Raw genomic sequence first — 72,089 nt, forward strand, 5'->3', positions numbered from 1 at the left:
ATTAAAATGAACTGTGAGTTTGAGGGTAAATTTAAAAATTATGAACATCAACTCCGCCTCTATTTAACCTTAAAATTCATGCCTAATCAAATCAATTTACATAAAATAAAACTGAAAGAGATAACTAACCACCAAAGGATGTGGTGCAGTGAATGTGATTGCTCTTCCCTTAATCAGAGGTTGCGGTTCAGGTCTTGAGTATAAAAAAATTCTTGATACGGAACGCTTTTCCCTGAATAGGGTCTTATACAGCACAAATCCGAATATAAGGGATGCTTCACTGTGGGTAAAAAAATAAAATAAAATAAAAATAAGTAGACCTCACAAATCCGGGTCCAAAAGTGATAGGTACCAAACAGCGTTCGAGAAAAGAAAAAGAAAAAAGATTAATTACAAAGCAGTAAATAATTAAAGTACCTGAGTTGTCAGCAAACTTAGGTAAATATATTGTTGTTATTTTTATTATGCATTTTTATGGTATTAATATATCTTCTTCTAGCTTTTTTGAGCCGAAGGTCTCCTAGAAACAGCCTAAGATGTGCGTACATATTACCCTCCCCAGACCCCACTAGCGGAATTATACTGGGTCGTTGTTGTTGTTGCAGTTGTCAGCAAACACCGATGAGCCCGCTTCTACAGAGAAGATTCCCCATTCCCTGCTGCATTTTGAGTATCTTTTTGTTTTCTTTTACATTTTTTTACCTGAAGACAAAAGAAACGGGAATTGTTCATTGGAATTAACCCTTTGTATTTGGTGCAACTACTCTATCCTCCTCTTTGTCCTTTTGTTCCATTTCTTCAATATATTTGAATCAAATTCACGTGGTTTCTGATCTGGGTTTCAAAAATCTTGCTTTTTTGTTCATTTCTCATCCCCACATTCAGCTCTATTGACAAATTTCTCTTACTGGTATTCAAGAACCCATTTTTCTTCGTCTTTCTCGTGTTTTTCCCCTACCCTTTTCGTTTTTCAATAAAAGGGTCTAACATTTTATTCATACATTGGTTAATAGAAGGCGTCTCCATTTATTTCAAATTATTCCTTTTTTTCTTGTATTGATGGTGTGAAAAATGCCTAGGAAAAGGACAAAGACATAATTTTGGTGTGAGCTGAATGAGGAATTTCATTTAGTTTTGTGTAGAATGAATGATTATATTGTTCTTGGCTGTATCATATGCTGTAATTTTTGATAACATCTATATGAGTTTTGACTCACTGAAATAGAATTACAATGGCAGAGAGAAATGTACATTCTATGGGATTTTTCGGTCGAAAATCCTTATTTACTATGTTTTCAGTTACTTCTGTTATGTTCATGCTATCTTTGTTATTTGTGCTGCGTTCAACTTCCCGGAGACACTTATTTTACCTTAATATATTACCAAAGTCCAAGATTCTTGCTTTATCCGATGAAGGTTATACACAATCCAGTGCTCAAATTGATTATTCTAACAAAGGAACATTGAGAAAGTATAATTTGTTTAAGTGCAATCCTAGTAAACAAGTGCTCAAAGTTTTTATGTATAACCTGCCCCCACAATTTCATTTTGAATTATTGGGATGGAAATCTGAGGGGAAGAGTGTTTGGCCTGATATCAGGAATTCGGTTCCTGAATATCCCGGTGGACTAAACTTGCAGCACAGTATCGAATATTGGTTGACTTTGGATCTTTTGTCTTCTGAGTTTGATGATAATTTGAATGGTCGAAGTGCTATAAGAGTGCATAATTCAAGAGAAGCTGATGTGATATTTGTTCCTTTCTTTTCGTCGATTAGTTATAATCGGTTTTCAAAGCTTAAGCCAGGGCAGAAAACTAGCACGAACGCGTTGTTACAGGAAAAGTTGGTTTCCTTTGTGACAGCTCAAGAGGAATGGAAAAGATCGGGAGGAAAAGATCATATCATTGTGGCACACCATCCGAATAGTCTTTTGGATGCAAGAATGAAGCTTTGGCCTGCAATTTTTGTACTTTCAGACTTTGGAAGGTATCCTCCCACAATAGCTAATGTTGAGAAGGACGTGATTGCACCTTACAAGCATGTAATCAGGAACTATGACAACGACACTTCTGGTTTTGATAGTCGACCAACTTTGCTCTACTTCCAGGGAGCTATCTACAGAAAAGATGTAAGTCGTTGTTTTTGCATTTACTCTTCTGTTATCTATTGCTCTCTGATTTAACTGGTAATGATAATAGTTAAGTAATTACATCTATTATATGTTGTGCATTTATTTCGACGGGGAGGGAGGAGTTGGATCAATATAGGGTTGGAGTTGGATGCTAAATTGGATAATGTGAAGCAAGATGATTTGTGATAGATTGGGTTAAAGGTAGAGATGTACTTTAGGAATAGAACTTGATGATATGTGATATAATGAGCAGTATAGCCTTTTCTGGTTAGAATTTGAAGAATCATAATGAGATTCAGCATCTCGGACCTGCAAAAGCTTTATAGGAGGTACATTAATTAATATGGTTAGTACAAATGTACAAGAATTACTTATCTTTTTGTTTCGTAAATGTACCTCGCTGGATAAATGCTCTTTAGTTTATGCATTCTAAAAGTCAGGCACTTCATTTGATGGACTCGTTGTGTTGTGCTTATAAAAAGAGTTCTTCCACGCCATGTCCATATTAGTGACTTATGAAATAGCATACTGTGGCATTATAGCAATCAGCAAACAAATTTAGGGGAATGATTTGGCAGATAGTAATTTAGTGGCAACTGTCTGATAGCTTGGGTTTTTGAATATCTATCCAGAAGATCGAGGCATGATCACTTAAGAGACAGCCTCAATTGTTTATTTAGTTCTTATAACTTGAAAAAAAAAGTTAATGGAATTACAACTCCAAGTTCCCAAAAATAAAATATCACATGGAAGGCTCAGGTGTTGTTACATGGGGAGGACATAAGCAACACGATACATAGCGGGCCAACTGAAACCGATCGCTTGTCATCAGGATCAACTCTTCTGTTTTGATTTCACTATTCCTTTTCTTTCCCTGTGGTTGTTGGCTGCAGTCCAAAACACTGTTTATCGAAATAAAGCAAAACAGCAAAGTTAGAACTTTTTGCTAGCATATATTCTTCCAAGTGGAATGTTTCTGTATCCGTTATATTCGTCAGTCATTTGGATTCATTTTAACAAAGCTACATTGTATCTTTTGGCATGTATTCTACACTAAGTGTCCATCCGCACTCATGGATTGAGCACTGAATCTAGTTAATTTGATATCATCATGTTGCAAGTTCTAGATTTAGATTCAAAGAAGGTTACCCTGATTTCTCTTCTACTACTTACACGAAGATATACCAGACTATCTATGCAATTGTGGATGCCCGAGCCATAGTTTTGGTTCATTTAATTGCCAAGATAGGTTATCGTTGTGATACATAGAGTATGAGATCCTCAAGACTTTGCTCTCTATTTGTATCTTGAACTTGAGCAAGATTATCAAGACTATACCCTGGCTATTTGGTTACTCTTTTTTCCTCTTTCTAATTCCTTTCTTTCATTGTGCTCTAGTTCCTAAGTCTTATTTTTCATCCTCAGGGTGGAACTATTCGACAAGAGTTATTCTATATGCTGAAAGATGAGAAAGATGTTCACTTCTCCTTTGGTAGTATTCTGAAAAATGGAGTAAAACAAGCAACTCAAGGCATGCACTCTTCCAAATTCTGTCTTAACATCGCAGGTGACACTCCGTCATCAAACCGTCTCTTTGATGCTATCGCGAGTCACTGTGTACCAGTCATCATTAGTGATGAAATCGAGCTTCCCTATGAAGATGTTCTTGACTATTCAGAGTTCTGCATATTCATCCGCACATCAGATGCTCTCAAAGAAAATTACCTCATAAACTTCATAAGGAGCATCACAAAAAAAGAGTGGACTAGAATGTGGGCGAGGTTAAAAGAGATCGAAAATCTGTTTGAGTATCGATATCCTTCCAAGGACAATGATGCAGTTCAGATGATCTGGCAAGCTATCGCCCGTAAGGTTCCTGCTATCAATTTCAAGTTGCATAAATCGTCGAGGTATTCTCCGACCCCTGTATCGAAAGAAATAGGGCTGAAGTCATTTCCCTTGCCAAAAAATATTTTGTAAGAACTGAACATTCAGTAGGATTTTGAGAGTTCTGAAATGACATCTGATATGTTCCTGGGAAATGCTGTCTGCAGCAAATTTTTGTAACTTAACCAATTGTTGCAAACAATAGATTTATAGAAACATAGAAAAAGAAAGTTGTAATGTTTAGGTCTCTGCTTGCTGAATAGCTAAGAGATTTTTGGTCAATTTGTTCATTCATTTATTTTTTATATATTTAACTACATCTATGTGAGCTTTGCATAGCCAGTTTTAAATTTGGATAAAGGAGGAGAGTTGCAGTGAATTAAAGATTATCGAAAGGTAGTCTAATACCATTAATCTTTTAAACATCAAACAAAATATTTCCTACTATTAACGATGTTGGGGGATTTTTTTCCCTGAAGTGTGGCCTTATTAAAGCAAAACTTCAAAATATTTTCACCTGAAGGTTAGCCTAACTTGTAAAGGTAATCAGGAAAACTTCACTTCATAGTGCAAACTTCAGACAATTAGTCTGATTTAACCTGGTAATGTTTTTTAGTTTGGCCCTGCAGTCCCAGGCTCAGACTCGTATCTTTGAACATGTTCAATAATTGAGCTCCGGATGATTCTTCGAATTTTACGCTCCCGAACAATGCTCAATCATGTTTCCACCAAGGAATGCAGGTCCAAGGATTTCAGTCAAATAATTTTGAATTAATAAACCTGAAATTTCATATTTAAATACTCAGATGATTTCAAGATTAGATCTTCAACATCTCAATTATTGATTTGAGTTTCAAGTTCCTTTAAGGGTGACTTTAATGCAACTCATACCCTACTGCTAGATCACTGTCTACTTCATATCCAATCAATAATACTTATACAAAGTCTCATGTGTTTGAGAGAGAAAAGAAGAAGAGGAAAAGAAGAGGAGGAAGAAAGGAGCGCATAGGTCAGGAGGAAGAAGCCGGTCGTCGCAGTTGTCAAAATTAGGGTATAGGTTAAATAATTTTAAAAATATAGGTATAGATTAAATGGAGGCGTCCAAATAGGGCGCCCATGCAATAGGGCGCCCATGCAATTTTTAAATATGCAGGTTGCCAAATGATTAGGCGGGCCCAAGTTGATCCAATTGACTACTTAAAATTTGTTTATCAAATACTTCCTTATTTTAGCTATATACAAAATCCTAAATATGAGGACTCTTCTTAAATCCTTCTAGGTTTCCAAGTTTATTTTTTAACCATGCTAGGAACCGTAGGCAATTTTTTCCCCAAGGTTTTGCCCTTTTTATTTTGATAGAAATAATTTAATTATTCTTGGTCTCAAACTTAGATAGTTAATTATAATAAACTTCTATATTTTTCCAAATCCCCATCACGCATATTTATTTTTCAAGTCTTTAACCTTTTTGTTTTGTTATAAATAATTTAAATTATGCTTGAACTTAAATAGATAAATATAATAAAATTAAATCTTTGGTCAAATCCAAATTTTACTTAATTTTTACATCTTTTTAATCTATTTCCGTTAGAGTTATCGGCTAATTTGGTAACTAAAAGCGAAAAACAAGCAAAATAAATTTTTTAACAAATGTTAACATTTTGATAGATTTAACTAGAACCGTCCCAAAATATTGGGGCAACTGTACATCTCATCATTAGAGCAATAAAATAAAAGCATAAAGGCACTTAGCGAAATGTTATTCCCTTATTTTACCCTTCAAATTTTTTTTATATTAGACGAAATAGTTATTTAATTATTTCCTAATTTAAGAATTTTAAGATCATCTAAAATTTTATTATTATATTTTTCGTACTTAAACTAGGTAGGAAGAGACTTTAAAATCGAACAACACTTTTACCTTATATAGATTTCCTTATTTAAGGACTATTAATATTAGAGTTGTATTGAACTATTCCTATGAGATTCTTTACTATGCAAAACGTGAGTTAGCAATTACGAATTCTCAAATAAATATTCAAAACATATGATTTTTCTTACTATTTAAAAATCGAATTCTTATTGGAAAAAATATAATTATTGTCAAATATTTAAAAATTAGAATAAGCTATTTAGAATTTAAATTAATAAAAACTAAGTTATTTCTTTTAATGTTTAGAACAAATAATTAATTATTGAATTAACTAATTAGCAAATCCAAATCAATTATTTTACAAATTTATTTGTTAAATTGACAAAACACTTAATTTATTTTTATAAAAAGAGTATCGATGGTGAAAGAAATCATAAATATAGCAAAATCAATTATAGTATAAAATTAAGATTCAAATCGGTAAAAGTACAAATTAGCAATAAGATAAAATTGTAGAAGACAACCAGTTATAAATGAGTTGTTATTTGTTTCTTTCTTGCATTCAGTCCAACAAATGAATACGTCTCGCTAAATATTTATTCTAAGTTTTTTCTTGTAAAATATTAGTTCAATATTAGTCATTCTTTAAACGTTAAAATTATCGCTATCAAATTTTTAGAAGTAATGACGCCAACTTTTTTTAATTTATTTTAAATTTATATTATTTGTCAAATCTTTAAAGAATTGTGATAAAAAAATATTTTTATATTTTATTTTCAATATTAAATCACATAAAAACAACAATTTATATTTCGTCATAAATCCGGATAAATCACAATAAGGCTCTAAATAAAATTCCTTCATTTGTTAAGCTAACTAATGGGAATAATATTTATTATTTAAGAAAAATTCTTAAATTTTATTTTATAAAATAAATTATCTAATAATATGTATGTAATTTTTAAAATTTGCATATTCATTGATATAGGTACACGCGCAAAGCGCGTACCCTAATACTAATTTTTAAAAGAAATGAGTATAGATTAAATGGGGCAACCAAATAGGATGCCCGTGTAACTTTTACGTTGAATGGTGAGTTGGAGCCCAACCAAAAGTTAGCTTTTCAACTCACGGTGAGCAAAAGGAAATGGAAAATTTTTCTACTATTCACGAGCTCACTTCATATTTAGGTTATTTACTCCCTCCGGTTTCATATATTAGTCGTTCTAATAAACTGAATTTGTTTCAAAATATATGACGTCTACTATTAATTTAAGTGGGATGCATAAGTAAGGAGACCTAAGAGTGATTAGACAAATATTTTTGTGATTAAGTTATTAAATATTTTTTTAAAGAGGAATTCAAAAAATTTAACAGACGGATAATATAAATTGTATGTTCTTTTTGTTAAAAATAAGGTCGACATAAGTAAAGAAGAATATGAAAACATATGTCAGAGAACTACGCTTGCCATGATTAATCGGCCGATCCGATGCAAAACTCTTTCCAAGAACATTGAGAATTGAGTCGCATTAATTGAATTTCGCCTTCGATTTGTCGATTTTGCAATCTAAGTATTTATTTTCCATGAATCTATAAATTAATGACTACATGAACAATATAAAATAATTGTTCAATTTATTCTTGAATATTTACAATTGTTAAGTATCATAATTCATAAAAATCGTTACATAATACTTTTAACTTTGCCATCTAATTTAGTTCACTTGGTATTCATTTTGTAATTCTTTCCTAGTTTTGAGAAAGTTTTAAAAAGTAAATCTGGAATATGAAAAATAGAAGTAGATTAAGTGACTTAAAATTTTCAACGAGGAATCTGAATTTCCAACTAACCTTTGGAGAGTGTGTAACTGTGTATGGTAAATATTTGTCCGCATTCAACCTTTATATCATTTCAAATATTTTAATTTTAGCAATTTTAAAATAAAATAAAATAAGTACATAGTTTAATTAATTATGATTAAATGGTACAAGTTGTGGTTGAAAGATACATGTTCTGCTTCATTGATTAAACGGAAAAGGGGCAAATATGTCTCCATACTGTCAGAAAATGTTTAAATATATCATTCGTTATATTTTGAGTTCAAATATACTCTTACCGTTATACTATTGGTTCAAATATACTCATCTTCCGTTAAGTTTGTCCAAGGTGGACATCCAATCCTAAGTGGCGTTGACATTTGATGAGGTGGACGCAATATTGCTTGCAACTTCAGTGCCCCTAACCCATTTTACCCCTCCCTTCTATTTATTTTCCTCCACTAAAATTTTCTTCCCCTCCACCACTGTTGCCACCAATACCATTACCATAAAAAATATTGTATTTCAAGTTTTAGTCTTTTATATATGGATTAGGGGCGTTGATATGGCATGCCATGTGATATTCACTTCATCAAATATCAGTACCACCACTTAAAATAAACTTAACAGATGAGAGGTATATTTGAACCAATAGTATTACGACAACGATATATATGAATTCAAAGTATAACGAATGATATATTTTAACATTTTGTCATAGTATATGAGTATATTTAGCCCTTTGCAGTTGATTAGATCTCGGGGGTCTGCAGAGTTGGATAGTCCCCACTAACTTTTTCTTTTGTTGGTATTTGATTCAATTTAAAGTTAAAGCTGAAAAGAAAAAGGAATGAAAGATGTATATGGACTACCGACTAATGAGTAACGACCATTCAATTTTGTTGGATAAAAGTGTGTCAAGAATATGCATGTGTGTTTTATGGAGTACATGATAATTCAATTTATCTTACCTTAATAATAATTGGTTGTTGTGGAAACTTATTCGTATTTAGTTTACATCAAATTAAATTACTGCAAGATATGTATTTTTTATATATAAAAATTAGATGCGACTAAATATTTTTCTCGCACAAAATTCACCTCCTTTGTCTGCTCACCTCTACTGAGATGTTTTTTTTTTCTCATTCGGTGTCCGGTATCCGCATTGAAGTCCGACTATATTCGAATTCGCGCCGCGTAGGGCCCCATTCAGGGGGAAGCGTTCCCTACCAAGGATTTTTTCATACTCAGGGCTCGAACTCAGGCCTCTAATTAAGGGAAGAGTAGTCACATCCACGACACCACATGTTTTGATGGTCCCTACGGAGATGTTACTTGTTTCCCAACCGCACCAACAATGAAATACTAGACCATTTTTGTTGCTAACGTGACAATGGATAAATATTCTTACATTTCAACCTAACATTGCAACTTTAATTAATATCAATTTGTCTAGCTATTGGTATTCTAATAATAGCACCAACAATGAAATAGTATATGATTTATTTATTATGGTCCATCAAGCCTCCCTTCTTAACAAACTTTCACAAGTCCATTTTAATAGCGGTAACAGCCTATCTTATTAGTGATATTGTTCATTTTCGACGCAAAATTAATGATATTGTTCATTTTGGACTTAAATTTGTGCGACTTTAATATGTGTCACTAAGTCTAAAGCTTATTTATTTATATACTAAACATCTCCTCCGTATTTTGTCCATATAAATTCGCATTTGGTATCATAATAGCGTGGTTACCTTAATGACTTACACGGAGAAAGTCATTAGTTAGAAGGACAAAGTGAGATATTTAGGTGTTCTCTCTTAGAAGTGGATGGATTCCATCCACTATTAACAGGGGCGGCTCAAGTATATGCGGGGCCTAAAGCCAAAATTTAACATGAAGCCTAAAATTTTAAAAGAAAGTTATACGATATATTTTTATTTAAAATCTATTTCTCTAGCTTTTTGAGATACAAAGTGTTAATAATCCTTTTTATCGTCGATTTTTCCTAATTATTTTATTTTTAATTGATAATATAGCCAACTCATTTGATTTTTCTTGAAATGTTGTTAATTTTAAATAAGATTTTATAGATCAATAGAAGTAAAGAACTATTGAAAGCTTAATATTTTGGAGAAATAAGGTGAATAATAATATTAAAGAGAAAGACAGAAAATATGCAGAGGTTTCTGAAATATGAAGAGATCGGGAAAAAGAAAGCTTGACTTGGACAAATTAAGAAAGGGAGAGTAAAATTTTTACATGTTATCGAATGAAGGAGTAAGAAGTAAAAAATTAAAACGTTGGGAAAACTATTCATCTACCCATGTTTAAGTAAGTCGAATTATCACTTTATTTATGTACCTAAAGAGCTTTCTTTCCTTTTATATTGAAAACGGAAAAGGGCTAAAAATACCCCTGTAGTATCACAAATGGTTTAGTATCGAGCTTTGTCCACCTATTTGTCCGAAAATACATTCAACGTTATCTTTCGGCCTGATATTACCCCCGCGACTAACGGAGCCATCTGTGGTCCCCCCATTTAATGCATTGTCAAGATTTCATTGCGCCACGTGGCTATATGGCCCCAGGTCACTTACAACCCGCCCCAAATATCCACCCACCCTATTTTTTGGTACAACCCATGGTAAAATAAATATATTTCACCTACCCTTTTCATTTTAACCCACTGTCTTCATCAAACCCCATCTTCTTCACCTACTCAGTAACGATGTGTTAGGGTTTAATTACGATTGCTATCTGCTTTGATTTGATGGACTAAAACTGAAGAATCTTTCATTTCTAGCCTTATCCAACTGACTAGTCATTGATAAAAGTAAGTATTTACTAACTTGGGTTATCTTTTAAGGTTTAGAAATATTTGGGGTTCGGTAAATGTTGTCTCTTTCTTTTTGTTTAATAAGTCATATGCTATTATTATAGTATCCTTTATGCATTTGTTTTTCAATTTTGTTTGAGGTGGTCCCAATCGTCTTTGTCCGACATGAAAAAGTTAGGATTTTTTTGCTTTTTGTATATGTTGTTGGGTGGGTGTTAGTCGACATAACTCTGGTCCTTTTCTATTTTCTTTATTGCTTGATATCGTTTTGATTTTATTCATAATTGATGTGGGCCTCTTTTTTTTGTTGCATGTGGATATGTCAGAAGAATGGTCGACAAAGTATATTTGTATTTTAATCATGGTGGTGATTGGGAACTGGAACCACCTTATCTTATTGTAAATAAGATGTGCACCTACCAAGAGATTATGAAGTAGACCATTTGTCCTACATTGATTTGTGTAATAAATACACTGATGTACTAGGATATGTTGAAGTACAGCAGCTGATATTTACTGCTCCATGTGGTAGATATTATTTGTTGGATGGAGATGAAGGAACTAGAAAGCTTCAGTCACTCATTAACGAAACTTTTAGGGTTATTAATTTATTTGCTATTGACCTTCTTGATGATACTGTTGTTGTTCCTAATATAACTCAACATACAGATACCAATTGTGAAAATATAACTACTGGGACTGATTGTGACAGTGAGGAAGAGGGTACAGATAATGAACCTGGACAAAGTGATTATGATAGTGATATTGTGTTGGGGTATTTAAGAAGTAAAAAAAACTTAAGGTAACCGACCAACTTGATAGGTACAAAATCTTGGTGAATGGTATGACATTTAAGAATCTTGCTGAAGCAAAAGAAGTTATTGGTTTTTATTCTTTTACAAATAAGAAGACTTTAGAGGTAGTTAAGAGTGACAAGAAGAGACTTAAATATAAGTGTGTTGTTGGTTGTCCCTTTATGTGTCTTATATCTAAGTATGGAGATAACCAAGGGTGCAAGATAAAGACTTTACATGCTAAACATGAATGTGGGGAAGCATTTGAGAACAAAGAGCTACTCCTACTACTTTAGCTCATTATTTTAAGAGAAAGGTTCAAAATAATCTCAAGTACAAAGTGAAGGAAATGTAGAGTGACCTGGAGGAGAGATTTAAGCTAAATGTGAGTCAGTCAAAGTTAAAAAGAGTGAAAAGAATAGTGTTAGAGAAACTAGAAGGTAGCTACTTAGATGAGTACGTTAAGTTGGAGGCATATGTTCAAGAATTGAGGGAGAGCAATCCTGGTTCTGATGTGGTTATCCAGATATCCAAGGATGCTATGGAAGAAGGTAAAAGGAGATTCTTGAGAATGTATGTGTGCTTTCAGGCCCTCAAGAATAGCTTCAAAGCAGGTTTGAGGCCTTTTATAGGACTTGATGGTACCTTTTTAAAAGGAAAATGCCAAGGTAGCTGGTGGCCATGGGTCAAGATTCTGCTAAACATTTTTATCCATTAGCTTAGGATGTGGTAGACAAGAAAAATAGTAGAACTTGGCACTGGTTTATAGAGAACTTGAAGAGTTCTTTAGATTTGAAAGAAGGTGAAGGAGTAAGCTCATGTCAGATATGCAAAATGTACTTTAACTTTTTTTTTAAAATTAGTTTTTTCCTTATAGTGACAATTACACTTATCTAGATTTGTGTGACATACAGGGACTCTTGAATGCTGTTAGGAAAGTATATCCAGAAGCTCATCATAGATTTTGTGTGAGGTACTTTGAAGCAAATTGGTGTAAAATATGGCATAGTGATAAGATGAAAAAGCTACTTTGGTAGTCTGTCTGGTGTCACACCTCCTTTTTACTACTCCGGGAAGGGTATAAGGGAGTTTTTTCCAATTTAAGTGACAATCTAAATGGAATTATTTTGCTTATTCAGAGTCACCACTTGGGATAATTTATGGTATCCCAAGTCACCGATTTAAATCCCGAATCGAGGAAATATTGACTGTGTTTTACTGTCCACGAACACAGAAATCCGGGTAAGAAATTCTGTTAATCCGGGAGAAGGTGTTAGGCATTCCCGGGATCCGTGGTTCTAGCACGATCGCTCAATTGTTATTATTGGCCTAATTAGCTGATTTTAAAACACTTTTAAACCTATGTGCATTTTTAACTTTAAAACCGCTTTTATTTATTTAAGGAATTATTTCAAGGTTATTTAAAACACGTCGCGAGCCACGCTACATGAAATGCACCCGTGAGTCATGACACGTTCTATTCAACCTCCATGGAAATTAGGATCGGGTCACATGAAATGTACGCCCGCATTTTAGCAATTACAAATCACAACTACATCACAGGAACCGTACCCGTAGCTATGATAATTTATTTAATTATACGCCTAAATCAAACTACGATATTCCAAGGCATTTTCTACACTAGTTAAGATATCGATAAGAGGGCCATAGACTAGGTGATTGGATGACACACCTCAATTTTCTTAAAGGAAAAGCATTTAACTACGGACATCCTTATTTAAAAACTAATTTGAAATTAAGTGTCACAACCATGCCATGGGAACCATACCCGTTGTGATGATTTAATTATGTGCCTAAAGCAAACTACGAGCGTTCATGAATAGTTGTTTTGGTAGTTGTTGCGTACCTATGCTTATCAATATCAACTTATTTACATGAAATTAAAGACATTAAAACATAGAAATATAGGAGGAATTCTCCCACACATATTGATGCAGATTCCTGAATGGAGATGCATTTACCATTATGCATATACACAATCAATCCAACATTTGACCTAGCTAATACTGCCAAAAAACCTCAGAAACGGAAATAGTTAGAATATCTATATTGTTCTTCTCTAAATTTTCCAAAATTCGGCAATTAACTTCGCCTCCCATAACCCATACAAGATCAGCTGTAATAGCTCAAACACCAACATCCATGTTAAGGCAGCGAAAACGTTCAAACAAAGTATTCACCACAAATGACTAAGCACGTATGGATTCACCAAAATTATGTCATGAGCATACCAAATATGAGCTTAAGAACTAAAAGTTCTTAGACGTGATTATTAGTCAACAGAGAGGAAAACAGAAGACGCTAGACAAATTCATATCAAATTGCAGAACGGAAGATTTCAGGACTCAATTCACATGTAGAAACCGAAAACAAACAGAGGTGAGTGAATCTCAATATTGACAAACCAAATTCAGTCCGCCATCATACTTCAATTAACATAAAGAGAAAGAGAGGGACCTGGAGCTTCGATTGACCGTGGAAGTAAATACAAACAGAATCAACAATGGAAAACTCTAAACGAACGGCAACAACAGGAAACCAAAGCCTTGAATAGACCTCGATCGGCAAACCTCGGGCAGCGACGGCTTCAAACCTCAGCTTGACCCCGTTTACGAACCAAAATTGGAAAATGACACTGAAACTCAATTCTTCACTCACATACTTTTCCTCTCCAATTTTCTGAAACTTTGAAGCCGAAGGAGCAGTGATGGATCTGATTGGTGAAGGAAGGTGAGCGGTTGTTTGGTCGTTTTTATGGGAGGAGTGAGGTTGCTGATGGTTATTAAGAAGAAGGGGTAGATTTGCTCATTTTCCGGCGAGCTGGGTAGCGGCTAGGGATTGTCGTTCACCCCATCGCAGTAGTAACAACAGCCATCGCCGGTGGTCAATTCCGATGATTATGGTGGTGAGACAGGATCGCAGCAGTAACAGTAAATGGTTGGTTTGGTGATTTTAAGCTGGGGTCATTCGTGTGAGTTGTTGCCGTTGGGTTTTTAGGGGTGTCAATGAGATGGAGATCCGATGGGGTTTTTTTATTGGTTTTTGCCGTTATAGCCTCTTCAGATTTTTCTCTTTTTTGTATCCCTTAGTCCTTAGGAAAATGAGAGATTCTGTACAGGGGGTCTAGGTGTATCAACGGCGGATCCCCTTTCCTTAAGTCTTAGAGTCCAATTGTTTTATAGGGTTTTTTAGGTTAGGGGGTATGAGCCTAGGAATTATGGACTTGAGAATTATGGGCTAGGTCCAAAATTAGACCTAAAATGGGTTGCTTGAGCCCAAGTTTTATTCTTTCTCCGCGAACGGGACTAAAATACGATCTAATTTATTAATTAGTCATACTTAAGTAAAATAACTGTTAAAATAAGACTGACCGCCAAAACAAAGCTATTTTTGGTATTTTCAAGATTAAAAATGACCACAAAACATTAATGAAACCATTTTTTGTAATAAAATAAAGTAAAAGAGTCAAAATTAGTTAAAATAGCAATATTAGGCCTAAATTAAATATTTACGTGCTAAAATATAAAAAATCTTTGGGAGGGTCAAAAATCACATGTCTGCAGCTGCCCCTCTTTGATTGGAAACACGAAGAGTTTTTAGACAAAGAATGACTAGACAGATTTTTTGACCCGATCCTTATTTAAGGAGACCAAAAGCTAAAAAAAGGAGAATGTGACCGAGCCCTGGTATCTGAGCTGCCTACATATCCTTGGCTATAAAGGAATCAGGTCACGTATAGTTCAGAAGTGAGTGAGATGATGGAGTATGCCAAGGTGGAGAGTCGGTCGAGGTGCCATTCTGTCGAGGTTCCGGTCCGCGGTCCTCTTATTACATCAAAAATCAAAAAAAAATGAAAAAGACTAACTAAGCCTGTCAACTACGAGTTATAAAATTCCTATTTATAAGTCTTCTGAAGCTTGATCTTGAGTCTTGAATGGTTCTTCATGCAGACTTTGGATTTGAACCTTGACGCTTGCTAGTTGCAGGTGCTAGTTCATTGTTTTTCAGCTTTCGGATCAAAACCGGACATACCATGCTTGTGACTTCAACCATGTCTTGAGCAGCTCACATCTTTCATCAACTTCTGCATTTGGATTCACTTCTTGTTTTTCTTTCTTTTTTTATATTCTGGATTGTGACTACCTTCTGTTGATCATCTCGGACTGTTGACTCGCATTCTTATCGCGAGCTTCTTTTGTTGTTGACTTGAATTGCATTCTGAAGTGAATTCCCTTATTCTCCAGGTGGCGCCTGATTGCCAACATTTGAACTGTCCTTCTTCGAAACTTGGACTGCATTCTCCTTGTTCTCCAGGTGAGTGTCTGATTGCCAATACTCACATTGTTTTCCTCGAAACTTGAACTATTTAACCTTTTTCTCCAAGTGGGCGCCTGATTGCTGAACTTGAACCGTCTTCCTTTGAACATTGTTGCTTTCCCTTTGTTCTCTAGGTGGGCGCCTGATTTCCAACACTTAAATTGCTTTCGCTTTGTTCTTCAGGTGGGCTCCTGATTTCCAACACTTGAACTGCTTTCCTTTTGTTCTCCGGGTGGGCTCCTGATTTCCAACACTTGAATTGTTTTCCCTTTGTTCTCCAGGTAGGCTCCTGATTACCAACACTTGAATTGCTTTCCCTTTGTTCTCCAGGTGGGCTCCTGATTTCTAACACTTGAACTTCTTTCCCTTTGTTCTTCAGGTGGGCTCCTGATTTCCAACACTTGAACTGCTTTCTATTGAAACTTAAACTGCTTCCCCTTGTTCTCCAGGTGGGCACCTAATTACCAACATTTGAATTGTCTTCCTTTCCTCTGAAACTTGAATTGTTTTTCCTTTGTTCTCCAGGTGGGCACCTGATTTCCAACACTTGAACTGTTTTTCCTCGAAACTTGAACTGATTCCCTTTGTTATCCAGGTGGGCGCCTGATTACCAACATTTGAATTGTCTTCCTTTCCTCTGAAACGTGAATTGTTTTCCCTTTGTTCTCCAGGTGGGCTCCTGATTACCAACATTTGCATTGTTTTTCCTCGAAACTTGAACTGCTTCTCTTTGTTCTCTAGGTGGGCTCCTGATTACCAACACTTGAATTGCTTTCCCTTTGTTCTCCAGGCGGGCTCCTAATTACCAACACTTGAATTGCTTTCCCTTTGTTCTCCAGGCGGGCTCCTGATTACCTACACTTGAATTGTTTTTCCCTTTGTTCTCCAGATGGGCTCCTGATTACCAGCACTTGAATTGCTTTCCCCTTTATTCTCTAGGTGGGCTCCTGATTACCAACACTTGAATTGTTTTTCCTTTTGTTCTCCAGTCGGGCTCCTGATTACCAACGCATGAATTGTTTTTCCCTTTGTTCTCCAGGTGGGCTCCTGATTACCAACACTTGAATTTCTTTTCCTTTTATTCTCCAGGTGGGCTCCTGATTACCAACGCTTGAATTGCTTTCCCTTTTGTTCTCCAGGTGGGCTCATGATTTCCAATGCTTGAATTGCTTTCCCTTTTGTTCTCCATGTGGGCTCATGATTTCCAACACTTGAACTACTTTCCCTTTGTCTCCAGGTGGGCTCCTGATTTCCAACACTTGAATTGTTTTCCCTTTGTTCTCCAGGTGGGCTCCTGATTTTTAACACTTGAACTGCTTTCCCTTTGTTCTCCAGGTGGGCTCCTGATTACCAAAACTTTAACTGTTTTCCCTTTGTTCTGTCTACCCTTGTTTTCCAAGTGGGTGCCTGATTGCTTAAACCCGAATTGCTTTCTATTCTTGAAGCTCGTGTTGTCTTTCCTTATTCTCCGAGTGGGCGCTTGATTGCTGAACTTGAACTACTTCCTCTTGGGACTGATTTTCCTTTGAACTGTCTTCCCTTGTCTCTCCAGGTAGGTGCCTGATTGCTGAACCTGAATTGTCCTCTTTTTGAAACTGCTTTCCTTTTGAACTGTCTTCCCTTGTTTCTCCAGGTGGGTGCCTGATTGCTTGAGCTTTAACTGTCTTCTATTCTTGAAACTCGTGTTGTCTTCCCTGGTTCTTCAGATGGGCGCCTGATTACAACAAAATAGACAAAACAAAAGAAATTTTTCTGCCCCATTTTGATATTAGAAACATCTGTGAGTGTTAACCGATTCTTGTTATCAAAATAAATCTTAAGTTAAATTCCTTTGTCCTGAAAATTTCAAACCAAGTCTCATCTCAAAAATGAAAAACTTTAAATGCTAGATTGTACTTTCCCAAAGTAGAACTTACGCTAAATCTTGTTATCTATGAAGGTCTTGAAATTTAACTAGGTCCCATTATCCAGGAGGGTCCTGAGAACTTTAAATTAAATCCCATTATCCAGGAGGGTCCTAAAAATTTTAAATTAAATCTCATCTTAAGAGTGAAAACTTTAACGCTAAACTATGTTTCCTAAAGGTAGAACTTACACTAAATCTTGTTAACTATGAAGGTCTTAAAATTTAACTAAAGCCTATTATCCAAAAGGGTCCTGAGAGCTTTAAATTGAATCCTACCCTAAGAATGAAAACTTCGAAGCCAACTTATATTTCCTCAAGGTAAAGCTTATGCTAGATCTTGTTACTCGTGAATGTTTTGAATTTTAACTAAGTCCCATTGTCCAGGAGGGTCCTGAGAACTTCAAATTAAATCCCATTATCTAGGAGGGTCCTGAAATTTTAAAATTAAATCTCATTATCCAGGAGGATCCTGAAAACTTTAAATTAAATCTCATTATCCAGGAGGGTCCTGAAAATTTTAAATTAAATCCCATTATCCAGGAAGGGCCTGAAAATTTTAAATTAAATCTCATTATCCAGGAGGGTCCTGAAAAGCCGAGAATGAACTTACCTGAGTCATGCTTTCTTCCTGGAGGATCTCTGCAGAACGAACAAAATTCCTTGGCCCTAAACCATGCTTGTCCTCATGGAGGGTTCCTGTAGATCGAACAAATTTTCCTTTCCCCTTCTCAAACTGCCTTTGTGCTGACAAAATTTTGGCACGACACTTGGAAAAAATTCAAACTTCCAAGCTTTGATTTGGAGACAATTTTCGTCCCTGTTTCAAACAAAGAAAACTTGTGAGTTTATAAATATGGTGGTTGGTTTGTGGCCTTGACTTTGAGGGCGATTGCTCCTTCACTTCCCATGATAACTTTGATTTCAAATCGAAAGACCTTGCTTGTTTATTGACTGACCACTTTCTCTGTCACCTTTATCACAGAAGATACCCCTGATTCGTTCAAAACCAAACCCTCTATCTGTAGCATTGTGCTCATGAATTGACATTTAATGACCTTTGTACTTCACGTGAATCCCAAAAGCATTTCAATTGCCAACCACTCAGTGCGCATGCTATTCTTTCTTGACTTAAATCACTGGCCTTGGCCTTGAGGTCTATTGCTCCCTCACTTTCCATGATAACGTTGATTTTCAATTGGAAGACCTTGCTTGTTATTGGTTAACCACTTTCTCTGTCAACCTTATCACAGAAAATGCCCTTGATCCGTTCAAACCCAATACCCTATATCTGTTGCATTGTTCGTGAATTGACATATACCAAACCTTTGTATTTCACATGAATCCCAAAGCACGTTGATTGTTACCAACTCAATGCGCATGCTGTTCTTTCCTGACTTATGCCACTTTGATGTACTAGCCAGACCCCGTTTTGTGCAATTGGAAAGTTGGTGGCAAATTTTGAAGTCATTTCTCACTTGTTTTGCCCAAACAAACTTAGGAAGAGGGAGTAAACAGGACAAAAGGAACAGAGTAAAGGACAATAGAAAGAGATGATTCCTAACAAGAAAACTACAAAGAAGAAACTTATCAGATGTGGATACCAACTCTAATGACCATGACATGCATCTTTGGATTAAGTGGCCTATTTTGTCAAGCGAGTCTAATGTTCAACTCTTATTATACCCCCTAAACCGTGAAACTGGGCTTCAATGCTCCGATTATCCAATCTGGTTCACGATCCTTATTCGATTTTATAGTGCCCGAAGGGTTTTCACCATCAAGCCTCTCTCATTTCGTTCTTTCTCTCAACTTACCGTCGCCTTATGGTGCCTGTGAAGGTTTTCACCGATAAGACTCTCTCATTCTGTTCTTTTCCTTTTTATTTCCTCTGATTCTGTAGCTGACAAGGCATTGACCATAGTAAAAACATCATATGCTCCTGGCATGGCTAACTCAGCACTTTCAAAGATTATATGGGAGGTCTTTTTGGACTGCAATGTGGCTTTTGGACATGGTCAGAAAGAAAGAATATCACAAAGGCTCAAAACATCTAAGATAATCGGGTTAATTTATTTACAACTTTTGGAATCCATTTTTAAAACTTTGCTCCAATTCTGAAACAAGGGAATTTTGTTTTTTTTTCTTTTTCTTTTTGAGATGGAATTTCTAAGGAAGACTGCCCCACTCTCGACTTCGTGGGATTATGAAATATTATATTTGGTATGACCAAACCGTAAGGCTGCCTACGTATCTTGTGGTGACAATAATCAGGTCAAACGTAGTTCACAAGACTACTTTTTGTTACTATTTTCCTTTTCTCTTTTTTTTTTCTTTTTCTCTTTTCTTTTTCATTTTTCTTTCCTTTTTTTCTCTTTTTTTTCTTTATCTCTATTTTTCTCTTCTTCTTTTTTTTTTGAATTTTCTTTTCGGAATGAACTTTCTAAAATAAACCTATGGGGACATGAATTTTTTTCCCTTTTCCTTTTTTTTCGTATGACTCTAACTTGATTCCAAAAGAGGGAGGTCAAAGAAATCAGTACAGGCTCAAAAGGGTATCAAATGGTATAAGTGTTTGGGTAGCTGAAAGAGGGCCTCCAAATCCCTGAAAATGCCAAGTACAACACATGCAACTTGAAATAAAAATTGAAGATAATGCACGATATTTCTTTTGCGGCTTCGGCATTGATATCACTGATATGCCTTCCACTTTTCTTTAGCGCCTTGCCAAGTACAGAACCCTCGTTGGGTGAGATTCCCTTTTCACAATGGATACCCCTCGTCAATTAGGAGAAAACTTCCTTTGTTTTGTAACTTGAGATGCATTTAAACTCAAAATTTCTTGCTTCAAATTGTCCGGGATGCACTCTCCTTTAACAAATTCTTGTCACCCCATTAACTTACCAAATTATCTGCCCCAGTTTCACATGGTTCGGGCTTCAAATGATTTCAAAATGTCTAAATCTATACTTATTTCCCTCAAATATCCCTATCATCTTCAAAATTATTTCATTGCTCCATGATTAAACTAACTTTTGAAACCAAGCCTAGAATTATGCGTGCATGTCATGTCACTAGAGCCAGCATGAAAAGAACTATAAAAAGAAAAGAGGGCTAAACAAAAATGACTAGAAATGACAGAAAATATAAAATTGCATTAGACAGACGGTGAGAGGGTTTGAACAACAATACAAGCAAAATAAACTGGGGATACAACCCTGGAACAAACCTAGATAACACTAAATGAGTTACTACGACTAAAGGAACCAGGCAAAGTAAAAGGATAGAAGGGTTTGAGTCATAAGACAATATCCGGATTATAACCCTGAAATAACCCAGACAACAGAAATGACAACAAAATGAACCACCAACATTCCTCCCCGGGTAACCAAGAAGGGAGCATCTTTCCAATTACCAAGCTCGGCATCTTAACCACTGAGTTCCACATCAATATTACCAAGACCAATACCAATTTCAATATCATTAACTTCACCAAGTAACTCCTTGACTCCTTTGACCAACCCTTTGTCATTGCCAACTATCCCAACAATCTGTGCATTGTCATGTACCTGTAGAGGATTACGTGTGACACTTGGGGTATTACTGCCTTGGACCACAATTATTCCTTATTGAATCATTCTTTATATTTCCCTTTTCAAAGCACGAAAATCTTTAACATTGTGTCCCTGGGCATTGGAATGGTATTCACACCTTTTAGCAGGGTCAAAGCTTCTCGTACGCGGGTCTATATAATTTAGATAAATAGGTGCAATCATCTCGTAATGCTTTAATCTCTCAAAAAAACTTGCATAGGACCCTCATATGGTGTAAAATTATCTTTCAGCCTTTGTTCCCTTCTACACCCTTGGCTTGAATGTGGGTTATAAGGCACTTGGAAATTTTGTGGAGGTTGGTGGGGATTCTGCGGTGCTCGTGCTCGCCTTTTGGAGTGACCCAGTGCTTGGATAGATGGCCGGACATTGTTCGGAGGATAATACTGGGGTGGATTATGTGGAGCTCGGGGATATTCATGGGGTTGATATTGAGGCTGAAAGCGTCTAACAGGAATTCCCACTGGATCCTGTCGTCGGCGGGGCTCAGCAACATCTTTTTTATCAACGGGAGGACTGTCCCTAGCAACTTGTTCGTTCCATCTAAACCAACATTCCCTAAAACTTTCCTTGGGTTTCTTTTCCATCTGAGATAGGGAGGAGCGGTCTGGGACAATGACTATATTGTTCTGAAAGTGTCGCACAAAATCTTGAGCCATGTCATCCCATGTATGCCACTTACCGACATCTTGACGAGTATGCCATTCCAAAGCTGCCCCAGTCAGGCTCTCACTAAAATATGCCATCAACAACTCATCTTTCCCATCAACACTTCTCATTTCACTGCAATAACCCCTCAGGTAGGCTACTGGATTTCTCCGCCCATCATACAAATTAAACTTTGGCATCTTAAACCCTTTCAGCTTTCTGGATATCTCATCTTGCCCTTCTTTTCTTGTGAAATTTTCATTTTCAGCATGAGGCTCATCCCGAGGGCTCTACTTGTATGAGTCAGGAACCTTGTGGCCGACCTCTGAGGGGTAATATTGGGCATCATGAGCCTTGAGTGGGTGTTCATTGTTGGATCTATGAAAGGAAGATTGTTGAGAAGTTGTGATCATGAGGATAATGGATATGACAAGAGGGCATTTGGGGAGAGGTAATTGGAGGATGAGTGATGGAGCTACTAGGGTGGTTGGGAAAGCTGTGATAAGCGGGTGGATCTGGAGAGTATGGGGGTTCATCTGGCACTATGGCCAGAGTTTGGGTAAGGGTAGCATCTAAGAAGCTAGGTGGTGGCGGGGGTGGTGCCTTCCCAGTCATCCAAGCCTGATACATGTCCGCAATGTGTTGTCTTAACATCCTTACCTTTTAAACTAACCCATTGCCCTGTTCAACCAATTGCTTTTGAGCACCAGTACCAACCAACTCAATTCCATTGTCGTCTGCCATTGCCTTTTGACTTTATGTTGTAGAGAAGAGTTACCACTTTAAGAACCACAAACCAACCACCCTTCTGCTTTATAACAAAAGGAACAAATTGAGGTCATCATGTTAGTGTTAGAGCATTTAACAACTAAAATATCACATTGCATGCAATGCACCTAGTCACATTTATCGGCTCTAACATGACTTCAAGGGTATGAAGGTCATATGACATCATCCCAATTTATTCATTTCAATCTTCTCTTTCTTTTCTTTTCTAGCACTTCTTGGCTTGCTCATTTCCCTAATTATCACTCTTTTCTTTCCTCTCCTTCTCACATCCCATAATTTCATCCTTTTTTTTCTTTTCTTTTTTTTGGTTTCCTTCTTTTTTCCGTTTTTTTTAATAAAATAAAAAAATAAAAAAATGATTCGATCGAACCCTATGTAGGTTGCCTAAGTATCATGACGCCGCATGAATCAGATCTTTGCATAGTTCGGGAAGATCGGAAACAAAGGAAACAAACTAATGTTCTCTTCTTTTGTCTTTTTTTTTTTTTTACCTTAATGACTACTCTGATGAGAAAAGGGAAATAAAAGAAACAAATATCTTTTTTTTGAGTTTTCTAGACTTAATATTCTATAACCTATTCCAAACTCAAGCTTAATGGACATATATTTTTTCCTTTTTCTTTTTTTCTTTTTGAAACAAATACCCTATGGGAAATCATTAAGAAAAAAACCCTACAAGAGAAAAAATATTTTTTGATTCTTTTTTTTAGGAAGGAAATCTAAAGAATAAACCGAAGAAAAATATTTTAGATTTTCATTTGATATCCCTGAAGAAAGATAAGATAAAAAATATTTTTGGATTTTAGTTTTTGATTACCTAAGGAAGAAACTTTAAAGATAAACAAAAGATAAAGTATATTTTTTTCTTCTATGTACAATATCCTAAAGTTCTAATGAAAATAAAAAGATTTTTTTTCATTTTTCATTAATTTCCCAAAGAAGCACCTCAAAAGAAAATCTTTTTGGATTTTGGAATTAATACCTTAAAGAAAACTTTTAAAGAGGTACTAAAAGAAAATTCTCTTTTTTTGAATTTTTAGTCTTAATGTACTAAAAGGAAATATAACAACAATTTTTTATTTTGAGTTCTAGATATTAATTTTCTAAAGGAAAATCACAAAAGATTTTTTGAACTTCTAGAGTTAGTATTCTAAAGAAAACATCTAATAGAAATATAAAAACGCAAAATCTCTTTTTTTGGATCTTTGACTTATTACACATCTTTTTTTTTCAAATACAAAATAGGAAATACCACAACAAAAGACTCAACAAACTTAACTAGCGTGGCAGACTCTAATATCACCTAAAAGACTTGGCATTATTATATAAAACTAGAAGGTAAAAGACGACATAAAAATAAAACAGACTCAAAACATAACATTAAAAAAATCCTTAAGCAAGCTCCTGAATGCAGTGGTCCTGGGGTATCTGTCATGCTCGAACTCCGATAAGTAGATCCGTTCCTGTATGAGAAAACTGAAACCAATACTATGTGGAACAATAACATTCCCTACTAGACACATGCAAGACATAGTTGTGACTATTTTTCTAAAATTAACCTATGTGGCTAAAAGTGGCTAAAAATGCAAGATTTGACTAAGACCCCGCGAAGCCAAGAACCTAAAATTTACCAGAAAGACCGGACCCTATATGGGTTGACTACGTATCACGCCCCGAAAGACGAGAATCAGGTATGCGTAGTTCGGGCAGATTGGATACGGGCGAGAATTAAAAAAACAACAACTAATTCAGAGAAAAATATGTTTTTTTGTCTTTCTTTTTTTGAAAAATGATGAAACATGTAAACTCTTTTTGGATTTTCTTTTCCTTTTTTTTTAATTTTTTTTTTATTTTCGGAAAATGATGAAAATGTGCAAAAAAAATTTTGTTGAATTTTTCATGTTTTTTCTTTTCTTTTTTTTAAAAAAATGTGAAAGAAAACATAACCAGGCCCTACTTGCTTTATTTTCACATTTCACCCTCTTTTTTTTTATTTGTCCTCAACTATCATTGGTCCGCCAAATGACCTTTTTAGCTTTGAAGAAATGCAACATGTAGCACATAGGATGCATCAAGATGGTCTGTTATTTTGGGTACACCTGTCCTAGATGGACCCAACCCCTGTGTTGAGTCCCCAAAGTCAAATGCACGTGATGCAAACAAACGTTCCTACTAGGGATCCGACATGAGGCTATGTTATACTATGTTTAAAACCCTGGGTTTATTTGTTCTACACCTGGCTTACCCGAGCGGACAGCTCGGGCCGAGGGGGCAGCGTACCGGGAATACAGAAGCTTCACCGGCTTTGAAACTTGTCCGAACCTCGTTCTAAAATTAGGATATGACTCTAACAGAAGAGAAGTCACACGAAGTGCACACTTCCAGATGATTTAGAAGACTTAGAGAGAAGAGGGTTTCGTAACAGTTTTTATATACAGTTCAATCAATATCAAAGCGGTAAAAACAACATTTACCACATTAGGCTCTAACACGTAAAAATCATATAATCAATAAAAACCAACTATAACAGTTATTCTAAGCTCGAATTCTGAACCCTGAGCCAGAAGTTCTAGGTTCTTTTCCCCAGCAGAGTCGCCAGAGATGTCACACCTCATTTTTCCTACCCCTTGAAGGGTATAAGGGAGTTTTTTCAAATTTAAGTGACAATCTAAATGAGATTATTTTGTTTATTTAGAGTCGCCACTTGGATTAATTTATGGTGTCCCAAGTCACCGGTTTAAATCCCGAATCGAGGAAATATTGACTCTGTTTTACATTCCGCAAACACAGAAATTCGGGTAACGAATTCTGTTAACCCGGGAGAAGGTCTTAGGCATTCCCGGGTTCCATGGTTCTAGCACGGTCGCTCAACTATTATTATTGGCCTTATTATATGATTTTAAAACACTTTTAAACCTATGTGCATTTTTAACTTTAAAACCGCTTTTATTTATTTCAGGAATTATTTCAAGGTTGTTTAAAACATGTCGCGAGCCACGCTACATGAAATGCACCCGTGAGTCTCGACACGTTCTATTCAACCTCGATGTAAATTAGGATCGGGTCACATGAAATGTACACCCGAATTTTAGCAATTACAAATCACAACTACGTCACGGGAACCGTACCCGTAGCTATGACAATTTATTTAATTACACGCCTAAAGAAAACTGCGATATTCCAAGGCATTTTCTACACTAGTTATGATATCGATAGGAGGGCCATAGACTAAGTGATTGGATGGTACACCTCAATTTTATTAAAGGAAAGTCATTTAACTACGGACGTCCTTATTTAAAAACTAATTTGAAATTAAGTGTCACAACCACACCATGGGAACCATATCCGTAATTGTGATGATTTAATTACGTGCCTAAAGCAAACTACGAGCGTTCATGAATAGTTGTTTTGGTAGTTGTTGCGTACCTATGCTTATCAATATCAACTTATTTACAAGAAATTAAAGACATTAAAACATAGAAATATAGGAGGAATTCTCTCACACACATTGATGCAGATTCCTGAATGGAGATGCATTTATCATTATGCATACACACAATCAATCCAATATTTGACCTAGCTAATACTGCCAAAAAACCTCAGAAAGGGAAATAGTTAGAATAACTATATTGTTCTTCTCTAAATTTTTCAAAATTCGGCAATTAACTCCGCCTCCCATAACCCATACAAGATCAGTTGTAATAGCTCAAACACCAACATCCATGTTAAGGTAGCGAAAACGTTCAAACAAAGTATTCACCACAAATGACTAAGCACGTATGGATTCACCAAAATTATGTCGTGACCATACCAAATATGAGCTTAAGAACTAAAAGCTCTTAGACGTGATTAAAAGTCAACAGAGAGGAAAACAGAAGACACTAGACAAATTCATATCAAATTGCAGAACAGGAAGATTTCAGGACTCAATTCACATGTAGAAACCGAAAACAAACAGAGGTGAGTGAATCTCAATATTGACAAACCAAATTCAGTCTGCCATCATACTTCAATTAACATCAAGAGAAAGAGAGGGACTTGGAGCTTCGATTGACCGTGGAAATAAATACAAATAGAATCAGCAATGGAAAACTCAAAACGAATGGCAACAACAGGAAACCAAAGCCTTGAACAGACCTCGATCGGCAAACCTTGGGCAGCGACGGCTTCAAACCTCAGCTTGATCCCGTTTACGAACCAAAATTGAAAAATGACACTGAAACTCGATTCTTCACTCACATACTTTTCCTCTCTAATTTTCTGAAACTTTGAAGCCGAAAGAGCAGTGATGGAATGGATTGGTGAAGGAAGGTGAGCGGCTGTTTGGTTGTTTTTGTGGGAGGCGTTAGGTTGCTGATGGTTATTAAGAAGAAGGGGTAGATATGCTCGTTTTCCGGCGAGCTGGGTAGCGGATAGGGATTGTCGTTCACCCCGTCGCAGCTGTAACAACAGCCATCGCCGGTGGTCAATTCCGATGACTATAGTGGTGAGACGGGATCGCAACAGTAACAGTAGATGGCTGGTTTGGTGATTTTGAGTTGGGGTCGTTCGTGTGAGTTGCTGCCGCTGGGTTTTTAGGGGTGTCGATGAGATGGAGATCTAATGGGGGGTTTATTTGGTTTTTGCTGCTGTAGCCTCTTCAGATTTTTCTCTTTTTTGTATCCCTTAGTTCTTAGGAAGACGAGAGATTCTGTATAGGGGGGTCTATGGTGTATCAACGGCGGATCCCCCCTTAGGTTTTAGAGTTCAATTGTTTTATAGGGCTTTTTAGTTTAGGGGGTATGGGCCTAGGAATTATGGGTTTGGTTCAAAATTAGGCCTAAAAATGGGTTGCTTGAGCCCAAGTTTTATTCTTTTCCCGCGAACGGGACTAAAATACGATCTGATTAATTAATTAGTCATACTTATGTAAAATAACCATTAAAATAAGACTGACAGTCAAAATAAAACTATTTTTGATATTTTTCAAGATTAAAAATGACTATAAAACATTAATGAAACTATTTTTTGTAATTTTCATTTTTTTGTAATAAAATAAAGTAAATGAGTCAAAATTAGTTGAAATAGCGATATTAGGCCTAAATAAAATATTTACGTGCTAATATATAAAAAATCTTGGGGAGGGTCAAAAATTACATGTCTACACCTGGAGCACATATGAAGAAGAATTTAAGGATATGTTTAGGCAACTAGGTAAAGTATCTGAGGATTGTGTGAAAGACTTGTTGAAGTATCCACCCTCTAGCTGGTGTAGAGCATATTTGGACACCCAATTGTGGATAATAACTTCACAGAGTCTTTTAACTCATGAATTCTTGAAACCAGACAACAACCCATTGTGAATATGCTTGACACTATCAGAGTGAAGGTGAAGTTAATTAACAGTAGTCTATTTTATTATATTGTTTCCTTCCACTTTTTTTAAAATAATCTGTTTTTAATGTGATTGTTTTAATGTTACTATTTGTTATATGAAGATAATGACTTTGTTAAAGGACCATGGAGATGAAATGAGTAGCTGGAAAGATGACTACAGTCCGAATGCAATGGAGTTGCGATGGAGCTCTATAATGATTATAGAGAGATGGCACAAGATTATGCTTCATTTTTCAATGGAGAGAGGGGTTATGAAGTATCACAAGGTGCAAACAGACACACTGTTATTCTTGAGCTGCAGAAGTGCACATGTAGGATATGAGACTTGTTTGGCATTTCATGTCCTCATGCTATCAGGGCCTTCAATTACAAGAAGCTTGATCTAAAGACAGGGATTCACTAGTGGTATTCAAAAAAGGCATTCCAGTTAAAGATGGTGGGTATACTAAAAGTTAAAAGGATAAGAGAAAAAGTTGATGCTATTAATAGGCAAGACACATGGGCAACTTCTAGAAAGGCCTTAAAATGCATTGTGGTTACTGTGTAAAACAAAATCACAGTCAAAGAAAATGTCCAATGAAAGTAAAGACATCTAACAGTAGTTATCTTATTATTTCTGCTTGTTTAAAAGCACTGACCGGTTTATTTCACCTTATGCAGCTACAAGGGATACCTCAGCCAAGGCAGGAACCCAATGAACCATCTGAGTTTGTTATGATCCCTAATCTTGGGTTTATACCTCAGTCAGGAACTCAGAAGTCCACTCAAACTACTCAATCCAGTCAGCAGATAACTCAACAATACACTCAGACTACTCAGTCCAATCAGCAGGCAACTCAGCAATGTAATGTGACTACTTAGTCCAACCAACAAGAAACTCAACAACAATGTGATGTTTCTCAGTCCAGTCAGAAAGCAACTTAGTCTAGTCAGCTTCCCGCTCAGTAAGCCAGTGATGTTTGTCAACAACCAAGTCAAAAAAGAACCAAGTACACTCCAAAAAAAATAATTGATTCATACTTTGGGACTGAACCTGACCCAGTATTGAGGCCTAAAGTTGTTTATGAGATTATGACAAGGCTTCAAGTGAAGAATAAACTTCAAAATACTGGGACAAGGAAGATAAACTTCACAGGAGATCACGCCGGTGGCTCACAGCCAACAAATATGATATATTCTCCAACAAGGACTACTTGAAAAGGCAAGCAAGCAATAACCAGAACTCATTTTCTGGGTGTGAAGGAAAAAAAATCGAAAGACAAGTAATTGACAATTTATTTTTGTGATGATTGTAATAGACAAGTAACTCACTTCTATGTTAACAGACAAGTAAATATTATGAGATTGGTGTAAGTTTTTGGCTCACATATTTACTTGTCTAATAGCTATGTTTGTTAGGTAAATATTCCAGCAACAATGTATGTTTGCATCTTTAATTAAGCTCTATAGTTTAGCCTTCTTTTGTGCCAAATTTATTGTCATTTCTCTTGTTAGTATAAATGATACTGTTAATAGATGGGCAGTTTCCTTGTAAGAACATTTCAAGTACATTTCAACTTGAACAAAATAACTTAAATTCAATGAAAACATATGAAACTGAAACAAACATGTGTTTGGTCGAAAATAGCCAAACACATTATATTGCATTTATCCTCCAAACTGAAACACATCAAAAAATCAAAAGAACCATTACATTGCTCTTGACAACAAAAATAACCAAACATCACTAATTCCTAGCCACTAAAATCAGAATAAAGACAGCCCACGAAATAACAACAAAAAGCTTTATTCTTCGTAATTTATCCTCCATCATAGACACTACCACTAAATTGGTTGATTTAATGCCCTCCATTTCTTCCACAATGTTCTTCATTTTTACCTTGTCTTGACAAACAACATCCTCTAAGTTAGCTTCTTCAAATAATTCCTTTCTACTTCTACACATTTCAATGAGTTATTCAAGTTGCTTATCACCATTGTCACATGTGGTGGCATATTTTGGTCGCGCCATTCCCAAAGACCATATGACGATTCTTCATCAAACGAGGGAATTCATAGAATCTACATCCATCATTTGTAGGAATCTTAGCCACAAAATGATTAGCAATCAACCCGCAACCATATCGACGAGACGAATTAGAAGCAATTGACTTCTCAGATATGGTGGGCTTGTATTTTCCAAAAAATAATAGCTTTTATAAGCAAAAGCAAGTTTAGAAGAGGAATGGAACAAAACAATTATGACCTGAATTGAGGAATCAATTTTGAGGAGGAAGAAAAATGGGATCTGCCCTAATTTGATGAAGACAATGGGTTAAAATAAAAAGGATAGGTGAAATATATTTGTTTTACCATGGTTTGTACGGAAAAATGGGGCGAGTGGCTATTTGGGGTGGGTTGTAAGTGACCTGGGGCCATATAGCTACGTGGCCTAATGAGATCTTGACAATGCATTAATGGGGGGGGGGGACCACAGATGGCTCCGTTAGTCGCGGGGGTAATATCAGGCCCAAAGATAACGTTGAATGTATTTTCGGACAAATAGGTAAACGGAGCTCGATAATAAATCATTTGTGATACTACGGGGGTATTTTTAGCCCTTTTCCGTATTGAAACTCTACTTTTATATTAAAAGTACTAAATATTATCTTTTAAATACCTATAAACCTTTTTTTTTAAATGGGGCCCCCCAAAGCCTTACTACTCAACACATTAGAGCCGACTCTGACTATTAACTAGCTGTTTTGGATTCGAGTATTGAAAATAGAAAATATTTAGCAAGGAGCACTCCCCTCCAATAGGCAATACGCGATACAAATATTAATTAATCGGACCAGTAAATTTTGGATACTCTAATGATTAAAAGAAAAGAAGAAAAGAAAAAAAAGAGAAATGGAAAGTGCCAAAGATAAAGTGGCTATCTAAAGTTGGCCACAACTAGTAAAAATTGCCCCTATTTAACTTATACCCATATTTTTAAAATTATTTAACCTATACCCTAATTTTTACAACATCAGACGCCTCCTTCTTCCTGCTACCTGTGTGTTCCTTTCTTCCTACTTTCTTTTCTATTCTTTATTCTACTTTTCATTTTTTGTAATTTGTAGTATATTTTAATGCTGATTTTCCCATAATGACTGCCATTTTTGTTGAAACAACGTTTTAGAACTTTTTTCATCTATTTATAATTCATTGTCTGTATTTATTATATTTTCAATGAATTCAGATTGATCCAGAAATGGAATATCAAACAGCAAGCTGACTGCAGCTTTATTGATGCAATTCTTACACTAAGCTTTGAAAGTTGAACTATTATGCTGAAGCTTTGTGTGACGACCCGGCTAGTCCTCTCATGAGTTACCGCTCTGTTTCCTCCATTTCTGCTTCATTATGCTTTGTTATCCGTGTTATGTGGTATTGGGTTGGTCGGATCGAATCTGAAATGATTTTGATAAGGTTTGAGACACTTAGTCTTTTAAGGAAGTTTAAGTTGGAAGAGTCAACCGGATATTGACTTGTGTGTTGGAGGGATCGGATGTGAATTCTTATGGTTCCGTTTGCTTCGGGAGGTGATTTGGGACTTATGAGTGTGATCGGAATGGGTTTTGGAGGTTCGTAGTAGATTTAGGCTTGAATTGGCGAAGTTGATATTTTGGCGATTTCTGGTTGGTAGGCGAGATTTTAATATAGGGGTTGTAATGGAATTCCGAGAGTTGCAGTAGTTCTGTTGGGTCATTTGGGATGTGTGTGCAAAATTTCAGGTTATTCGGACGTGGTTTGGTTGGGTTTTTGATCAAAAGCGAAATTTGGAAGATTTTAGGAAATTTGGCTTAAACCCGATGTGTTTCGGGGGATTTGATGTTGTATGAGGTGTTTTGATGATTGGAACAAGTTTGAATAAGGTATTAGGATATGTTTATGCTTTTAGTTGAGGTCCCGGGGGCCTCGAGGTAATTTTGGATGGTTAACGGGAAGTTTGGATTGTTGTTGCAGCTGCTGAATTGCTGCTTCTGGTACTTTCGCACCTGCGGATTAGGGACCGCAGGTGCGGCGCCGCAGATGCGAGAGAGAGGTCGCAGAAGCAGCCAGAGGTATGCTGACTGGGACCGCAGAAGCGGCTAGAAGAACCGCATCTGCGATGTCGCAGATGCGGGCGAAGAACCGCAGATGCGGATGGCTAGAACTTAGGTGATTTCCGCAGAAGCGGAGGAATAACCCCAAATACGGTACCACATAAGCGGGTATAGGACCGCAAATGCGAAAAGGACTGGCCAGAAGGTATATATTGTCTCCTTCACGAAATTTTGCTAAGTTCATCATTTTTGAAGACGGGAAAGAGGCTAAGGCATAGGATTTCAAGAGGAATCAAAGGATATCAGTTGGGTAAGTTCCCTAAGCTTAATTACATGGGTTTAAGATCATTTTTCCATTGTTTAATCATGGTTTTAGTGGAGATTAAGGAAGGAAAATTGGGGATTAGGGCTTGAGTTTAAGAGGCCTTTAATTGGGATTTGAAGGACTATTTGGGGCCGGATTTGTGAACTTTTGATATGTATGAACTCGTGGGGAGATAAGGAATCTATTGGTGTAAAAATTATTGAATTTCGAGACGTGGGCCCGGGGGTCGTGTTTTGGTAATTTGGGGATTTGTGCCCTTTATTGATTGTTTTTGCGTGGGCTTCGTTCCCTTATTATATTTTGACATCCTCGTTCTGATTTTGGATAGATTCGACGCGCGTGGAGGCCGATTCGAGGGGCAAAGGCATCACGAGCTAGAGATTTAGCGGGTTTGAGGTGAGTAATGATTGTAACTGATGTTTTGAGGGTTTGAAACCCCGGATTGCACATCGTAGTACTATATTGAGGTGAGGCACACGCTTGATGACGAGCGTGGGGTTGTGCACTATTGGGGATTGTGACTTGGTCTATCCCGATTGATGATTTTACCGTGTATTTGATTGAAAACTATTTGCTATCATCATTATTTGGGTTGAATGCCATATTTGGGCTTCGTGCCAACTGTTTGAACCCTTCGGGGCTTTTTACTGATATTTTTCCACTGTTTGACTTTATATTGGAACTCAGTCATGCTATTTTCCCACTATTTTCATACTCATCCATGTTTAATCAGTTTTATTACTTAAATAATATTTTAAATGATGTTTGGGTTGAGAAACACTGTTTTACTATTACCCCGGGGGCTTGTAAGGATTTTGACTGAGTAAGGCCGAGGGCCTATGTTGTGAGAAAACACTGATATTGATTTGAGGCCGAGGGCCTGAGATATGTATGCCACGAGGTGGCTTGATTGATATGAGGCCGAGGGCCTAATGTTGATGCCTCGAGATGGCTTGATATTGCGCTTGGGCCGTAAGGGGCCCCTCTAGGAGTCTGCACATCCCCAATGAGCGCGAGTACCCATTGTGATATGAGATTGAGCCCGAGGGGCTGGTATTGTTCTATGTGATTGCCCGAGGGGCTAGTACTATTCTGAGATGTTGCCTGAGGGGCGGATTTGTTGATAATGTGCCCGAGGGGTGAACCTTTATGTGTTTATTTTTCATAATTGCTTGTCAATTACCTGCTTAATTGTTGAAAAAGGCTTTTCAGAAAGTAAAATTTGATACAAAGGATTTTGCCTATCTTTCACTGAATCACTAATTTTTAAATGGTTTTACTGCTTCATTATAGAATGCTTTGTGTTTTACGTAATTTCTTGCTTTCAGTCTTTATTTACATTTGTTACTCACTGAGTTGGATTACTCAATTTACTCCCTGCATCCCTGTGTGCAGATTCAGGTGTTGCTGATCCTGCCAGTGTGAGTTGAGAGCTTCCGGCGGACATTCGGAGTTCACGAGTAGCTGTTTCACATCCGCAGACCCGTGTTTCTCCCTCTTTATCATTTCTATCTCTTATCAGACATTTGTAATAGTTCGTAGACTTTTCAGACTAATATTAGGTTTTATAGATGCTCATAACTTGTGACACCCCGGTTAGGGCTGTGTTGGGTTGTACTTCCGCATTTTTATCGATATTATCTACTACTTCATATTATTAATCATGTCTTAGACTGTTTTACTATTTTTTTTAACTATTTAACATTGACTTGGGAATAGTTGGCTGGCCTTGTCTTCACGAGAGGCACCATCACGACCGGGTCTAGGTTAGGGTCGTGACAAGTTGGTATCAGAGCCTAGGTTACATAGGTCTCACGAGTCATGAGCAGGTTTAGTAGAGTCTCGCGGATCGGTACGGAGACGTCTGTATTTATCCTCGAAAGGCTGCAGAACCTTTAGGAAAAACTTCATATTTTTGAAATTCTTGTCGTGCGAATTTGTTGACCCGAGTACTAAACTTCTGTTATTCTATTCTCTCATAGATGGTGACGACGCGTGCTACCGGTCAGGGTGGACGACCACCAGTACCACCAACTGTGGACACCAGAGGCCGAGGATACAGCGGTGGTCGCGGTAGGGGTAGAGCCTCTAGGGCAGCACCTGCAGATCCACCAGCTGCCCCAATTTAGGACCAAGTCCCAGCTATGGACGCTTCAGCAACACCAGCTCAGGCACCAGCTGTGCCCATCGTGATTCCGGGTCTTTAGGAGGCCTTGGCTCAGATCTTACCAGTTTGCACTGGCCTAGCTCTGTCGGTTTCAGCCACTACAGCCGTAGCTACTTTGCAGGCTGGGGGAGGCAATCAGACTCCCGCCGCTCGCACATCTAAGTAGGTTGTGCAGGGACTTCAGATGCCGGGGGCATATCCAACCCAGCCAGTTGCAGTTGCTCAGGATTATGTAGTTCCTGCCATGCCAGAGGACGAGCAGCGTAGGTTGGAGAGGTTTGGTAGACTTCAGCCTCCGTCATTCAGTGGTGCAGAGGACGAGGATGCCTAGAGCTTTTTGGACAAGTGTCAGAGGATGCTTCATACAACGGGTATTCTGGAGACCAGCGAGGTCACTTTTACCACCTATCAGTTTTCAGGAGCTGCTTTCACTTGGTGGGAGGATTTTGAGAGGCATAGGCCTGTTGGTGCAGCACCCCTTTCCTGGCAGCAGTTGTCCGTTCTCTTTCTGGAGAAGTATGTGCTGCAGTCTCGCAGAGAGGAGCTGCGTAGGTAGTTTGAGTGGTTGCGTCATGGGGAGATGACCGTGTCACAGTATGAGTTGAGGTTCTCCGAGTTGGCTCGTCATGCCATCTGGTTGGTCCCAACAAATAGGGAGAGGATTATGAGGTTTGTTGATGGCCTCACTTATCAGCTTTGCATTCTTATGACCAGAGAGAGGGTGACTGGTGCTACTTTCGAGGAGGTTGTGGATATCGCCTATGAGATTGAGTCTGTTCGTCGCCAGGAGCGAGAGGAAAGGAAGGCCAAGAGTCCTCGAGGATCTGGTAGCTATAGTGGTGCTCCTTCGAGGGGTCAGTTTCAGTACGGCAGAGGCCGTCCATTCAGGTCTACTCAGCCAGCTCACCCAGGTTATCGTGGGGCATCGCCAGGTCATGGTTCTCACAGTTCTCATCAGGGCCAGTCATCACTTAGTGCCCTTCCAACTCAGAGTTCGACCCGTGCTCCATTAGTTCAGGGCTCTTCTATGCCGAGTGCATCTGCTAGTCACTCTGGTGCGAGGGGTTCCGTTCAGGCCCCTTCTCTAGCACCTGGGAGTTGTTTTAAGTGTGGTGAGATGGGTCACATGTGGAGGCAGCGTCCTCGTCGTTTTGCTAGTTCACCTCAGTAGAGAGGTTAGTCATCGACTTCAGTGCTAGTTGCTTTATCACCACCCGCCCAGCCAGCTAGGGGTGGGGGTCAGCCAGCTAGGGGTCGCCCCAGAGGGGGAGGTCGATCAGGGGGCAGTCAGGCCCGTTTCTATGCACTTCCAGGTAGACCCAATGCTATTGCTTCAGACGCTATTATTACAGGTATTGTTTCAGTCTACCACAGAGATGCCTCTGTATTATTTGATCCCGGTTCCAACTTTTCTTATGTGTCATCATACTTTGCTCGTTATTTGGGTACGCCCCGTGAGTTTCTTGATTTACCTGTTCATGTATCTACCTCGGTGGGCGATACTGTTATTGTAGACCATGTGTATCGATCGTGTGTGGTGACTATTGGGGGTCTGGAGACCCGAGTGGATCTATTACTATTGAGCATGGTGGATTTTGATGTCATTTTGGGCATAGATTGGTTATCTCTGTGTCGTACTATTCTGGACTATCATGCTATGACAGTCACATTGGCTATGCCGGGTGTGCCACGGATCGAGTGGCGAGGTGTGACTGATTATGTTCCTAGTAGAGTGATCCCTTTCTTGAAGGCCCAGCGTATGGTTGGGAAGGGTTGTCTTTCATATCTAGCGTTTGTGAGGGATGTCGGAGCTGAGACTCCCAGTATTGATTCTGTTCCTGTTGTGAGGGGTTTTTTCGATGTGTTTCCTGCAGACCTGTCGGGCATGCCACCGGACAGGGATATTGATTTTGGTATTGACCTAGTGCTGGGCACTCAGCCCATTTATATTCCGCCGTATCGTATGGCACCAGCGGAGTTGAAGAAGTTAAAGGAGCAGCTTCAGTAACTCCTTGATAAGGGGTTCATTTGACCTAGTGTGTCACCTTGGGGTGGCACAATGAGGATGTGCATTGATTATAGGCAATTGAACAAGGTAACAATTAAGAACAAGTGTCCTTTGCCTCGTATTGATAATTTATTTGACCAGCTTTAGGGAGCGAGAGTGTTCTCTAAGATTGATCTCCGTTCAGGTTATCACCAATTGAAGATCAGGGACTCGAATATTCTTAAGACGGCTTTCAGGACCCGATATGGTCATTATGAGTTCTTGGTAATGTCTTTTGGGCTGACCAATGCCCCAGCAGCGTTCATGCATTTGATGAACAGCGTGTTCCGGCCTTATTTCGAGTCGTTTGTCATAGTCTTCATTGATGATATTCTGGTGTATTCGCGTAGTTAGGAGGAGCACGCGGAGCATTTGAGAATTGTGTTGCAGAGATTGAGGGAGGAAAAGCTTTATGCAAAATTCTCTAAGTGTGAGTTTTGGCTCAGTTCAATGGCTTTCTTGGGGCACGTGGTGTCCAGCGAGGGTATTCAGGTTGATATGAAGAAGATAGAGGCGGTTCAGAGTTGGCCCAGACTGTCCTTAGCCACAGAGATTCGCAGCTTTCTTGGTTTGGCAGGTTGTTATCACCGGTTCGTTAAGGGATTCTCATATATGCCGCATCGCCCTTGACCAAGTTGACTCAGAAGGATGCTTCATTTGTATGGTCGGACGAGTGTGAGGAGAGCTTTCAGAAGCTCAAGACAACTTTGACCACAGCTCCAGTGTTGGTTCTGCCATCAGTTTCAGGTTCATATACCGTGTATTGTGATGCTTCGAGAGTTAGAATTGGTTGTGTGTTGATGTAGGAGGGTAGGGTTATTGCTTATGCTTCTCGTCAGTTGAAGCCCCATGAGAAGAACTAACCCATTCATGATTTGGAGTTGGCTGCCATAGTTCACGCATTGAAGATTTGGAGACATTACTTGTATGGTGTGTCTTGTGAGGTGTTTACTGATCATCGTAGCCTCCAGCACTTGTTCAAACAGAAGGATCTCAATTTGAGGCAGCGAAGGTGGTTAGAGTTGCTTAAGGATTACGATATCACTATATTTCACCATTCGGGAAAGGCCAATGTGGTGGCCGATGCCTTGAGCCGGAAGGCGGTGAGTATGGGGAGTTTGGCATATATTCCAGTTGGAGAGAGACCTCTTTCAGTTGATGTTCAGGCCTTGGCCAATCGGTTCGTGAGATTAGATGTTTCGGAGCCCAGTCGGGTATTAGCTTGTGTGGTTTCTCGGTCTTCCTTATATGATCGCATCAGAGAGTGCCAGTATGATGATCCGCATTTGCTTGTCCTTAAGGACAGAGTTCAGCACGATGATGCCAGAGATGTGACCATTGGTGATGATGGGGTATTGAGGATGCAGGGCCGGATTTGTGTGCCCAATGTGGATGGGCTTCGGGAGTTGATTCTGGAGGAGGCCCATAGTTTGCGGTATTCCATTTATCCGAGTGTCACGAAGATGTATCATGATTTGAGGCAACACTGTTGATGGAGAAGGATAAAGAAAGACATTGTGGGATTTGTAGCTCGGTGTCTCAATTGTCAGCATGTGAAATATGAGCATCAGAGACCGGGTGGCTTGCTTCAGCAGATGGATATTCCAGAGTAGAAGTGGGAGAGGATCACTATGAACTTTTTTGTTGGACTTCCACGGACTTTGAGAAAGTTCGATTCTATTTGGGTGATTGTGGATCGGCTGACCAAGTCCGTGCACTTCATTCCTGTGTGTACTACTTATTCTTCAGAGCAGTTGGCAGAGATCTATATCCGGGAGATTGTTCGTTTGCACGGTGTCCCAGTTTCCATCATTTCAGATAGGGGCACTCAGTTTACATCGTAGTTTTGGAGGTCTGTGCAGCGAGAGTTGGGTACTCAGGTTGAGTTGAGCATAGCTTTTCATCCTCAGATGGACGGGCAGTCCGAGTGTACTATTCAGATATTGGAGGACATGTTGCGTTCTTGTGTCATTGATTTCGGAGGGTCTTGGGATCAGTTTCTACCGCTTGCAGAGTTTGCTTATAACAACAGCTACCAGTCGGGTATCCAGATGGCTCCATATGAGGCTTTATATGGGAGGCGGTGTAGATCTCCAGTTGGTTGGTTCGAGCCCGGTAAGGCTAGGCTATTGGGGACTGATTTGGTACAGGATGTGTTGGGGAAGGTGAAGGTGATTCAGGAGAGGTTTCGTATAGCGCAGTCGAGGCAAAAGAGTTATGCTGATAGGAAGGTTCGAGATGTCTCGTATATGGTTGGTGAGAAGGTTCTGTTGAAGGTTTAGCCCATGAAGGGTGTTATGAGATTTGGGAAGAAAGGGAAATTGAGTCCGCGATTCATTGGACCTTTTGAGGTGCTTCGGAGGATTGGAGAGGTGGCTTATGAGCTTGCTTTGCCACCCAGCTTGTCGAGTGTGCACCCGGTATTTCATGTTTCTATGCTCCGGAAGTATATTAGGGATCCGTCTCATGTTCTGGATTTCAGCACGGTTCAGTTAGATGATGACTTGACTTATGATGTGGAGCCAGTAGCTATTTTGGATCGTCAAGTTCGAAAGTTCAGGTCAAAGGATATAGCTTCAGTGAAAGTGCAGTGGAGAGGTCGGCCCGTGGAGGAGTCTACCTAGGAGACCGATCGGGAGATGCGGAGCAGATATCCTCACTTGTTTGAGGCTCCAGGTATGTTTCTTGATTCGTCTACGGACGAACGTTTGTTTAAGTTAGGGAGGATGTGACGACCCGGCCAGTCATCTCATGAGTTACCGTTCTGTTTCCCCCACTTCTGCTTCTTTATGCTTTGTTATCCGTGTTATGTGGTATCAGGTTAGTCGGATCGAATCCGGAATGATTTCGGTAAGGTTTGGGACACTTAGTCTCTTTTAAGGAAGTTTAAGTTGAAAAAGTCAACCGGATATTGACTTGTATGTTGGACGGCTCAGATGTGAATTCCAATGGTTCGGTTAGCTTCGGGAGGTGATTTGGGACTTAGGAGTGTGATCAGAATGGGTTTTAGAGGTTCGGAGTAGATTTAGGCTTGAATTGGTGAAGTTGATATTTTGGCGATTTCCGGTTGGTAGGCGAGATTTTAATATAGGGGTCACAATGGAATTCTGAGAGTTGCAGTAGTTCCGTTGGGTCATTTGGGATGTGTGTGCAAAATTTCAGGTCATTCAGACGTGGTTTGGTTTTTGATCAAAAGCAGAATTTGGAAGATTTTAGGAAGTTTGGCTTGAACCTAATGTGTTTCGGGGGATTTGATGTTGTTTGAGGTGTTTTGATGATTGGAACAAGTTTGAATAAGGTATTAGGATATGTTTGTGCTTTTGGTTGAGGTCCTGGGGGCTTCGGGGTGATTTCGGATGGTTAACGGGAAGTTTGGATTGTTGTTGCAGCTGCTGAATTGCTGCTTCTGGTATTTTCGCACCTGCGGATTGGGGACCGTAGGTGCGGCGCCGCAGATGCGAGCGAGGGGCAGCAGAAGCGGCCAGAGGTATGTTGACTGGGACCGCAGAAGCAGCTAGGAGAACCGCATCTGCGATGTCGCAGATGCGGGTGAGGAACCGCAGATGTGGATGGCTGGAACTTAACTGATTTCCGCAGAAGAGGAGAATAACCGCAAATGCGGTACCACAGAAGTGAGTATGGGACTGCAGATGCGAAAAGGTCTGAGCAGAAGGTATATATTGTCTCCTTAGCGAAATTTTGCTAAGTTCATCATTTTTGAAGACGGGAAAGAGGCTAATGCATAGGATTTCAAGAGGAATCAAAGGATATCAGTTGGGTAAATTCCCTAAGCTTAATTACTTGGGTTTAAGATCATTTTTTCATTGTTTAATCATAGTTTTAGTGGAGATTAAGGAAGGAAAATTGGGATTAGGGCTTGAATTTAAGAGACCTTTAATTGGGGATTTGAAGAACCATTTGTGGTCGGATTTGTGAACTTTTGATATGTATGAACTTGTGGGGAGATAAGGAATCTATTGGTGTAAAAATTATTGAATTTCGAGACGTGAACTCGGGGGTCGGATTTTGGTAATTTGGGGATTTGTGCCCTTTATTGATTGTTTTCGCGTTGGCTTCGTTCCCTTAGCATATTTTGACGTCCTCGTTCTGATTTTGGATAGATTCGACGTGCGTGGAGGCCGATTCGAGGTGCAAAGGCGTCACGAGCTAGAGATTTAGCCGGTTCGAGGTGAGTAATGATTGTAAATGATGTTCTAAGGGTTTGAAACCCCGGATTGCACATCGTAGTGCTATATTGAGGTGAGACACACGCTTGATAACGAGCGTGGGGTTGTGCACTATTGAGGATTGTAACTTGGTTCGTCCCGATTGATGGTTTTACCGCGTATTTGATTGAAAACTGTTTGCTATCATCATTATTTGGGCTTCGTGCCAACTATTTGAACCCTTCGGGGCTTTTCACTGATATGTTTTCACTGTTTGACTTTATATTTGAACTTAGTCATGCTATTTTCCCACTATTTTCATACTCAGCCATGTTTACTCATTTTTATTACTTAAATGATATTTTAAATGATGTTTGGGCTGAGAAACACTGTTTTACTATTGCATGAGGGGCTTGTGAAGATTTTGACTTAGTAAGGTCGATGACCTATGTTGTGAGGAAATACTGATACTGAATATAATGCCGAGGCCTGAGATGTGTACGCCACGAGGTTGCTTGATTGATATGAGGTCGAGGACCTAGTGATGATGCCACGAGGTGACTTGATATTGCGCTTGGGCTGTAAGGGGTCCCTCCAAGAGTCTGTACACCCCTAGTGAGCGCGGGTACCTATTGTGATGTGAGATTGAGCCCGAGGGCTGGTATTGTTCTATGTGATTGCCCGAGGGGCTGGTACTGTTCTGAGATGTTGCCCGAGGGGCGGATTTGTTGATACTGTGCCCGAGGGGCGAACCTTTATGTGTTTATTTTTCATAATTGCTTGTCAATTACCTGCTTAATTGTTAAAAAAGGCTTTTCAGGAAGTAAAATTTGATACAAAGGATTTTACCTAGCTTTCACTGAATCGCTGATTTTTAAATGGTTTTACTGCTTCATTATAGAATGCTTTGTGCTTTACGTGATTTTTTGCTTTCAGTCTTTATTTACATTTGTTACTCACTGAGTTGGAGTACTCACTTTATTTCCTGCACCCCTGTGTGCAGATTCAGGCATTGTTGATCCTGCCAGTGCGAGTTGAGATCTCCCGTTAGACATTTGGAGTTCATGAGGTAGCTGCTTGACGTCCGCAGACCCGTGTTTCTCCCTCTTTATCATTTCTATCTCTTATCAGACATTTGTAACAGTTCGTAGACTTTTCAGACTTGTATTAGGTTTTATAGATGCTCATGACTTGTGACACCCCGGTTAGGGCTGTGTTGGGTTGTACTTCTGCATTTTTATCGATATTATCTGTTACTTCGTATTATTAATCATGTCTTAGATTGTTTTACTGTTATTTTAACTGTTTAACGTCGAATTGGGAATAGTTGGCTGGCCTTGTCTTCACGAGAGGCGCCATCACGACCGGGTCCGAGTTAGGGTCATGACACTTTGAAACTTCAGCTAGTACGACTGTAGGACAAAAATTTCAGCTTATTTAGTGTTGAAATTTTTACAAATGAACTAAAAACTTCAGCATCTTCTGCTGAAGTTTTTGAAAAAGCTTTATGACAAAACTAATGAATTCAGGACAAAACTTCAGCTTATTTAGTGCTGAAGTTTTTACAAATGAATTAAATAACTTCAGCATTTTCTACTGAAGTTTTTGAAAAAGCTTTATGACAAAATTAATGAATCCAGGACAAAACTTCAGCTTATTTAGTGCTGAAGTTTTTACAAATGAACTAAATTACTTCAGCATTTTCTGCTGAAGTTTTTGAAAAAGTTTTACGTCAAAACTATTGAATCCAGGGCAAAACTTCAGCTAAAACATGCTGAAGTTCAGCAAATAGAGAACAAAACTTCAGCTAGTAGAATGCTTAAGTTTAAAAATTACAAACAACTTCAGGCCCGTTTACTATAATGCTGAAGTTTGCGTGATTGCCTTTGCTATTTCAGGCCCGTATGCCTGAAGTTTACGCGAAAAGTGAATACGCTTGCAATTTTTTTTGCAAAGCAGATATAAATTAAAACGTGACCCAAAAAGCGGATATAGATGCAAATCCCCAGCAAGGATACTGTGTTTGTTGTTTAGCCAAAAAATCCCATCAGGCCTGAATCAGAAAGCGAAAGCTCACAGCCAAGTACAGCAAATTGATATTTATGCCCTTATTTTGTTTGAAAAAATATCACACCAAAATATCGGAGCCTAAGATAAAACAAAGGCCAAAGATAATAAAAACCTCAAAGAAATTTGAGTTCAAATTTAATTACGATTATTCCATAAGTTTAGGGTACTTTGCACTCATAAGTCGAAGCTTTGAGTCACGTGAAATATAAGTGAGACCACTATACAAGTGAAATGAAGTTTAGAATCCTACTTGTATTTAATGGACAAAATAACAAATTAAAGAACATACCTATTTTTAGTTATTGTCAGTGCACATAAATTAACTACATTCTGTACTAACAAATTAGTTGGAATTGACTATATAAATTTTTTATATCAACTGGACTTTATTTGGACCTATTTTATATATGGAATTAAAATTTTCCTTTTGATGAGTGGTGTTTCTGATATTGGTTCTCTATGCATTGTTCGAAATGAAAGGAAAAGGAAAAGCAAATAAGCGGTGTTTGGTGCGAAGAAAAATATTTTTCGGAAAATGCTTTTCAATTTTCTCATATTTGGTTGGCTTAAATGCTTTGGAAAATATTTTCCTCATGAACTTATTTTTCTCTAATTCAGAGGAAAATGTTTTCCCTATCAAGAGAAGAAAAAAATATTTTCCAAAACTCTTTTTTTAACTCTCCGAACCCTATTCCCCATCCCCACCAATCCACCCTCCCCATATCTTCATATATTTTTTACAATAAGATCCAAGGTAACAAATTGTAAATACGTGGCGAACATCTTATTAACTTGAATTTTCTTCGATGTGAATATTAATATTATATTTTATAAGATAACTCCACTATAGAAAAAAAGTAAGAAAGAAAAACAAACCAATGTAATATTAATCCTATATTTTGCGAGATAACTATACTATAGATAAAAAAAAATTAAGGTCCCTTATTAAAGTTTGGCTTTAGGCCACGAGTTTTATTCAGACGCCTTTGGTAACACATTAGTTCCTTTGGGTTTGTGTGAATTTTTTAGAAGAATAATTAAATTGTTTAAGAAAATAGAGTCCTGAAAACTTTGAGTATTTAGAGGGGAGGGGGGAGCGAGGAAACATGAAGACTTGGGGGAAGGGGTGAGGAGAGTAGCATAAAAGATATTTTCCTAAAAATATATTTTCTATTTTCTAACCAAACACTAAAAAATATTTTTCGGAAAAAGTTTTTCACTCACCAATCAAACATGGACAAAATAAATGATAAAACCACTTATTTTCCATGGAAAACATTTCCTTTCCTGCCAACACATACCACCCTAAGTAGAAGGAATTGAAGAGATTTTTGGTTGAAGAGGAAATTAATTGGAAAAAGAAAACCTTTTACCAATTTTTTCTTTGGAATCAGACTGTGGAAGTGGGCTTAATTGGAAAATAATGTTTCTTTCTTATTTGTTCTTAATCTTTTTTATACAAAACAAATACTCCTAACAGAGGATAATTTCCGTTTATCCTTTCTTTTCCTAATTACCCAACAGTATAGATTCTCAGCCTAAAGTCTTAAGCCCTGTTTGTCCATAATTTTTTTTTAAATTCTTTTATCAAAAATGTGTTTGTCCGTGAAATTTTGTAAGATTTTGAAGGAAAAAAAAAATCAAAAATGAGATATTTTTTTTAGAAAAAACCCACTTTTTCAAAATTTTCAGAATTTTTTTTTCCTACTCACAAATTGTAATATTTTTTCAAGTGAAATGCATGTCCAAATATAATTTCAAATTCGAATATCATTTTTCAATGTAACTCCAAACATAATTTTTTTTTAAATTACTTTTTTTATGTCCAAACGCCTACTAAAGCTATAATATTTTTTTCCCTTTTTTGTTCTCTCCTTTTCTTTCTATAATATAATGACTTGGCAATCTCTATGATCTTGAAAAACAAAAAGTATAGTATTTGAAAACATGCTTTATTATGCTCAAAGAAAGAGTAACAATAGAAGATAACTTTTTATTTCGGGACCAATTTGATTATTTTATTTGCTGCAAATAAATGTAATTACTTCCTATAGCGTGTAACTTCGAGAAAAAGTTTGTTTCTTGAAAATAAAATTAAAGAAATAAACATTTAAATAAAAAATGATAGAAGTTATTTAATTTTGTTTTTTAAAATATTAAAAAAGAATATAATGAATCTTTGTCAAAAGACAAATTAGTTTTAACATTTTCTTGATATCCCCATTCAACTACATTTTGGTTGCGACATTATTTTTTTAATTGTAAGTTTGACTATTTAAGTGTAATATTGGACATTGATCAATTCATCCCTTGTATTATTAAGCTCATTTTAAAAGATTATACTATTAGTTATGAATTAAACTTTTGCAATTTGAAATATAGAAGGCATATTTTCATTTGAATAAAAAATCTCTGGAAAAGAATGAAAGGTGAGAATTAGCCGCCTGTTAGGATAGAAATAACCAAGTGTCATGTGGAAGCTGGTAAAGCAAACCCTTGACAATAAAAGAGAAATATATTAAAAGAGACACAAATATTTAACATGGTTCAATCAATTGACCTACGTCCACAGACGGATATGAGCAATCTACTATATAAAAGAGAGTACAAAATATCGAGATAACTACCTCACAAAGAGGCAAACACAAGTAGCAGGCTAACACTTGTCTCGAAATTCTCCCACAAACAAGATTCTCAAATCCCATATGGCTACATTGTGAATGTTACTAAATGAAAAGGAAGGATCCTTAATTTATAAAAGTCCAAAATATTTTCCTCCAAGAAAAATGACTAACCAAATATAAGAGATTTATAATTTCCTTCTAAAAAAAAGAAAAACTTAATTATGACAAATATATTATCCTTTCTATCGAGTGATAAAAAACCAAATTTAATAAGAAAATCAGAACAAAAACTTAACACTTCCTGTAATTTGGCATCTAGTAGTCTTTCTAAAACCGAGTTCTTTTTATAGCCTAAATAGCTTTAAACTTTTGTATTGACCCGGATGAAAAATAGTTATCCATTACTTACTGGCAGAGTTAATAATTGAAAATATAGGTAAAATAGTTGAGGTGCACCTTACACTGCCGTTAAGGTAGAAGGTTAGTAAATAGTCGAAGAGCAATTACTTTCCTATGGGATAGGCATGGTGACAATTTGGAGCACCTTATCTGCTCCACCTTCTATGTATCAGTTGTATTAGTATTATTCTCGTATTATCCTATTCCGTAATTTTTTTAATACGAAAAAGGGCCTAAAATGCCCTTTTACTATATGAAATAAGACAGGCTAGCCCTCCGTTAAAAGTTGGTCTCTATTCTGCCCTTACCGTCAACAAATGGGCTCGTATATGCCCTCCATCACTAACGGAAGACTCATAAAGCCACGTGGAATATATGTAAGGGCAAATTAGACCTAGTTCGAATTGTACAGGGGCATATATGAGTCAGTTATAATAGTCATTTCTCAAACACTTCACAACTCCATATCAGTTTACTTAGACACCTATTTGACGACACCAAACTAATTATCATAGCAAATAAACTCAGTCATAGACACAACAAATGAACGACAATGATTTTATTAAATTCTTGTATAAAAACATAAAGCTTCATTACATAATAAAATACAACAATTAAGCCACAATAACACTAACATTACATATCATTTCGCACTGATCCAAAGAACATAACAAGACATCCCAATATCACACACATGAAAATCTATATCTTCTTCCGAAATTTAGCATCAAACATAACTGAGTACTCTAAATCGGTCACTTTCTTCATTAGAACATTTTTTTCTAATTCCAAGGCTTCTATTCCTCCATGATCGATGAGCATCATAATATTCTCAAGATCAAATTTCCCTCTAGAGAGCATTTCTTTCACGGATTAGAGCTTCCTTTTCCTTCTTTAAATCGCATATGAGATTTGAAACTGTAGGAGGAAGCTCTTCATCTTGCCATTCCCAATAGGAATATTTTTCATCCTAAAAACCAAAAATAAATAAAACAAATTTACAAGCAAATCGGAATAATTAAAAAAACCCATAAAAAAATTACTTACCTCATGCTTCGGGCGCTTGAAAAACCTTCTCCTAGCATTTAAAGGTGCCCATGCCATGAAATAATTGGCAGTAAGTCCGTAATAACACCTCCTATTCGACCCATTTGAGCTACTAGAACATTCCGACATTGTCTTTTATTGTCTTTTGTTATGATTCGACCCTTTTGAGCTACTAGGATTTAATGAAGTCATTGCCGTTCATTTGAATGTTTGTGTCTATGACTTAGTTTATTTGTTGTGATAATTAGTTTGGTGTTGTTAAATAGATGTCTAAGTAAACTGATACGGAGTTGTGAAGTGTTTGAGAAATTACTATTATAATTGACTCATATATGCTCCTGTACAATTCGAACTAGGTCTAACTTGCCCTCACATATATTCCACATGACTTTATGAGTTTTCCGTTAGTGATGGAGGGCATATACGAGCCCATTTGTTGACGGCAAGAGCAGAATAAAGACCAACTTTTAATGGAGGGCTAGCCTGTCCTATTTCATAAAGTAAAGGGGCATTTTAGGCCCTTTTCCGTTTTTAATATTACATACATCTTATTATTTTGATGTCGTTACTGTTTCATTTCTCCGTTATTTCCAACATGGCCTCTTCACTACTATTTTTCTCCTTCAAACTTGTTTTACTTTTTCCTTACGTCGAGAGTCTATCAAAAACAATTTATCTATCTCACGTGCACGGGCAAGGTCTATGTAAACGCTATCCTCCCAGACTATTCGTGTGGGATTACCCAGGTGTTGTTGGTCTCTGCTCTCTCTAAATGCTAGTGCTTATAACTGACACTTGTTTGCAGCCTCCTATGTAAAGTCGAGAATCAGATTTTTTTCCCTTCATAAAAACTATAAATATATCATAGTACTACTTTACTCTTGAGGGAAATGTTAAAAAGAAAAGAGAAGAGAATATAATATAAATTTGTTTCACTGAGAATTGTTTGAAGAAGAATAGTTGGTTAAGTTTGTGTTTGAAGTTATCTGTAAAGAAGAAGAGTTGGTCTTTTACTTCATTTGTAGGTCACCATATATTTTTCTTCCTTCTGTTTTCTTGGTATTTCTCCAAAGTGTAAGCTTTCAAGTCCATGGTTACTTTACAATTGTCTGCATTATTACTTCATTCATCCCCCCCCCCTTCCAATTATCCAACAATATGAAAAATAATTGCAACAGTTCATTTGTACTTTAAAAAAAAAAAATTGTGGTGATTATCTCATTATGTGAAGGATAAGGATGGTGATACATTTGCACTAATGTGTTCTATATTTCTCAAGACTTCATCTTTTCTTGGATTGGTCTTTTTTTTTTGGAGGGTGGGGTGGGGCTCTTCTTGCTTTTAGTTCTTTTTCTCCAAATATTTGAGCTGAAGATATAAAATTATGAATTTATCTTATTAAGTTGATTAATAATATTCTTTTTTTTTTTTAATTGTTATTCTAAATTCTATGGATGCAGAGTTTGATCTTGATGGCTTACCAAATTTGAGCTGAAGTAGTGAGAACTTCCCAAGTTCTGAAGCAATTGCAGTGTATCACAAAGCTCAAAGTGTAATTTTCTTACTTCTTTCAGTGTTCAAATATTAGTTTTTGCTGATGGAAAAGCATTTAGGACTACAAAATCTTCTAGTTTTGGCTTTTATATTACTCTCAGTCAGCTTCTCAGAGCAACTACAATCTTCGCAAGTAGAGACTCTATTGAGGATTCAAAATCTTCTGAATTATCCACCTGCTTTGAGTAGTTGGAACAATGACACACATTTCTGTAAAACTGAGCCAAGTTCAACTGTTACTGTTATCTGCTATGAGGAAAGCATTACTCAGCTTCATATAATAGGGGTAAAAGGGGCTTCTGCATTTCCAAAGTACTTCTCGATCGATTCGTTTGTCACTACACTTGTTAAACTACCCAGCTTGAAAGTTCTAAGATTAGTTTCCCTTGGTTTATGGGGGCCATTGCCTAGTAAACTTTCAAGACTTTCATTACTGGAGATATTAGACCTAAGTTCAAATTACTTTCAGGGTGACATACTCCGAGAAATTTCATCGTTAACGAGCCTCCAAACTTTAGTATTAGATGGTAATAAGTTCACCGGAAAACTTCCAAATGGCATTGGTTCGCTAATGGTTTTGGCAGTTTTGAGTGTGAAGAACAATTCTTTAGATGGACATTTACCTGATACACTTCAAGATTTGCATAATCTTCGCTTACTTGCACTTTCGAGGAATAATTTTACTGGTGATGTGCCTGATCTTAGCAGTCTAGAAAACCTTCAGGTTCTGGATTTGGCAGATAACTCTTTTGGGCCTAAATTTCCTCGAGTTAGCAGCAAAATTCAAAGCATTGTGTTGAGGAACAATAAGTTCACTGCAGGCATTCCAGAGAAAGTTCAATCCTACAATCATCTTGAACATATGGATATTTCTTTAAACAGATTTATGGGGCCGTTTCCTCCGTCTTTGTTATCTTTGCCATCGATCACTTATCTTGACGTTGCAGGAAATAAGTTTACGGGAATGGTTTTTGAAGATAATCAATGCAATGCCGGATTGGATTTTGTGGATTTATCGACTAACCTGTTGAGTGGAAGATTACCTAGTTGTCTTGTGACCGGTTCTAAGCACAGGATTGTGCATTTCTCTAATAACTGTTTAGCAACTGGAGACAGTAGTCAACATCCATTTTCTTTCTGTCGGAATGAAGCATTGGCTGTCGGTATCTTACCTCATCATCACAAACAAAAACCATCTTCAAAAGTGGTTCTTGCTTTGATCATTTGTGGTAGTATCACGGGTGTTGTGCTAGTTTGTGCAACTATTTTGATTGTCAGGAACTTTCTTGCGAAGGAAGCTGCACGAAAAACCCCAACAAGATTAATAGTAGAAAATGCATCATCTGCATATACCTTGAAGTTATTCACAGATGCAAGTAAGATTCCTCTCTTCTTTCTGTATTCTCTATCACTTAACTCGGCCACCCAATACGTTGATTGAAACGGTCATATAGTGAATGCTCAAGCGGAAAGGGGTTAAAAGCAAAGTTAATTTCAGGTTTTGAGCACAAAGATTGTTTGGATTGACATCCAAGTTCTTGTCTTAGCATAGAAGCATAGTACAGTAGTCTTGGCTTTCCTGCATGCGAAGTGCAGAATAGGAAAGGGAAAAAGCCTAAATAAACAAAGTTTCCTTTTGATCCTAACTTCAGCTTATTTGCCACATTGTTTTTCTTCTCTATGTACAAGGATATGTTACTCAAGCAATGAAGCTGGGATCACTTAGCCTTCCGTCTTATCGGACCTTTTCCTTGGAAGAGCTTAAGGTAGCAACAAACAACTTTGATGCAGCAACTTTTATAGGCAACAATTCTGACGGCCAGGTATTGCATTTCAAAATTACCTAGTACCTTACGTTGTCCTTACTTTTTCTTTCTTACCGTACTATGTCATGGTACTATCATCCTTGATCGTTTTGGCACCAAAAAATGAGCTATAGAATGATACATGTTCAGCTGCTTTAGAAATGATACGGCCATCTCTCTCGGTTGCACAATCCCATTACATCGTTCTATTCGTGCTTGAAAAACAACCCCATCGGTCCGCTCCTTTAAATGGATACTCTTACCCGTCCTCCGAGGGTTAACATCCCATAGATCAGGTGGTGAACTCTTAATCTGATATGTTACACTATACCTTATCCTGTTTAGGTAGTTATAGAAGAATTCCTCTCTCATTCTACAACCAATCACTTGTTTAGATGAGTGCGTGTCAACAAGGTATGACACGATATAAGCTCCTCGTAGGGATATACTCATATTCGAGCGAAAGTAAGAGCTGCAAAAATAAACTACATATATGAACAATCTTGTGAAAGCTTGATAGACAAACAGGGGCGGAGGTAGAAGCCTAAGTGCGGGTTCAGCCGAACCCAGTAACTTTTGCTCAAACATTATATTTGTGTTAAGAAATTTACTAAATTTATATAAATATTAAATTTAGAACCCAGTTAGTAGCAATGCTCGCTCCACCTCTGTAGACAAAGGCTCATAAACTTGCTGATTTTCTTTTCTTTTTTTTTGAATTCAGACATACAGAGGTCAGCTGAAAGATGGTTCACACATCGCAATTAGACGCCTGAAAATGAAGCAAGGCAACAGTAGTCAAAATGTTATGCATCATATCGAACTGATGTCAAAACTTAGACACCATCTGGTCAGCACTCTTGGACACTGCTTCGAGTGCTACTTGGATGATTCAAGTGTTAGCAGGATATTTCTCGTCTTCGAATATGTACCAAATGGGAACCTAAGGAGCTGGATCTCTGGTAATTATTTAACAAGTGTTTATACTTATATACCAAATAATGTGCTTAGCAGATCAATATAAGGAATTCGATATTCTCTGTTTCTAACTATCCTATTTCTTTTTGGCAGATAGACATGCTAAACGAAGACTAACTTGGACACAACGTATAGCAACTGCTATAGGAGTAGCAAGAGGAATACAGTTTCTGCATACCAGAATAGTGCCTGGAATATTTTCAAATAATCTGAAAATAACAGATATTGTGTTGGATCAGAACCTTGTCGCAAAAACTTGCAGCTATAATTTGCCTATTCTGTCTGAGAATGTAAAGGTGAGATAATAGACTTCACAAAGTTGTATATGTCAATTCTGACATACAAAAGAAGTTTATCCTGCAAAATTGGCTGATTCCGCTATCTGTGCAAATTTGTAGGAAAACTTTCAAAATTTATCTAGTGGTTCTAAAGAGCTGAAGAGTGTAAGGTATGCATAAATGTTCTTTATTTTGCTAATTTCACCCCCTTGGGGTGCGGCCCTTTTCCGAACCCTGCATGAACGCGGGATGCTTTGTGCACTGGACTGCCCTTCACATAGGAGCAAAGAAAATTGTATTAGTTCCACTATAAGCATACACATTGCTCAATCTTTACCTTTACTGATGCACAGGGCAAATTATGAAGATAAGTCGGATGTATTTGACTTTGGAGTAATATTATTGGAGATAATTAGCGGGAGGCAGATAAATACCAAGAATGAAGCGCGATTTATACAAAATCAGGTATGACTAACACTTCCTTTTCACTCTTCTTAATTCCAAAACTTCATCTTGAGCTATTAAAAAGAACAGACCAGAAAAATAGTTTCTCTTGATATGAAATGAGGATGATTCCCTATGATGAAAAATGTTTGATAACCAAACACCAGAAAATGACTTTACTGTGGAAAATGTCTTCCTGAAAAATGATTTTCTTCATACCAAACACGCCTATTTTGGACCGATTACTGAAGAATATATGGCTGATATTCTTATAATAAGATCCTTAGCTCATTCACTCTTTTTTACTCTGCATATCATATGCAGTTGCAAGAGAGCATAATGGCTAATGAAGTGGAAAGAAAGAATGTGGTTGATCCAGCAATTAGAAATTATTGCTTGGACGAATCGTTGAAGACAATGATTGAGATATGTAGCAGGTGTTTGTTACAAGATGCAGAAGACAGGCCATCAGTAGAGGATGCAATATGGAATTTGCAGTTTGCTGCTCAAGTTCAAGATGCATTGAAAAGGGACTCTTCTAGCAGTGATGCATCTCCAATTTCAGACCTCTACAACCTTCAAACCAACTTATCATGCAAGAGCAAAAGCTCGCGAATTTAGTATAAATATATATTTTGTTAACAATTTCTAACTACATATATACAACTCCAGTACCAGAAATAGATACGTTGGTCCCTGCCATGAAAAAGTGAAAGGAATATAATTTTGTGTATACATATTGTAGACATCGAAATTTTAAGGGATCAAGCCAAATCTAAGTTAAAGATACTACAGGACTCTATAAATCCTAGGAGTCTATTAGGGTTTCTAGAGGTTAGTCTACCCTAAACTCTAACTCAGGGATACATATTCCCTTGGAGAGGCGTCTCAAAATCCCATAAACTTTTGGGATATTCACAAAGAGATCAAATCATCCTACATTCGAGAAATACACGGCTTCAACCCTCGAATCACGGAGATAATCAGGAGAGAAGAATCAAGGGAGAAATAGAATTGTACTCACAATTGATTAGTAAAAATATTTTTCTCTTATTTTGTAATTGCAGTTTATTTTCATGTGTTGAAAATTAGTTGCAAACACATATATTTGACAGTACTTCAGTTTTCAAAAAGTTACACAAGTTTTTGAACTAGTTTTGGAGTCACATTTGCTATTGAATTATCGAAATGGCTTAACCCTTTCATCAGAATATGTTAGACAGGAATAGAAGGCTAAAACTATTTAACCCATGATAAAAGATTCTATATATTGTCCGTATATAATCTAAAACATTTACACTGTAAAATTGTGTATATATTTTCACAATGTCAGTGCAGAAAACTTAAAACTCTTCCAATGTCTGAATTAATAGTCTAAGTCATAGCACTTGATCCTTCTAGGTTCATGCGGAACTAGTTATTTCGCTTCCTGTTTTAGTTGGGGAGAGAGTGAATCACTAACAAAACAAGAAACTTTCAACAATTACATTAGTTTGGCAACAAAGGGTAACACCAGTTTCTATGATTAATGACAGAATACCATATAAACTAAATATTAAAAAAAAATCTTATATAATAAATTTTCTGTTACAGAATTTTTACAAAAGTTCTGTTTCCTAAAACCTTCTTCCTACCAAACAGATGCCATAGCAACTTCCATGTATGTATATATATCAACTCAACTAGCAAGAATACAGAGTGAGTAGACGACTATTTACTCACCTCAATAAAACCAAGATATTACAACATGATTATATAGTTCAGACCCCTAGAATAGACGTGGAAGATAAAGACCAAAAACAAAGGAACACAAAGGTGGAATAATATGGAAAATGGCAGCATTGAAAAATGATCTTCTGGACACTAGAAATGCAACATCTATTCGTTTGCAGGAGTTGATTCCATCTTCTGAACTTGAGGGGCTGTCACTGCCACTAAGCTAAGATCAGAGGAGCTTGAATCTCCAGACCTTTCACGGATCTCTCTGTATTCCTGGCATATGGCACACAAGTGGCAGAAAAAGTGTGTCGCGAAGTCTCCACAAGGGGCTTCCTGCATATAAATCAGGACATAAAAACGTTAATGGGAAGTTCCCAATCTAACCAGTTTGCATCTGTCTGTTATAAGGTAGAAGTGGTCCTTTATCAGTCTTGCAACCATATATATTAGCGCAGAATAGAGGAAGGCAGCGGGGTATGGGAGCTAAGGGAAGAGAGGAAGGTGAGGAATTCACGGTAAAGAAAGAAAAATGCAGTGGTGGTTAACTGCTTATAAACTGCAGTGTACTCAATTGATAAATCAATACTAAATATTCCAACTTGGACACATTTTCAGTTTAAACCAAACAGAATAGGGAACTACAGGTCAGTTCTTTATCTACAGGGAGTCCTAATTTCTAGATTTCAAGTTCTTGATAGTTTTATCTAGCGGAAGGTACTTGTTCAAATAATGTGTAATCTTCTCTTCCATGGAGTCAGATTACGAATTACAAATTGTAACTTTTTAATCTTTTGTAGCTTCTAAGGATAACATCTGATCCTAAAGAATGTATGTGGAATTCTAAGACAATTCAACTTTTTTTCTTCCTAATGGAACGGTTACTTAAACTCTCCCATCATAAAAGTCTCTTTATAAAGCCATCAATATTGAGATAATTTAACACTATAACGGGAATCCAAATCCTTTTTGGGGAGCACAATTTTTTCTTTCTTTTTGTTTTGTGTAGTATTATTTTACTATTACAAGTGCATTCTTATGTCCTCTTTGCAACATTAAAAGACTTATGCATCAAGGTAAAGAAACATCCTCAAAAGGCGTATACTTCAAAACATGCAAAACAGACTAGCCACCCATGCATATGTCAAGGGGTAATTTGCTTTGCAAAATATGAGAGACAACACTGAAAATATGAGAGGTTATCTTGAAGGTAAATTTTCAGGCAATCTAACTTCACTCATATTTTCCAAATATGTCTTTCCTATTGAATCAATAGAGCTAGTGATAATATGCTAAATCAGATTCTCATCCATGTGGACAAAAATAGCAAAACCACAGAGATGGCTACCTGAAGATTGTACTTTGATCTCAATGTCCTTCGATAGCCACAGGCATAACATGCAACAAAGCATCCAGGCAAACCCAAAATAATGCCTTCAGTTAAGAAGCAGCAAATTGTGTTGAAAAGCGCCCACAAAATAAAGTGAGTCGTACATGATCCCATCAAGGTGCCCGACCCCAAGAACTCCGCGTTTTTCCCAAACAGAAAGCAAGGGCAAAGAAGTCCAATAAAACCTGCGCTCAAAATTTTGCATTTAGCAAATAACTCAAGGTCATCAACCAACAAATAGTATAATTCATTTGGCGCCAGAGAACTCAGAAACAGTTGTTGTATTATTAAATCCGACAACGAACATGATTAACCCTCCAAAGGTAGAGAACTTCCCCAATCACACTTCCATTATCACTTGTTTTGTTGATCTTATATTATGTTGAAAAAGGTGATCTAGGCCCATCGGCACTGCTGACCAGTTTCAGGAAATTCTGGAAGTTGTATTATTACTACTTCACGACAATGACAAACAGTGAGACCACAAGGGAGAGAGGAATAGAAAAACATCTGGAAATAGAATGGGAGCAGTGCTGGGAACAGAAACGCATAAGTGTTTCCCAGAACTGTATGGAATATATCAATCAGCATCTTTTCTATTTTTAAGTTTTTGATAAGGAATATATCAACCAACTACGCCTCAATGTGCAGGACTAAGACAGCTCTAAAGGTTGTACTAATTCATGTTGTACACCAACACACAAGCATGCATGCACATACATCCAGCATAAGACTAATGTTGAGTGCAGGCCGCTGGCAGAGTTCAAATGTGCATCTTCAGGCCCATGGTACGCACCTAGAGCGAAACGACTATGCCTATGCCACAACTGTATCTTTCGTACCCTTCCAGTGCTAGCAAGATAAAATCTAAGTCCAAGAACTCCGTCTGTGTGGGCTTGCTCAAATAGTAGGTCCCAAACCAGAATAAAAGATGAAGGCTGCAGTAGGTTAACGACCAGCAAAAGATATACGACGAATAGTACTGAATACATTGGGACGTCTCACCCAGGCATGCGTCCCAATTATTGAATATTGAAATTAAACAACTATACATGGAGCGAAATGGATAGTGAGTATTCACATAGCCAAAACCCACTAGCTTCGAATTGAGGCGTAATAGCTGTTGTATTTAAGTCCAAGCCTCCGAGGAGTAAACAAATTTAAGGTTACCTCAATATTGAAAAGTACTCCCTCCGTTCCAATTTATGTGGAGGTGTTTGACGGGGCACGGAGTTTAAGAAAGAAATAAAACTTTTGAAACGTGTGGTCTAAAACGAGTCATAGATATTTGTGTGGCTATAAATCATCTTACTAAGTAAAGTAGGCATTTTAATGGTGTCCTAGGCATATAAAGGCGGTGCACTCAAAGTTTACTGATAATCGCCACCTAAAAAGACTAGAGAATAATTAATCATGACTCTTATTTTACTACCCAAAGATGCACCTTTCATTCACTTTTTTCCCTTGTCATAAAGCAAGATCACAGAGCAGAGAGTAGCGTACAGCTCTGTGGATCATCAAAACAAGCACAGATTCCAGAACTCCACTGAGCTGAGTCATCATTTTTGCTCTGTTGATTTTCTTCTGCAGCAGAAACCTGGTGTGCTTCTGCATCTGACTGATCCAAAGGAATATAAGGTGGAGGTGAATAATTCTTCTGCCCTCGCATTGTTCGTCAGGTGTAAACAGCAACTGTAGCGCGAATGCAGGAGCAAACAAAAAAATTGTAATAATTAAGAAGTGAGTTACACATAAACATCCAATCAGTTCTCTGATTACATCAAGCCATCAAGAAGAGTTACTTTCTTATGAACCTATAAATAAGATGTCACTTAAAAGAAAAGATAAAACAAACACAGACGCCAGATATTGACAGGCAAGATAAAAAGAATATGTGCCTAAAGTTTCGTAATCAATTCCTAAGCTGGAAAACCGAAAAGTAAAAACCAACAAAATCTAGAACAATGTAGATTGATCACATTGTCGTCTGGCTCCTCTTAGGATTAAGTATTTGCAGGTTTCAATTCGTAAAAAGAAAGTCTAGTCCTTATTAGTCCGTTCTAAAAAGAATGACACACTTATATATTTGAAAACAATTTAACTTTAAACTTCTCATTTTATCCTTAATGAGAAGCTTTTATAGCCACATGGCATTGTAATACCATAAGTCTTCTGTTCTTCCTTAAATTTCATGCAGAGTCAAGCAAGTTGCATAAATTGGAACATAGGGGCCAGGGGGAGTATTAGTCATTTAGATAACATTTGTTGCTGAAGAAAATCAGAAGTTCTCCAACATACCAGGCATTAAATCAAAGACCAATTTGTATAAAATGGTTTAAACAACATGGTATTTCAAATAAAATGATTTCAAATTATCAGAAATTGAAATATGTTGTATGACTAGTAAGAAGGATTTGGTAAATGATTGGAAATTCATGGCGTATACATTTGTTTTTTAAGGCCTTAATTATTTTGTTCCATTTTCTTCACAAACACACACACACACAAAATAGTACTCCTCTCAAAGGTAAATTATTACTCTATCACACATTAATCTAGCGGAATTTAGGCTTTATCCACGCAGTGGAGACATAAAGGCGTTAAATCCAAAGATCAATTCTTCATTTTCATTTTACGATTATGAATCAATTTGAAAGGAGAATATCTAGCGACAGAGAGAGAGAGAGGAATTTACAGGTGGATGTCGCCGGAGAAAGAGAGTCGCCGAGGAGTTCGCCGGGGAAAGAGATGGAAGAGACAAAGCTTTTGCAGACGGAAAGTTTTCTCGTGCAATTGACAGAATTCACCGAAAATCAAAACAACCGACTAGTTTCCAAATGACGCCAGATATCGCCTTCGATGGCGTTTGTTTCAAAAAAGGAAGGTACAGTAATTTTTCATTTTTCCGTTTCTAGAAAAAGTGAAAACTTACTTTGAAAAAAGTGAAACTGTTTGGTTGAAAGAAGCATTTCGTCTTTTTTTTTTTAGTTTTCAAGAACTGAAAAAATTAAATATACACTAACATAGTATTTCATTAGTGTTTACCCGTAAAACGGTACAATTGAATTTGTACGTAATTTATAGACAAGTAAAGCGATTTAACTCTAAAATAAAAAACAAATTAAATAAGAATATAAGACTTAGCCTTGAAATCGAAATAAAACAACAGAAATCTTGATTCCGGGAGCGAAGCTTCCGGAGGCAGTAAGAACAATATTAATGAGCAAGAGGATAAAATAAAATTAAGCTTTTGAGCAAAGTATAGTATTAGCTTGTCAGAAAATTCGTGTCCTTTACAATGGTTGTTGAACTCTTTATTTATAAAATGGTGCCTAGGGAACAAGATACTAGGATCAAGTCATTCTTAAATGACAATTATGAGGGCCATTGAATAATGTGTAACGGTAGGGAACGAATGCCTTATTCTCTGTAACGGTCTATATATTTAATGCTATAGAATATTCTCCATTAAATGCTAACGGGTGGCAAACATTTATTTCGTCTTCATGAACATCACTTCCTTCCGGAACAAACAAGATCGTTGCCTTCAGACTTGGTTGACTTCTGTCTTCGGCTCCACGTGTCGCTTTATCATTCGACTTGTAGTGCCTGAAGGGTTTTGTCACGACCCAAACTAAAGGGCCATGACTAGCACCCGACCACACTTGCCGAGCACCAACGTACATTTCATCTAACCTTCATTATTATCTTTTAAGGCTGACAAGATCAATATAAATGGTAGACCTAGATCATGGACAACCAGCAATAAAATATGACGGCATGAACATACATAGCAGGGGATGACCAGACAATCAAGAAACTACGTATAAGGTATGAGCTACCACGCTACTATGAAAGACTATACAACAAAAACTAGCCGACAAGGCATACCAAACTATACATGAGCCGACACCTGTCTATGAGCCTCTAAAAGAACATAAGTGTTGCAACATAGCCGGAACAGGGCCCCGACATACCCATAATGTCTATAACAAAAATTGCATACCAAGACCAAGGCAAGTCCGGAGAAGGGATCTCGTCAATCACCGCTGAACTGGACAGTCTACTGTGGTGGGAGCTGCACCTGCTTGTCTATCAGGACCTGCAGCACGACATGCAGCGTCCACAAATAAAAGGACGTCAGTACGAATAAAGTACTGAGTATGTAAGGCAAGGAACCATAAATACGATCAGTAATGTAAGCAAGGATAGAGAATATACAACCTGTAACATCTTAGTACCTCTGAGGGCTACTTACATGAATTGCATGATACATATGTATAAATACATAAACCTTTAAAGCATTCGCCTCTGTGGGCATCATCATTATCATATCGTACCCGGCCATAATAGGCTCGGTAGAATCGTACCCGGCCACGTGGAGCTCGGTAAAACCCAACTGATCAGTGGTTGCACAATAGGTGCCGTACCCGGCCAACTATAGCGTGGCTCGGTAGAGTAAAATAGATACATATATATAATGCATGCTCGACTCATGGAATCACATTCTAAACCTTTCGGAGTGACGTAAGGTCGGTATCCTCTGTACACGTTATTAGGACTAACTCTTTACTATGAACCTTATAAGAATTAGGAAGTACCAACAACATTGATAACATAAGAATAAGAGAAGCAACATTAACATCAATCGTTCCATAAGAGGGAAAACAATGTAAGTACTGCTAGCTTCTAAGAGTAGAGTATCTTGGAAGATCGTTCATTACATTATGTACAATCGGAGTCGTGCAAAAGAAGGAAAGGGATAGCCTCACATACCTTGTATATACTGCCCCAATCTCAAGCTATGCAATTGTCAAAACTCCTTAGTCTACAATAAGAGAAACGATACTATCGTTATCATTTAAGCGTCATAACTATTATGTATCGACCACAACCTATTTTACGATGAAACGGACAGCACCTCCCCTATATATATATGACCTCACACCATTCAAAACAGTCACCAAACAGCCCAAACAACATCAATAATAAACATATTGAGCATCCCAAAATAGTCCACACACAGCCTTATCACTCCATACATACGACGACCACCGTAGTCGTGTCAAACAACCTGGAAATGTTACGGATAACTATCAGCCCATAACCCTACATATATATGGTATTTATCCACACCATTCCTCCTCCAAAACTCCACAAGATAGTAGTAAAATACGCAGCCCAACAACAACGCAAAATAGTCCACAAAACAATAACATTACTACCAAGCCTTTCGATATATATCTCACAAGTTCTAGCTTCAATGGCTTAGCCGCAACTTGGATAATCTTAAATACATATAGAGTAAGAGGTTCCTTACCTTTATACAGAAAGAACAACTCCAAATTGACCTTAAATTTCCATGAAATATCCCTCCAATGCTGCCACAACAACAAAAAAGCGAAACTAGCGATCAATTAGTGTTTTTCGGCACTAGAATCACTTTAGAAGGCTTGAAATCACCTAGGATTGATATTAAGAACATGAGGGAGTATTTACAGAACATAAACCCTTTAAAACAACCTCCCACACGAGCTGGAACAACACAAAAATAAGCAACAACAAGAAGAACAAGAGACTTACTAGCGCCACGGAATTCCCGACACTTGATTTGTGTTTTTTGCCCCTTTTTTGGGTCTTGAATCTTGAGAGAACCTTGAGAGGATGTTCCTAGGGTTCTAAGGTCTGAAAATAGTGAAAATAAATGACTTAAAACGGGTTGGAGGCATCCTATATAGGTCCAAATATCTTAAACCGACTTAGTGGGCCCCATAGAGAGGTGCTTGGCGCAGTCTCGCGAAAATGCGAATATCTCTCTACTCCGAGATCGTATCGATGAACGGTTTAATGCGTTGAAAACTAGACTCATAGATATTTAATTTGGTTGGTATATCACCCTGTAATTCCTTGTAAATTATGAGAAAAGATTAGAAACATTTGACCTAATGTTTAAGTAAAATTATGAACCTAAGTTGCGACAACTTTTGTCGACTTTTGTTTCATAACTCGTTTGACTTCAAGACTTATGATACGGATATTATATGATTAAAATACCTTAATAAATGACCTCTTGAGTGTATTAAGCACCGCTAGATTACCTGAAAATACGAGTTACAACATCCTTGATTCGTTTAACTTCTAATACTGGTTAATCACCCTTATACACTCTTGTATCACTTAAGACCAATAGGATTGACTTCTTATCATCTCAAAGATAATTCCTTCTTGGATTTATGTTAACTAATATATGGCATGAACTAACACATGTGGATATGGGTTGTAACACCCTCTCCCCCTTAGGAACATTCGTCCTCGAATGTAAGGGTTTATGGGGAGTTTAAATCATCGTGGATTCCAATGGAAATTTCCGATCAATTTTCCCCTATAAAATGGTCACTAGCAAAACTTGCAAGTAATTAAGCCCAACATATGGCTTCACAAGGCTACACAAAGCATTATGCATATTTACATTATCTACATATCACCATTTTGTATTAAGGAGGAGTATTCTCAAATTATTGCTTACCTCATAGAGCCGTTTCACCTTCCAATGTATCCTGTCTTCCACCAGCATCCTTGTTATCTTCATTCTGGAATAAGTAAGGGTATTTAGACTTCATCTCCTCTTCTGCTTCCCATGTCATTTCTTCCATATTTTTGTTCCTCCACAATACTTTGACGGAAGCTACATCTTTTGTTCTCAGCTTGCGGACTTGCCGATCTAATATCGCCACTGGCACTTCTTCATATGATAGGTCCTCTGTAACTTGTACATCTTTGATAGAGACGACTCGAGAAGGGTCTCCAATACATTTTCTCAACATGGATACATGGAATACCGGGTGGACAAATTCCAATTCGGATGGCAATTCTAACTCATAAGCAACCTGTCCAATCCGTCGAAGAATTTTATACGGCCCGATATACCTTGGACTCAGCTTACCTTTCTTCCCAAAACGCATAATACCCTTCATTGGTGAGATCCTCAGGAAAACCCAATCACCAACCTCAAACTCTAGATCACGACGTCGGACATCAGAATAAGATTTTTGCCTGCTTTGTGCCGTCCTCAATCGCTCCTGTATCACTTTCACCTTCTCAATAGCTTGGTGAATCAAATCTGGCCCATATAATTCTGTTTCACCGACTTCGAACCATCCAACTGGTGATCTACATCTCCTCCCGTATAGTGCCTCGTATGGGTCCATTTTAATACTGGAATGGTAGTTATTGTTATAGGCGAATTCTATGAGTGGAAGATGATCATCCCAATTCCCCTTAAAATCTAGAACACATGCTCGTAGCATATCTTCCAGTGTCTGAATGGTACGTTCAGCCTGTCCGTCAGTCTGCGGATGAAATGTAGTGCTGAGATTTACCTGTGTGCCTAAACCCTTCTGGAAAGACCTCCAAAAGTTAGCCGTAAATTGAGCTCCTCGGTCTGATATAATAGATATGGGCACACCATGAAGCCTAACAATCTCCTTGATATACAACTTTGCATAATCTTCAGCCGTGTAAGTTGTCTTTACTGGCAGAAAATGGGCACATTTTGTAAGTCGATCAATTATCACCCAGATGGAGTCAAACTTATGATAAGAGCGAGGTAATCCAATAATGAAGTCCATATTAATCACCTCCCACTTCCAGGTCGGAATCTCTATATTTTGAAGCAATCCACCGGGTTTCTGATGTTCTATCTTTACTTGTTGACAATTGGGACACTGGGCTACAAATTCTGCAATAGACTTCTTCATATTATCCCACCAATACTGCTCCTTGACATCATGATACATCTTTGTCGAGCCGGGATGGATGGAATATCGGGATTGATGAATCTCATTCATAATCTTCTCTCGCAACCCTGCCACATTAGGCACACACAATCGGCTCTGGTATCTCAGTACCCCGTCTTTTCCGATCCCAAAAGCCATACTTTTACACTGTTGAATGCTTTCTCTTAATCGTACTAAGATAGGATCTTCATATTGTCGTGCTTTTACCTCGGCTACCAAAGATGATTCTGATGTATTCTGTACAGTAACACCTCCGTCATCAGAGTCTAACAATCTGATTCTCATATTGGCTAGCTGATGAAGCTCTTTAATCAACCCCCATCTACCTGCCTCAATATGTACTAAGCTTCCCATTGATTTACGGCTGAGAGCGTCTGCCACAACATTGGCTTTACCGGGATGATACAATATCTCGACGTCGTAGTCTTTCAATAATTCAAGCCACCTACGCTGCCTCAAATTCAACTCTTTCTGCTTGAAGATGTATTGTAAACTCTTGTGATCTGTGTAGATGTCAACATGGACGCCGTATAAGTAGTGCCGCCATATCTTCAAAGCATATATTACCGCAGGCAATTCCAAATCATGGGTTGGATAATTATTTTCATGCTTCTTCAATTGTCTTGATGCATAAGCAATCACATTCCCACGCTGCATCAATACGCACCCCAAACCTATACATGAGGCATCACAATACACCACATAACCTTATGTTCCTTCAGGAAGAGTGAGCACTGGTGCAGATGTCAATCGATTCTTCAGCTCCTGAAAACTACGTTCACAAGTGTCATACCACTGGAATTTGGTAGCTTTTTGTGTTAACTTAGTCAATGGTGATGATATAGAGGAAAATCCTTCTACAAACCGCCTATAATATCCTGCTAGCCCTAGGAAGCTGCGGACTTCTGATGGTGTTGTAGGTCTCGGCCAATTCTTTACTGCATCGATCTTCTGAGTGTCGACACTAATACCCTCATCAGATATCACATGGCCAAGGAATGCTACTGAGTTTAGCCAGAATTCACATTTGGAGAGCTTAGCATATAACTTACGATCCTTAAGCGTCTGTAATACTATCCGCAAGTGGCCCGCATGTTCTGCCTCCGAACGAGAATACACTAGAATGTCATCAATGAATACAATCACGAACACATCAAGATAGGGCCTGAATATAGTATTCATGAGATCCATAAAAGCTGCTGGGGCATTTGTTAGCCCGAACGACATCACCAAGAACTCTAAGTGCCCATATCTTGTCCGGAAGGCCGTCTTTGGAATATCCTTCTGCCTAACCCTCACCTGATGATACCCTGAACGTAAATCAATCTTAGAGAAATACTTGGCACCCTGGAGTTGGTCAAACAGGTCATTAATTCTTGGAAGTGGATACTTGTTCTTTATAGTAGACTTATTCAACTGTCGATAGTCGATACACATCCGTAACGACCCGTCTTTCTTCCGCACGAATAGGACTGGTGCACCCCAAGGTGAAGTGCTAGGCCTAATAAAGCCCTTATCCAGCAAGTCCTTCAACTGCACCTTCAACTCTCGCAACTCTGCCGGGACCATTCTGTATAAAGGAATAGAGATCGGTTGAGTGTCAGGCAACACATCAATGCTAAACTCAATCTCCCTTTCAGGAGGAAGGCCTGGGAGTTCATCTGGGAAAACATCTGGGAATTCGTTTACCACAGGGATTGATTGTAAAGTAGGCGGTTTCGCCTCCGCATCCCTAACGCGAACGAGATGATAAATGTAACCTTTTGAGATCATTTTCCTTGCCTTAAGATAGGAAATAAACCTACCTTTCGGTGTAGCAATGTTCCCTTTCCATTCAATGACGGGTTCACCCGGAAATTGGAACCTAACCATCTTCATATGACAGTCAACATTTGCATAGCATGAGGCCAACCAGTCCATTCCCATTATCACATCAAAATCAACCATTTCTAACTCAAATAAATTTGCCGAGGTTTGACGACTATAAATCATCACAGCGCAACCTCTATATACCCTTCTAGCAATCACAGAATCTCCTATCGGAGTAGATACCGCGAGGGGTTTACTTATCAATTCAGGTTCAATGCCAAACTTATTAGCCACAAATGGTGTAACATATGATAATGTAGATCCCGGATCAATCAGCGAATATACATCATAAGAAAACACAGATATAATACCTGTAACAACATATGGAGACGACTCGAGATCCTGTCGACCTACTAGAGCATAGGTTCGATTTTGAGCACCACTCGAACTCGGCACTGCACCTCTACCCCTACCACGACCTGTCGACTATTGAAAACCCCGTGCTGGAGGTCGAACTGATGAGGAAGAACCAGACACAGATCCAGTCGGTTGAGCCATACCATCACCTCCTCTATTAGGACAATCCCGCATCATATGGCCAGGCTGCCCGCACGAATAGCATGCATCAGAACCTCGACGACACAGTCCAAAGTGGGCCTTGCCGCACTGATCACAATGTGGTGTTGGGGGTCTCATCTGACTAGTATCCCTGTGATGTTGCGAGCCAGATGCCCGCGAACTCTGACCTGGACCAGAATAGAATCGATCATATCGAGGCCTCTGAAACTGTGGAGGAGCACTAGCTACAGGTGGCGCCGAACTCCTCGAAAACTGTGGCCTGATGCAGCCTCTGAAGTCATCAGAATACCCTGCAAATCTCGCCCTCTTATGCTGGCCTCTATCCTGCTCCCTAACTGCCCTCTGCTGGCGCTTACGATCCTCTAGGGTCTGGGCATAAGCTTGAATACGGGAAATATCCATGCCCTCCACCAAGGAGGCTGTCGTACACTCATTTATCAGATGTGGTCCCAACCCATTCACGAACATATGCACCCTATCACTCATCTAGGCCACCATATGGGGAGCATACCTTGCCAAAGAATCAAACTGCATACTGTACTCTCGCACACTCATATTACCTTGTCTAAGGTTCAAGAACTTATCAGCTCTAGCTCGTCGTATCTCAACTGGCAAGTAGTGACGAAGAAAGGCCTCAAAAAATTCCTTCCACACAGCTGGAGGAGGGTTCGGACCCCTGGATCTCTCCCAACTATCATACCAGAGAACCGCTAAATCCCGTAACCGATAAGAAGCCAACTCTACTGCCTCTGTATCACTAACATGCATAACCCGAAGTGTACGATGAACTTGGTCAATAAAAGTCTGTGGGTCCTCCTTGGGGTCTGATCCGGTAAACACTGGAGGGTCTAAATTAATAAAATCACGAACTCTTGTACTAACTGGTTTCTCAGCAGCACCTGTATTCTGCCTCTGATCCTGAGCAGCTACCAATCTAGTCAATAACTGCAAAGCACTCCGCATATCCTGGTATGGAGTGCTAGACGGAGGAACTGGAGGCGCTGGGTGCCTTCTAATATCCTCTGGAGGAGATGGAGTAGATGAGGTATGAGAGGGCATCTCACTTTGAGCCTCACTTTGTCCTGCTCTGACTTGGGGCACCTGACTGGTACCCTCTCCCGCTGCTGTATCAAGCCGTCTACTAATCGTTTGCTTCCTAGTCGAAGGCATCACTGAAAAAAATAAGGTGAATATTAGAGACGAACACTTACAACTCAACTCTACGCACGATCTAGATTCAGTAAGAAGGTAACAACCCTAAATGTCATGTAGCCTCCTGATTATAAATATGGCGCGCTACACATCCATAATCAAGACTCTACTAGACACGACTCATAGACAACCCCTAGGACAGACTTGCTCTGATACCAAGTTTGTCACGACCCAAACTGAAGGGCCATGACTAGCACCCGACCACACTTGCCGAGCACCAACGTACATTTCATCTAACCTTCATTATTATCTTTTAAGGCTGACAAGATCAATATAAATGGTAGACCTAGATCATGGACAACCAGCAATAAAATATGACGGCATGAACATACATAGCAGGGGATGACCAGACAATCAAGAAACTACGTATAAGGTATGAGCTACCACGCTACTATGAAAGACTATACAACAAAAACTAGCCGACAAGGCATACCAAACTATACATGAGCCGACACCTGTCTATGAGCCTCTAAAAGAACATAAGTGTTGCAATATAGCCGGAACAGGGCCCCGACATACCCATAATGTCTATAACAAAAATTGCATACCAAGACCAAGGCAAGTCCGGAGAAGGGACCTCGCCAATCACCGCTGAACTGGACAGTCTACTGTGGTGGGGGAGCTGCACCTGCCTGTCTATCAGGACCTGCAGCACGACATGCAGCGTCCACAAATAAAAGGACGTCAGTACGAATAAAGTACTGAGTATGTAAGGCAAGGAACCATAAATACGATCAGTAATGTAAGCAAGGATAGAGAATATACAACCTGTAACATCTTAGTACCTCTGAGGGCTACTTACATGAATTGCATGATACATATGTATAAATACATAAACCTTTAAAGCATTCGCCTCTGTGGGCATCATCATTATCATATCGTACCCGGCCATAATAGGCTCGGTAGAATCGTACCCGGCCACGTGGAGCTCGGTAAAACCCAACTGATCAGTGGTTGCACAATAGGTGCCGTACCCGGCCAACTATAGCGTGGCTCGGTAGAGTAAAATAGATACATATATATAATGCATGCTCGACTCATGGAATCACATTCTAAACCTTTCGGAGTGACGTAAGGTCGGTATCCTCTGTACACGTTATTAGGACTAACTCTTTACTATGAACCTTATAAGAATTAGGAAGTACCAACAACATTGATAACATAAGAATAAGAGAAGCAACATTAACATCAATCGTTCCATAAGAGGGAAAACAATGTAAGTACTGCTAGCTTCTAAGAGTAGAGTATCTTGGAAGATCGTTCATTACATTATGTACAATCGGAGTCGTGCAAAAGAAGGAAAGGGATAGCCTCACATACCTTGTATATACTGCCCCAATCTCAAGCTATGCAATTGTCAAAACTCCTTAGTCTACAATAAGAGAAACGATACTATCGTTATCATTTAAGCGTCATAACTATTATGTATCGACCACAACCTATTTTACGATGAAACAGACAGCACCTCCCCTATATATATGACCTCACACCATTCAAAACAGTCACCAAACATCCCAAACAATATCAATAATAAACATATTGAGCCTCCCAAAATAGTCCACACATAGCCTAATCACTCCATACATACGACGACCACCGTAGTCGTGTCAAACAACCTGGAAATGTTACGAATAACTATCAGCCCATAACCCTACATATATATGGTGTTTCTCCACACCCTTCCTCCTCCAAAACTCCACAAGATAGTAGTAAAATATGCAGCCCAACAACAACGCAAAATAGTCCACAAAACAATAACATTACTACCAAGCCTTTCGATATATATCTCACAAGTTCTAGCTTCAATGGCTTAGCCGCAATTTGGATAATCTTAAATACATATAGAGTAAGAGGTTCCTTACCTTTATACAGAAAGAACAACTCCAAATTGACCTTAAATTTCCATGAAATATCCCTCCAATGCTGCCACAACAACAAAAAAGCGAAACTAGCGATCAATTAGTGTTTTTCGGCACTAGAATCACTTTAGAAGGCTTGAAATCACCTAGGATTGATATTAAGAACATGAGGGAGTATTTACAGAACATAAACCCTTTAAAACAACCTCCCACACGAGCTGGAACAACACAAAAATAAGCAACAACAAGAAGAACAAGAGACTTACTAGCGCCACGGAATTCCCGACACTTGATTTGTGTTTTTTGCCCCTTTTTTGGATCTTGAATCTTGAGAGAACCTTGAGAGGATGTTCCTAGGGTTCTAAGGTCTGAAAATAGTGAAAAGAAATGACTTAAAACGGGTTGGAGGCATCCTATATAGGTCCAAATATCTTAAACCGACTTAGTGGGCCCCATAGAGAGGTGTTTGGCGCAGTCTCGCGAAAATGTGAATATCTCTCTACTACGAGATCGTATCGATGAACGGTTTAATGCGTTGGAAACTAGACTCATAGATCTTTAATTTGGTTGTTATAACACCCTGTAATTCCTTGTAAATTATGAGAAAAGATTAGAAACATTTGACCTAATGTTTAAGTAAAATTATGAACCTAAGTTGTGACAACTTTTGTCGACTTTTGTTTCATAAATCGTTTGACTTCAAGACTTATGATACGGATATTATATGATTAAAATACCTTAATAAATGACCTCTTGAGTGTATTAAGCACCGCTAGATTACCTGAAAATACGAGTTACAACATCATTGATTCGTTTAACTTCTAATACTGGTTAATCACCCTTATACACTCTTGTATCACTTAAGACCAATAGGATTGACTTCTTATCATCTCAAAGATAATTCCTTCTTGGATTTATGTTAACTAATATATGGCATGAACTAACACATGTGGATATGGGTTGTAACAGTTTTACCCTATACAGATAGTCCCCCTACTTTCTGGTGGCATAACCTTGTGTCACTGGGAAGTTGGTAAAGATACCTTTCTTGGCTGGAAATTCTCCGACCCCCTCTGAAAAGTTTCTGACAGTTGATTAAACGCACATTCTCCATATTTAATGCCCCGAACACGCGTCATCCCACGATTCAGCAATATTTTGCTGGTTATCGAGGTAATTATGGACACGATTTTAGCTGCATATTCCTTTACATATACGCATCAACCTTCTCCTTTTACACTTCATAATTTTCTAAACTCTCTCAAACTCTCTTTACTCAACTCATACTCATTTTTCATTTCCTCTAATCTTATTCTTCATAGAAAAAACCCTTATCCTCTTCTGATAACAATGGTCTCTTCTTCCAGAAATTCCAGTGCATCAAAAAACAAAGAAAGTGATGATGATGATGCTCCTCCCACGGTGAGCACCATCATTCCTAGAAAACTTATTACTACTAAGAACTTCGAAGAGAAGTCCAGCCTAAGATTAGGGTTGTAGGTTAAGAGATAGTTTGAGTCTTTCCTTACTTTGTACCATTGCGAGACCAGTCTGGTAAGGTTTTTGTCTAAGATAGTTAGTAGCAATATTGTGTCTTACTATTTCACTTTTCAGCGCAGGAACTATTTACTAGCTACCGCTTTTGCTTTGCATCTTTCTTCTGAATTTCATGTTGTTCCTGTTTTTCATATGATTTCTTTACTGATACTAATATTGTCTCCTTTTGTCTTTTTGTTTCTTGAGCCGAGGGTCTTTCGGAAACAGCTTCTCTACTCCTTCGGGATTGGGGTAAAGTCTGTGTATACACTACCCTCCCCAGACCCTAGTAGTGGAATTTTACTGGGTTGTTGTTGTTGTTGTTGTTGTTGACTTCGAAGAGAAGTACCCTTCTATTAACCCCCGAACATGGGTTGTTGGCGTGTATCCTTCTTCCATCCATCCTTCTAGTATCCCTGCTGTGAAAGAAGATTGTGGTTTTCAGGATTTGAACATCATTGCTCCTGACCTGGCTGAGCGGGCAACCTTCTACAAGAAGGGTTTTACGTATGTTTATACGTATCCATTTACTTTGGGCCCGTTCTCATTAAGCGGGGGCACTCCATTATCTCGGATTTTTGCCTTCATTACCAAGTCTGCTTGGCATAGGTGAGCCTTTCTGTATGGAAGGTTATTGCTTGTCTTCGGTGGATATGCCAGGAGACCGGAGAAGAGCTTTCCCTGGCTCAGTTGATGAACTTATTTACCGTGAAAATGGTAATAACAATTAAATTTGAGTATGGGACTCTAAAAATACGTGATCTATTTTTATGCTAGTTGTTAAGCAGTTGATGTTATGTGTGAGGTTTAGAAACGAGATAAGAGTAAGGAGTAAGGTGATAACCAAACGATAGTTTAACAATCAGGGCCTCGAGCTTATCGATTTGGGGGTCTTGAGGTCGATTCCGGAGCTAGACTGTGAGCTACCGAAGGTGATCGGATTATGACTAACAGTTATTATAAAATCAACAAAGGCTTTTTATGGCCAATGATAAGCAATAAATGATGAACAATAATAAAGATAATAAAAGGAAGCAATAATATCAAGAGAATGAGTTAGAGAATAGAGAGAATGTTCTTGTATATTTCGTGTGGAGCAACTGAAGCAACAAAGATTTACAAAATGACAAGGACCCCCTTTATATATGAGGGGAGTCCCAACATAGTACAGAAATGCATTAATTACAAAGATATAGATATGGGACAGCTAGATGACGCCCTGATTCGGGTTTAGAGTAGTCCACTAGGCTCTGTCAGTCCTAGTCGTGTGCCTTGGGAAGTCCCCATTTTCTACCAATACCGTGATCATTACTGCCCCGAGGTCGAATGTCGATGAACCTCGAGGGAGTATATTCGATCGTGGCCTCGAGCCTTCGAGGTGATCTTCCGAAGTGCCTTAATGAAGAGAAATTGGACCCTCCAATTTCACCGTATACAGATAGTCCCCGCGTTTCCTAGAACAAAGTGATAGGAAACAATTTTGAGCTTTTATTCCAAAGGCATCATCGCTGTGACATCAGCCTATCAAAGCATTAAATGCCATGCCCAAAAAACTGCACAAGGGTCGCCGTCAAACGCGACTATCGAGAAGCCTACGAACCACTACTAGTTCGTCCCTTCCGCTACCCACACGGCTCCTATAAAATGCACCAATCGTTTGATAATTCTTACTTTCTCAACATCTTCAAATTTGCAAAGCCAGACCCATACCCATTTGCATAATTTCTTCTTACTTTCTTAAAGAAATTTCACCATCATCATGGCTAGAACCTCCAAGGCGGTTCCTCGGAAAAATGAGGCTGCCTCTTCATCTCGAACGTCTAAAGGGAAACCCAAAGTGATACCCACCGTAGGGTAATGAACTCCCACCGAGCTTGACATGTCGAAGGACTTTATTGTCGACAAAACCTCGTCTACACCGAGCCGATATGAACACGTGTCCCGGTATATTAGTGTTGTGACCAACATAGGGAAGGTGAAGGAAGACTGCCGATGGGGAGAGGCAACGGAGGTGGAGATTCCCTGCCCTGATGAGAACATAACAGATTACAAGGCTGGTTTCCTTCATATATATACTTACCCGTTCACTTTGGGTCCGGTCGATCCTCCTAAATCCCCTCCCCGGAGATAGATCCGGTTATCCTCGATTTCTGCCGCAAATACCGAGTGACGCTTGGTCAAACCTATCCTTCTTTTTGGAG

General features: G+C 38.1%; 3 protein-coding genes across 3 annotated transcripts; 2 read left to right on the forward strand and 1 right to left on the reverse strand.

Annotated features, from left to right (window-relative positions):
* The first annotated feature begins 579 nt into the window (after positions 1-579).
* Positions 580-4,301, forward strand: LOC107765622 (putative arabinosyltransferase ARAD1). Its single transcript, XM_016584286.2, has 2 exons — positions 580-2,129; positions 3,558-4,301. The coding sequence occupies exons 1-2, from the start codon at positions 1,233-1,235 to the stop codon at positions 4,110-4,112; spliced, it is 1,452 nt and encodes a 483-aa protein (XP_016439772.2). The 5' UTR covers positions 580-1,232; the 3' UTR covers positions 4,113-4,301.
* A 43,566-nt stretch (positions 4,302-47,867) lies between these two features.
* Positions 47,868-52,778, forward strand: LOC107765623 (putative inactive leucine-rich repeat receptor-like protein kinase At3g03770). Its single transcript, XM_016584287.2, is given in 9 exon segments — positions 47,868-48,006; positions 48,393-49,862; positions 50,176-50,309; positions 51,016-51,253; positions 51,363-51,565; positions 51,668-51,717; positions 51,901-52,012; positions 52,316-52,555; positions 52,558-52,778. Coding segments are annotated over 8 exon segments (2,370 nt in total). The 5' UTR covers positions 47,868-48,006; positions 48,393-48,529; the 3' UTR covers positions 52,618-52,778.
* A 757-nt stretch (positions 52,779-53,535) lies between these two features.
* On the reverse strand, positions 53,536-57,986 carry LOC107765625 (protein PLANT CADMIUM RESISTANCE 10). Its single transcript, XM_016584291.2, has 4 exons — positions 57,793-57,986; positions 56,601-56,789; positions 55,056-55,282; positions 53,536-54,043 (listed from the first exon to the last, which is right to left on the reverse strand). The coding sequence occupies exons 2-4, from the start codon at positions 56,764-56,766 to the stop codon at positions 53,870-53,872; spliced, it is 567 nt and encodes a 188-aa protein (XP_016439777.1). The 5' UTR covers positions 56,767-56,789; positions 57,793-57,986; the 3' UTR covers positions 53,536-53,869.
* Between the last annotated feature and the right edge of the window lie 14,103 nt (positions 57,987-72,089).

This window comes from Nicotiana tabacum, chromosome 5 (assembly GCF_000715075.1).
Source record: "Nicotiana tabacum cultivar K326 chromosome 5, ASM71507v2, whole genome shotgun sequence".
NCBI lineage: Eukaryota > Viridiplantae > Streptophyta > Magnoliopsida > Solanales > Solanaceae > Nicotiana > Nicotiana tabacum.

What these genes read in the sequence shown, in the direction of transcription:
- LOC107765625 (XM_016584291.2), bottom strand. Translation starts at nt 56,766, where the DNA reads ATGCGAGGGCAGAAGAATTATTCACCTCCACCTTATATTCCTTTGGAT. An exon ending in TTTTGATGATCCACAGAGCT is followed by an intron (nt 55,283 to 56,600) that starts GTACGCTACTCT and finishes TTTTGAGCGCAG; the next exon opens with GTTTTATTGGACTTCTTTGC. An exon ending in GATCAAAGTACAATCTTCAG is followed by an intron (nt 54,044 to 55,055) that starts GTAGCCATCTCT and finishes ATTTATATGCAG; the next exon opens with GAAGCCCCTTGTGGAGACTT.
- LOC107765622 (XM_016584286.2), top strand. Translation starts at nt 1,233, where the DNA reads ATGGCAGAGAGAAATGTACATTCTATGGGATTTTTCGGTCGAAAATCC. An exon ending in GAGCTATCTACAGAAAAGAT is followed by an intron (nt 2,130 to 3,557) that starts GTAAGTCGTTGT and finishes TTTCATCCTCAG; the next exon opens with GGTGGAACTATTCGACAAGA.